Source organism: Primulina huaijiensis, chromosome 5, assembly GCF_012295235.1.
Source record: "Primulina huaijiensis isolate GDHJ02 chromosome 5, ASM1229523v2, whole genome shotgun sequence".
NCBI classification, from domain to species: domain Eukaryota; kingdom Viridiplantae; phylum Streptophyta; class Magnoliopsida; order Lamiales; family Gesneriaceae; genus Primulina; species Primulina huaijiensis.
The window spans coordinates 19,028,177-19,098,746 of NC_133310.1; the positions used below are offsets into that span (position 1 = coordinate 19,028,177).

The 70,570-nt window shown below is 35.3% G+C and overlaps 6 protein-coding genes and 1 pseudogene across 12 annotated transcripts in view; 5 read left to right on the forward strand and 2 right to left on the reverse strand.

Moving 5' to 3' along the window:
* The first annotated feature begins 5,223 nt into the window (after positions 1-5,223).
* LOC140976825 (nuclear cap-binding protein subunit 1-like) lies at positions 5,224-17,464 on the forward strand. Of its 2 annotated transcripts, none has more exons than XM_073441169.1 (19): positions 5,224-5,403; positions 5,558-5,617; positions 5,926-5,982; positions 7,008-7,079; positions 7,546-7,608; positions 8,380-8,556; positions 10,997-11,128; positions 11,298-11,364; positions 11,617-11,816; positions 13,041-13,114; positions 13,736-13,820; positions 14,372-14,440; positions 14,565-14,683; positions 15,214-15,352; positions 15,553-16,047; positions 16,185-16,490; positions 16,603-16,769; positions 16,938-17,049; positions 17,181-17,464. In XM_073441169.1, exons 1-19 carry the CDS (start codon positions 5,320-5,322, stop codon positions 17,289-17,291), a joined length of 2,589 nt encoding a protein of 862 aa, XP_073297270.1. In that variant the 5' UTR covers positions 5,224-5,319; the 3' UTR covers positions 17,292-17,464. The 2 variants fall into 2 exon arrangements, with proteins under 2 accessions (XP_073297270.1, XP_073297272.1); XM_073441171.1 differs by having other exon boundaries at positions 13,044-13,114.
* A 599-nt stretch (positions 17,465-18,063) lies between these two features.
* LOC140976826 (DEAD-box ATP-dependent RNA helicase 36-like) lies at positions 18,064-21,635 on the forward strand. Its single transcript, XM_073441172.1, has 6 exons — positions 18,064-18,688; positions 18,873-19,195; positions 20,255-20,458; positions 20,546-20,627; positions 20,753-20,854; positions 21,031-21,635. Exons 1-6 carry the CDS (start codon positions 18,068-18,070, stop codon positions 21,217-21,219), a joined length of 1,521 nt encoding a protein of 506 aa, XP_073297273.1. The 5' UTR covers positions 18,064-18,067; the 3' UTR covers positions 21,220-21,635.
* Positions 21,636-23,517: 1,882 nt separating this feature from the next.
* LOC140976827 (DEAD-box ATP-dependent RNA helicase 36-like) lies at positions 23,518-27,089 on the forward strand. The gene is made up of 6 exons (XM_073441173.1): positions 23,518-24,142; positions 24,327-24,649; positions 25,709-25,912; positions 26,000-26,081; positions 26,207-26,308; positions 26,485-27,089. Exons 1-6 carry the CDS (start codon positions 23,522-23,524, stop codon positions 26,671-26,673), a joined length of 1,521 nt encoding a protein of 506 aa, XP_073297274.1. The 5' UTR covers positions 23,518-23,521; the 3' UTR covers positions 26,674-27,089.
* Positions 27,090-41,432: 14,343 nt separating this feature from the next.
* On the forward strand, positions 41,433-44,902 carry LOC140977712 (metal tolerance protein 10-like; annotated as a pseudogene).
* Positions 44,903-46,820: 1,918 nt separating this feature from the next.
* Positions 46,821-56,819, forward strand: LOC140976828 (succinate-semialdehyde dehydrogenase, mitochondrial-like). 4 transcript variants are annotated; one of them, XM_073441174.1, is made up of 20 exons: positions 46,821-46,946; positions 47,025-47,182; positions 47,588-47,701; positions 47,800-47,899; positions 48,779-48,915; positions 49,003-49,113; positions 50,083-50,145; positions 50,251-50,361; positions 50,999-51,064; positions 51,158-51,235; positions 51,310-51,387; positions 52,142-52,208; positions 53,105-53,190; positions 53,726-53,758; positions 53,855-53,887; positions 54,276-54,376; positions 55,293-55,378; positions 55,591-55,697; positions 55,780-55,857; positions 56,557-56,819. In XM_073441174.1, exons 2-20 carry the CDS (start codon positions 47,063-47,065, stop codon positions 56,587-56,589), a joined length of 1,602 nt encoding a protein of 533 aa, XP_073297275.1. In that variant the 5' UTR covers positions 46,821-46,946; positions 47,025-47,062; the 3' UTR covers positions 56,590-56,819. The 4 variants fall into 4 exon arrangements, with proteins under 4 accessions (XP_073297275.1, XP_073297276.1, XP_073297277.1 ...); XM_073441177.1 differs by lacking the exon at positions 46,821-46,946 and having other exon boundaries at positions 47,078-47,096; positions 47,179-47,261; XM_073441175.1 differs by lacking the exon at positions 46,821-46,946 and having other exon boundaries at positions 47,026-47,261.
* Positions 56,820-57,599: 780 nt separating this feature from the next.
* LOC140976829 (tropinone reductase-like 3) lies at positions 57,600-61,916 on the reverse strand. Of its 2 annotated transcripts, XM_073441179.1 has the most exons (7): positions 61,636-61,916; positions 61,303-61,419; positions 58,775-58,909; positions 58,289-58,414; positions 58,111-58,212; positions 57,851-58,012; positions 57,600-57,739 (listed from the first exon to the last, which is right to left on the reverse strand). In XM_073441179.1, the coding sequence occupies exons 1-6, from the start codon at positions 61,765-61,767 to the stop codon at positions 57,863-57,865; spliced, it is 762 nt and encodes a 253-aa protein (XP_073297280.1). In that variant the 5' UTR covers positions 61,768-61,916; the 3' UTR covers positions 57,600-57,739; positions 57,851-57,862. The 2 variants fall into 2 exon arrangements, with proteins under 2 accessions (XP_073297280.1, XP_073297279.1); XM_073441178.1 differs by having other exon boundaries at positions 57,600-58,012.
* A 7,478-nt stretch (positions 61,917-69,394) lies between these two features.
* The window catches only part of LOC140976831 (uncharacterized), a 1,704-nt gene continuing 528 nt past the window's right edge, over positions 69,395-70,570 (reverse strand). Inside the window, exons 1-4 of one of the 2 annotated variants that reach the window (XM_073441180.1) lie at positions 70,150-70,570; positions 69,918-70,069; positions 69,766-69,831; positions 69,395-69,691 (exon numbers count right to left, since the gene is read on the reverse strand). The exon at positions 70,150-70,570 is cut by the window's right edge and continues 528 nt beyond it. In XM_073441180.1, coding sequence (XP_073297281.1) covers positions 69,554-69,691; positions 69,766-69,831; positions 69,918-70,069; positions 70,150-70,570 — 777 coding nt within the window. In that variant the 3' untranslated portion in view covers positions 69,395-69,553. Of the gene's footprint in view, positions 69,692-69,765; positions 69,832-69,903; positions 70,070-70,149 lie in introns of both variants that reach the window. The other variant, XR_012175326.1, reaches the window with a different exon arrangement.

Genomic DNA, 70,570 nt, shown 5'->3' on the forward strand with positions numbered 1-70,570 from the left:
GCCAGTTGGATCCAAGGATAAAAATCCTCGAAAAAGAAAATTCATAGAGAAACACAATGATCACAAAATAGAGAATGATGTTCCTGAAGAAACACATGATGATGAAAATGTTCTGTCAGAACCACAAACTGACGAGAATCATGAAATCTCTATCAATTATATTAATACTGGAAAAATATGTAACCGAAAAGATATAGAAGAAATTGATGATATATTTTCTTATAATGTGGCAATCGACATCATAAATGATAATGAAGATCATGAACCAAAATCTTTTGGTGAATGTAAAAATCGACAGGATTGGATAAAATGGAAAGATGTCATCCAGGTTGAATTGGATTCCCTAAATAAACGTAATGTTTTTGGACCTATAGTCCTTACACCTGAAGGTGTAAAACCTGTTGGATACAAATGAGTTTTTATTCGAAAGAGAAATGAGATAAATGAAATAGTAAGATATAAAGCTCGACTTGTTGCACAAGATTTTTCTCAAAGGCCTGGAATTGATTATGAAGAAACGTATTCTCCTGTGATGGATGCAATCACGTTTCGGTATTTGATTAGCTTGGCAGTATCTGAAAATTTAGAAATGCGTCTTATTGATGTTGTTACAGCCTACTTATATGGATCACTTGATAGTAATATATATATGAAAATCCCTGAAGGATTTAAGATGCCTGAAGCACAAAGTTCAAAACCCAGAGAATGTCATTCTGTGAAATTACTAAGATCCTTATATGGTTTGAAGCCATCCGTCAAAATGTGGTATAATAGGCTAAGTGATCACTTGATGAAAAAGGGATATGTAAATAATTCAATATGCCCTTGTGTTTTCATTAAGAAAACAACATCCGGATGCGTAATTATTGCTGTATATGTTGATGATTTAAACATCATTGGAACAAATAAGGAAATTCAAGAAGTTGTGTCATACTTGAAAGAAGAATTTGAAATGAAGGATCTTGGAAAAACCAAGTATTGTCTGGGTTTACAAATTGAACAAAAAGAATGTGGAATATTTGTTCACCAGACAAATTATACAGAAAAGATCCTTAAACGTTTTAATATGGACAAATCAAATCCTTTAAGTACTCCAATGGTTGTTAGATCATTAAACATAGAAAAGGATCCATTCCGTCCATGTGAAGATGATGAAGATATTCTTGGTCCAGAAGTACCATATCTAAGTGCTATCGGTGCCCTTATGTATCTTACAAATTGTACAAGGCCTGATATATCTTTTGCCGTAAATTTATTGGCAAGATTTAGCACATATCCAACAAAGAGACACTGGAACGGAATTAAACATATATTCCGTTATCTACGAGGAACGACAGACTTGGGACTTTTGTATTCAAAAGATGCTAATGCAAGTATAATTGGTTATGCCGATGCTGGATACTTATCTGATCCACACAAAGCACGTTCCCAAACTGGATATGTATTTACTCGTAGAGGCACTGCAATTTCTTGGCGTTCACAGAAACAAACGCTAGTAACAACTTCTTCAAATCATGCCGAGATTATTGCACTACATGAAGCAAGTCGTGAATGTGTGTGGTTAAAATCAATGACCCAACATATCCAAATCTCATGCAGATTATCATTAGACGAGAAGCCTGTGATACTATATGAAGATAATGCTGCATGTGTTGCTCAAATCAAAGAAGGATACATAAAAAGCGACAGAACTAAACATATTCCTCCTAAGTTCTTCGAATTCACCAAAGAGCTTGAGAAGAATAAATGTATTGATGTTCGTCACATTCAATCAAGTGAAAACTCATCAGATCTCTTCACAAAGGCACTTCCTACGACAATATTCAGAAAGCACATATATAATATTGAGATGCGCACTCTACGAAATTTGTGAAGAATTGTTCGTGTCAACATGAGAGGGAGTTTACGTGACTGCACTCTTTTTCCTTTACTATGGTTTTTATCCCAATGGGTGTTTCCTAGTAAGGTTTTTAACGAGGCAGTATAACAACACGTAATGAAGACATTCATTATGATCATCATCACAAGGGGGAGTGTTGAAAAATAAAATTTAAAATGTGTGTATTGAATATTTGAATGTTGAATATTTGAATGTTGAAAATTAGGTGTTGAATATTGAAATTTGTTTGTGATGATGAAGGTAATGATTAATTTAATTTTGGATTATTTATAAAAATTTTCTATAAATAGATCTCTCATTTGTGAAGAAAATCACAATTGAGTTGAGAGAAAAATATTATAAAGTGTGCAATGTGATAATTTTGAGAGTTTGAGATTTGTACTTTTTACCGTAAATTTTTACTTTTTCACAACAAAAACTTTGTATTTGGGAAGATATTGAGAAAAAATCATTAATAATATTATCATTGGCAATTTGCTTCTTTATGTACAATCACTGTCGTCTATAAATCAAAAATGTATTTTAAACACAATTAAATTATTTGACTTAATTTTAATTTAGCACTTTAAAATAATTAAGTTAAACACTTGCTAAATAATATACAATCATCATCAGGTCCTTGTACAGGAAAAAATAAAATCGAAAAGATGTCAATTTTAGATAACCCTGCAGATCTGCCAACAAAACCACCTCTCTCGTATGAGTTTAAGTATTGTTTAGTAAGTATTGGGAAGTTGTATAGAACTCCTTAGGACTAAGAAGTATGACCTGAGAAATCATAGGTGAACCAAGGTGGAGATTTGAAGAAGTTGGATCGCCTATGATTTAGAAGTCACCAACGGTACACAGGAAAACTAATGGAGTTGCTACAGAGAATCAAGACTCTCGAGAAGACTTGGTGACTACCAATAACTGAAGTCAAGGCTCAAGTGCAGTGTGTGGTCTGGCTAATATAAATACAGGCAAATAAGTTGGAGGAATACATAAAGTCGGTTTTGCATAACTTGAATTGGGTTGGAGATTGGCCCTCGAGTGCAACGGCAGAAGGGAGCTTGATTGCAAGACCCACCCGTTGAACAGGGACGAAAGTCGGCCTTAGCAATCCGACAACGAATGGAAAGCTGAGCAGTGAGAATTCTAAAGATTTCTCGAGAAAAAAATAGAGATGACTTTTATGTTATCCATAATATGTGGAAGTATCGACAAACGTAGCCCAAAACTTTTAATATGATAGACGAAATTTTGTTTCGATTTTTGTCGTTATCCCAGTATATTTTATAAAGTTTTCTCTAGATATAATAAATAATTGCCTAATTTGACAACACAATACACAAATAGAAACCATTGAGTAAAATAACTCCAATGCTCATTATTTCATATTCATTCCTATCTTTCTTTCACATGTAAGAACATTCTTACCAAATATTCAACTCAATATTTAAAAAAATGAGTAAAAATTAATTAATAATCTAAACACACGATTAACAATAATATTAAAATATCACACCCAAATTTTATCAAACAAAATCATCTCTCGAATATGTAATACAAACCGAAAAAATTCATATTTGTTAATAAAAGAATAAATTCATTAATTTCCTCAATAATATCCTAAAGTTATTTATACTCATACCAGTTAAAAATTATTGGATTAAGTATTAAAAAAATTTGGCCCAAAATTCTTACTGGGGCGAAAAGCATAGCTTTGCCCAATGGCGGAGCCACATAAATTTATTTTTTTTAAAAAAATATATGTACATTTTGTATAATTTTGAATTAATTTGATATTAATTTTGGTAGATCAATTTAAAATATTAAAATATTCTAGTTTTAGAGTTTAAAATTTCGACCTAGGTAAATCCATATTCCTGACTCGGCCATGGACTTTGCCCATACGTTAGATCCGTCCTTGTATAGATGATTTACTTAGATTTCAAATATTTATTACCAATATAAATATGACAATATAAAATTTGTATAATGTTATTTTCTCTTATAAAAGAGTGATTGAGTTCAATGAAAATTATATATGAGTATCCGACTCTTGTGAATTCTCTCTATTATTCTATTTTTTGTGATTTATAACAACTATTTTTTATTAAAAGTATTTTTAATTCTCAAACACACATTTATTTATTTAAAAAAAAATTATTTACTTAATAATTTTGAACAAAAATAAAAACAGGAAACACAAATAGTTTTACATCCATGATACCAACCAGTATAATTAACATTATAATTTTAAATAACAACTGAATTAAAGATTTTATTTAATTTCCACAGCTAATAAATTTATATTTTGATTTTCAATATCAATCTGATGAAATATTTTTTTTTCGTTTCTTCATGTTTATAATTTATAATGTAACTGAAAATTTCAAAATGAAAACCTCTTGGATGATATGGCCTTCCTAATTTATATTGGAATAAAATATGCGAAGTTGTATTTGTAAGATATATATAAAATAATTATTAATGTTAGTGAAGTCTTGACTCAATAGTTAAAGTCGAGATTTTGAAATTTGATTATCTCAAGTTCGAGTTCCGCTTGTTGTTGATGGTTGGTCCATGGGCAAGTACTGTGAGTAGGGCAAACGGTTACTTTATATTTTTGTAGTCTGGAACAATATAATTATACAATCAAATAATTATTAATAAAATATGGATTCTCATATTTGTCGAACAAAATACCAATCCGGGTTTGAGTTTGGATTGGAATTCTGATTCAAGTGAACAAAGAATAAGCCTATTTATTTCTGATTCTAAGACTAGTAGTTCTAGCGGTCGACTCGGCTCTTTCAAATTGTTTCTCATTATTGAGAAAGGGTGACAACGATAAAATACAAGCTTGTTTTATAGCAATAGTAATTAATCGTTGTTGTTTCAAGGTCAATTTATTCACTCGCTTAGATAATATTTTTCTTTGTTCACTAATAAATCGACTAATTAAACTAATGTTTCTATGATCAATTCGATCCCGATTTTTACAATATATAATACAATACTAGTTACTATGCACACACGATGCGTGTGTGTACAATCTTTATTATTATTATCGATGGACTAAAGTGAAAGTTGACAAATTATGAAGGGACTAAATTGATATTTGAAATGTTGAAATAAAAATAAATAAATAAAAATAAAAGTATGTGTGAAATTAAAACAAAAAAAAAATAAAAAACAAAAATGTAATATTAATATCATATAAGGATAAAATTGGAAAAAAAGTTGATGTCATCTCTAAGTAGTTATTATGATGTCTTTAAATTTAATATAATAGTATAGAACAATATAGATACGATTTAAAAAAAAAAACTAAAAAAAGGAGAGTTAGAAAAGGGAGGGGGTTTAACCCGCTCAGGTCCTGCAACGCTTCGAAGTCGTTACCCAAGATTAGGCTAGTCTTCTTCCGCCGCAGGATGAGCAGTTGGCGGAGTCTTGTTCTCCGAATCGGAGAGAATTGCACGGAGTATGGTGGAAACACTGACTACAAGGACCATTTGGTTAGTCCTCACTCCTTGTGCTACTTCCAAACCCTAGTTCTCTATTTCTGAATTCCCGACCAAGAAATTCTCGTTTGGTTGCATTCCGTTACTCTTGTCTCATTTTTCTTGACCAGACCTCAATCTTTGATGCATTGGTTGTTTTATATTTCAGGAGACCTGTTTTGGCGTTGTTCGCCGTGAATTGTTGCATTCCAGTGACGATATTTTACCCGTATGGATTTTTCCATGCTTTTTATGCTATTTTGTTTATTAGTTTATCAATTCTGTACTAAATTTCATTCCTTCAGTTCGGCAGTTGTTTTGTGTATTTACTTCTTTGGCTCGTTGGTTCATTTGAAACTATTAGCATATCGATTGGATTAGAGGCATGTGACATGTACAGCGCTGCTAAATCAGTTGCTATGTCGAATTCATCCTCTCATCCACATAGATTTGGTTATTTAATGTCAAATGAATTATATATTCTTTTTTCCTGAATATTTTTATGCCCAAGTTGCTTTATTTTATATATTTTTGCAGTTTCTTCTCGAGTGTGCTGAGCAGTTGCCGCACAAGATACCTTTGTATGCAACATTGGTATGCAAGCCTTTCCTGCAAGTTTTATTCTGCTTAACTTCGATCCTACTTACTTATATTCATTCTCTTGCAATGTGCTTATATGTGTTGAGACATTCTACGCCCGTATGGTCACTATGGTGTTTGTATGTTGCTGTTTGCTGGGATATTACTCGTCGTATAAACAATGAAGATTTGTTTGAAAACCGTTGCAGTAAATTGAGACCGAAAAATGCATATATGTAGTCTCGCTTAGATTTTTGGGGATTTTCTTAAGATATGTAGTTTCAGAACACCTATTAGGTTATTACCATTTAAGTTGCGGAGGTTGGATAAATTTTAACTATCAAATTTTCATGGAACATATATCTGGGATGAGAAAATCTGAGAATATGAAATCAAGCACTCTGGAACTCTTTCCTCCTGCAGTTAAATAGTTTTTTTGCTTCGATTTTTGAATCTTCTAAGGATGCACCTTTTTCTTCTGATTTTTGCTCTCGCTTGGATTTTTGGGGAATTTTTTTAATATTTTAATTGCAGAATGTCTATTGAGTATTGACTATTATTATTCAAGTTGCAAGATGGTTGAAAGAATTTAATTCATCAAATTTTCATGGACGATATATTTGAGCATAGGACCAATCCAATCTAAAAATAGGAAATCAAGCATTGGTGGAACTCTTTCCTCCTGCGGTTCTGAGTTCATTTTGAATCCTAAATCCTTCTACAATGTAGCATCTTCTTTTCTTATTTTTGTGAAATTCGTAGATCTGTTACACAAATCTGAAGAAAATATTGGAGATTGAGGAAGTTAATTTGTTGAAATCTGGGTGTTTGTGCGAACAAAATTTTCTATCTAAGTAGGATTTTCTACATGCCTAAAGAGCAGCCAACTTCTGCTACAACTGTTGTTTAGATTCAGTGTTGCATGTGTATGTTTAAATTCAATCTGTATAAATTTTTGAGTCATGGACAGACACATCACCATGCTGTCAATTTTTTGTGCACAATACCATATACTAAATGAAATTCTCTTATAATTATAGGTTGGACTCTTAAACTTGGAAGATGAAGATTTTGTCCTGAATATTGTTGAGAGGATTCATGCTAATTTGCAGGTCATGGAACCAAATTGTGAACTTTGTTTTTGATGTTTGTTCCTGCATATCTATCTTCTAAGTCATGCTTCTGATCTCTTTTTTCCTCCGTCCCTCTTTCTACTCTTTTCTCTCACAAAACCCAAAAGAGACGTGTCCTTGTGATGCACATCTACCAAAAAACATATGTATGCATGCCTGCTACGTTTATCCCAAAGTTGGGGTTTATTTTATTGCTATTCTGGATCTGGAATATCTGCTGCAATCATATCAATCTGCCAAAATAGACTTCTGCTGGAAGTTTGTACTTGGTAGTCTTTACATGAGATGACTTTCCCTATGCTTTATTGGACTTAATTAGTTTCCTTGGGACCAATTTTGGGAAACTCACTGGCATTTTGTGTCGACATCAATTGTTCTCTGCTATTGGCTGTTTATTTTCATTTTAACCCCATTTATTGATATATTTTCCCTTACCGACTGTCAGGCTGCTTTAGAAGTTGGAAATTGTAACAGGATCCGTGTACTTATGCGTTTTCTGACTGTACTGGTATGTTTTTTGTGACTCTTTATTGCTTGATGAATACCTCTAGGCTCTATCCTTACTCTTTATTGTGGATTTTAAAACAACCATTTTGTATCACGGCTATGCTTTGTACTGGTAATGCTGAATATAGTCTGCAGTTACTCTTTATCGTGGACCGAAAACCAACCTCATGTATTGTAATGCTAAATATATTCTGCAGTTACTCTTTATTGTGAACCAAAAACGAACCTCATGTATTACAGCTATACTTTGTACATGTAATGCTCAAAGCGTTGATCTCCACTGGATCTTCATACATTGATACCTCTGATTTGCTGATTTTTTTTTTTTTGCATTACTTTTATCGGAAGTAAAATAAATTTAGTTCTCATGAAGCCTGCTCATATGCGCTCTGATTTCATATATGTTCTATATTGTTCCAAATACAAGGAAATATGCTTCTTTTTTTTTAAAAATCGTTGTGGTCTATTAATCTGGAATAAAATGAGTTTGAAACTCATGTGGCTTCTCACTTGCTGTCTCATGCTGACTATTTACTTTTATTATTTTGAATGCCATGACTTACTTTTCTTCCGTTCGCTTTTTTTGTAGTTCCTTGAAACTTGAGACTGACTTTTCAACATTTTATAAGAATCATCTGAGTCTTAATATAATTCACTGACTTATAATTCCTTGTTAAGTGATAATAGAATCAATCCTTTCTTAAAATGAATCTTATTCGTACCAATTCCATTTCATATTCTTTTTCCCCTTTTCTGGTCTTATGGAATGCAGATGTGCAGTAAAGTTCTCCTACCAAGTTCGTTAATTGTTTTATTCGAAACATTATTGTCATCAGCAGCGACAACAGTGGATGATGAAAAGGGAAATTCCTCTTGGCAAGCTTGTGCCGATTTTTATATAACATGCATTTTATCTTGTCTCCCTTGGGGTGGAGCAGAACTTGTTGAGGTAAATCATTCATTTTTGCCTTCCTTCACGAGTATTGTGCGACTCTAATAATTGGAAAGTTGTCAGTTATTTTTGGCTTTATTAATTGGTGTTCGGTGTTCCTATGAGAGGCAGCATCCTCCCCTACCCCTCACCCCCCCTTGCTGATAGGCATTCTCATGTTGATAACGGACTCGTGTTCTTGTCTGATGGAGGCACCCAAGATGCCTGTTAAATGTAACAATTACCTTTTGTATAGAAACAAAAACTTGTAGAGAAAAATAAAAATGTCAATGACTTCATTTAGCTCGTTCATGTTTTACTTAAAAACTTTTGGTCTTATGGACCTTTTGCAATATAAGAATATAATTCCTTAGTCTATGGCTATCAATTTCGTTCACTATTGTAAATGTCATGAAATAAACAATCACGTATGTGAGTAAGGCTTAGATCTGATAGTGGGTTGGTATACAAAGTAGATCAAGTTGGAGAAAACATGACATTAGGACAGCTTGAATCTTGATAGACAATGTACTTCTTCATTAGTCCGTTACAAATCCCTGGATTCAGAGGCTAGCTTTTTTTATCTGAATCCATGACTTATCTAGAAAACATGAGAATGGTGCTAAACAGGAGCCCCTGAGTTTGCTCTACAATTTTATTATGCAGTGATTGGTATTGGTGTAAGTTCATATCTAGATAGCCTTTTTGTTTGGAAAGAATAATGATCATTTTATTGCTTTTAGTTATTCTATGTCTCTGCCAAGATCGTCTTCTTGGAAGTTGTTTATGTTTCTTTATGGAATGCTATGTCCTGCATTAGTGCTTTCAAGGAAAATTGTCTCGTTGTCTCCTATGAAAAAGTAGAAGTTATTGAGGAACCTTTAATTTTCATTTGTGCAACATGGGCTCTTTCCTTGAGTGCCATACATTTGTTGTATAGATTGTATTCAATCATCTTGTCTAGTGCTAATTTATAGCTTCATATTTGATTTACATATTTTTAGAATGTTAAGTCTTTTGAAATGGGATTTGGGTATGATCTTGAAGCCTGATAGTTGTATACCATGACGAAGTTGTTAAAAACTTACAACACACAACAAAGTTTAGTTCTCGCGCGAAGGCACAGGCCAAAGCTCAAACTTTCTGGTGAATAGTGTACCATGGTCCATGGCCATGAAACTTTTCATTGCATGCCTTGAAGGCTTGAGTTGCACTTGGAACGTTCCTTGAAAGTAAAATGTGTGACTTAAATGTACAATTTATTGCATCCCCCCCTCATTTTTTTCTCATAATCTTATAATTATTTGTTTTGTTGATATTCACTAACTTGTAAAGTATATCAATACGTGTAAATTTTTCTTGAATTTAAATATCATAAATAGTAAAAAAATAATGCAACAAATCATAGGATTTACAGAGTTTGACCACAATGGTCTTCTTCATCCATGTCATAATGTTTAGGGGGCTAAAACTTAAATTAATTTCTCTCAGTTGAAAAGACATATACTCACTTATTCATAAATGCTACAATATCTTGCTATGAATGTAATGTGAAATCTATTCTCTGATGAAATAACCATAAAATAATATCAAATACACATCATGAGTTTATTCTAAAAAACACACAATCACATATCATAAGTTTGATTGTGCTAGCAAACCTGATTCTATGCAATTTTCTTTGATTTCTGGCACTTCCTCTCAAATTGGCCATGGAATATTCAATTGAATCAATAATTTGGAAGAGCAAAAATGTGTTGGGAAAAAATATTGTATGATGTTTTTCAACTAGAGAGATAAAGAGTGGACATATGGAGATCTCACATTTCATTTGAGCAGCAAAAAATAATTTCAAAACTGTGCCGGTTAGAGTGTAGATAAGTGGAGATAAGACCAGCTGATAAATAATCACGGGTAGTTGAACTGGCTTATAGCCAGACAATCAGAATAGATTTTTAAATTCTTTCTTTTTTGCTTAAATAGATTTATACTTGAAATTCCTACTTTGCACCGAGTTCAATTTTAAATGGTAGCAATATATAAAAAAAGAATGTAATACAACACAAGATTTAAATTGTTCGACCATGATAACATAGATCCACAGCTTAATTGTCCAGGTTACCACTTTATATGAGTTAAAATTTCTTGATTTGAATATTTTAAGAAATCCTTCCTGTAATCACACCGTGAAAAATAATATTTAAACTATATAATCTTAATAACATCAAATTAAATTTTGATAATATATTCTTGTTGCGATAAGATGCATACATCTCCTCACACATAGGCTCTAGGTCAACTACGTGCCTTTAATACAATGCATGGGGGTTAATATTTTTATTTTAGTTGCCACAAAGTTAATTTATTTTCTTTTTTGCACTTTTTCGCTTTTTTAAAAAATTCTGGTAAATGTTTTATGGTTATTTGAAATTTATTGTTTGTTTGGTCTGATTTCCAGCAAGTCCCTGAGGAGATAGATAGAGTTTTGGTGGGAATACAAGCGTACTTGAGTATCAGAAGGCACGTTTCTGACACTGGTTGCTCTGCATTTGAATACAATGATGAAAGGAATCAGGATGATAGCCAAAAAGTATGTTCTTTTCAGTCATTTTATTTCTTCTTAAAATTTAGATGCCTTTTTTCTTTCTTTCCTTTTCTTTTACTAAATGAAACATTTGCATGCAAATCGGTACAAGTCTTCTCAAGTATTTGATAAATGATATATTCTATTTTTAATTGTTTAGTGTGTGCATCTTTAGGACTTCTTGGAGGATCTATGGGACCGGATTCAAGATCTTTCCGCCAAGGGATGGAAGGCGGATAGCGGTATGGTTACATTTATGTTTGATTTTGTTAGTTTCCTTAATCCATCAAGATGTCCAAACGTCTGTTATTTATTTATTATACAAAATTATATGTATATTTAACAACATTATTAGATTTTTTCATTTTGTGGACAAAATCACCTATAATAAATGTTTTGCAACATTCATTCAGAGACCTGATATTTCTTCTCATAGATTTTATCTTTTTATTGTGTTCTTAAAAAGTCTTGCCTGAGTTATATTCTTACTCCAGTTCCCAGACCCCACCTTTCATTTGAACCACAGCTGGTTTCTGGAAAGTCTCATGATTTTGGCCCCTTGAACTGCCCTGAGCAACCTAATCCCCCGGTTGAAGTAACAGGGATCACTTATGGCATACAGAAGCATGAAGCTGAATTGAAATATCCTCTGCGTATGCGCAGCCTCAATATTTTTCCTTCTAGTAAGACAGAGGTAATTTTATTAGACTGCATTTGGTATTCTCATGTCTGAAGCTAATAAGTGTGAAGTTTTATTGCTTTAGATTGGCTTAGATGTAAATCTTCAAGGCAGATATTATTATAGTCAATAACAAGTAGTCTGTGGTATGAATTGGTCATACATTTATGACATCTTTGGGAAACACAAGTTCACATTATGATTACTGAAACATTTCGATTTTTAATGTCTTCCAAAACTTTGTTTTTGATTTTCAATTCAATGTTCATGTCACTTGCTTAAATGATTTTAATGTAATCACTTTCTGTGATCACTGGTTATTTAAGTAGTGTTTTGCCATGCTTGAAGTGCTGTAATGACTGGATAAAGAAGTAATTCGTTGGGCTATATTGATAGCTCACTAGGACAGGTTCCAATCCGTTTTTCATCTTTGAACAAATATTGAATTTCATCCCCTTTTTTAACTGTTCCAGGGGTATGAGACACAATTTGGAGACTTCCTATTAGTATTTTCTCTGAGTTCTGTGCTTTTGCCTTGATGAGCTTGAAAAAATATTCATAGTAATTTGGAACCATAAATGCTTGTTATAACCTACGTTACATGGATATGGGTACGGGTTATCGTATTGAATATAATACGGATACGGTGATACGGAAAATTTTGACAATATAAGACCCGATACGGCTAGGATACGACAATTATTAAAAAATATATAAATATTATAGGGCAATTATTTAAAAAGAAAAAGCCAAAAGTGTCCAAATCGTACCGACTGGTCAATACTAAAAAGGTCAACGACACGGATTTTGCCTCGGATACGCGTGTCATATCTGTGTCTGATACTTCAGAAATTTTTTTAAGTTGTCCGTGCTTCATAGGTTATAACAAGTCACATGAAGTTTTGCCCTAGTCAGATGTTCAGAAAGTGGCAACTAAACAACCATATATCATAGTCTTATTGTGCTTTTGTGGCTGGTCCTTGCTGGTGTTGTGAGAATGTTTGCACTTTTATCAAAGGATGGTGATTTTTTTATAGTTATTTTTGGATACATTACTCGTGGCTGTCCATTTTGAGGTAGCACTTGTGTGCTTTAACCTTTGGCACCTAAAGTTTGCCCTTGCACAAAAAGTATTTGGATTATCTTACTGTCATCGACTCATTGTGTTGGTGGATTTGCATTGATAAATTTTGTGGTTTATCTTTTCATTAGTGGCTCATCTCTTTTTTGTTCCTTCAGCAGGATTTGCAACCTATAGATCGGTTCGTTGTGGAAGAATATTTACTAGACGTGCTTTTATTTTTAAATGGCTGGTTAGTAGATTTATTGATTTTGGTTTTCTAAGCTACATAATTTACCCTGTCGGTTGGACCATTGAATGATTGTTTTTTACTTCAAAATAGATTCTTTTTTCTGTTCAGTTAGTAGTATAGGAATTTCTTTGAAGATGCCATCTAAGAAATGTTCGAATTGCTGGCTTTGGAAACTGAAATAGAGGTTTAGGGATTTAGTTTTAGTTTACTAGATGTTCTGGATGTTTCTATTGTGACTTTGTGTGACTTGTTTTGTTCTAGGAGTCTTTGGTAGCAAGGGGACAATATTGATGAAAGAAATATTTTTGGTAAAGGCAAAATAGAGATTTGCTTTTAATGATATTGAACTTTAGATGGCTGGAGATTTGTTACCATACAGGCTTGGTTGATTAATTTATCGATCATGTTATGCTCTTGATATGTTATTTCAATCAAGGTGTTGCAATTCTTCTTGCCGCATTATACCTGTTCGTACTCTCAATATTTCTTTCCTGAATTGAGCGTTTAGAACTTGGTGTGCATGTGTGACCTCTTTTTGTTCTATTGTATTGTCATGCAATAAATTTTATATTTTGCTGGAGTTCTATCTAATTTTTTTGTTTGTGTTTCACGCAAAGCTAGTCGAAAGGAATGTGCTTCATCCATGGCTGGCCTACCTGTTTCCTTCCGATATGAGTACCTTATGTGTGAGACAATATTTTCCCAGGTACCAACTCATGGTACTCCAATCTTTTAGCTATGATGGTGCTCCAACTTTTTAGCCATTGCCCTTTCTTTCTTATGCAGTTTGAGCTTGATTGGACTGAATGTTTATTCATTTGATGTTCTGAATTGAATTGTAAAAATTGGGTTGGAGTGAGACCTATGTTGTAAGAGTATGCGAGATAGTTGTTGGACGAGGATTTCACATGCGGAATTCAGTTTGATAGTTTTTGGAGTTCTCTTTCTATGCTTAGATTGAATAGTGCACATGAAATCACATTTCACTGCAGGTGCACCACCATGTTCATCACACTCCAGAAGATCAACAGGATTTGAAATATTTGTATCACTATGTGAATCGCTGGAGATAAATAGTAGTACATGGGGAAGTAGTATATGCTGTGATATTAACTGCAATGACAAATTAGCAATAATGATAATAACGAGAAGTGAAGGAGAGAGAAATTCCCCTGATGAGTGAGTCAGAGTGCTACCTTCTTTTAGCACTTGTTTCATATGCATTATGTGATTTTCATTTGTCTTTATGCCTTGCAGATTCTCTTATTACCCCAACCCCCCTTCAAGCCCATCTACTATACCTTGGTCATCATGGATCTATGCAAGGTATCGATGATTTTTCCATTTATCCCATTTTAGTTGCACATATTTACCACTTTGTAAACATATTTTGATCTATTGTTGGTTATTAATGCCTGTCAGATGGACTTACGCTAAAGTATTATTGCAGGCTCTTCCAGGTGCCTTTCCATCTGTTGTAGCGGGGGCTGTTCGTGCTCTTTTTGATAAAATTGCTGATCTAGACATGGAGTGCCGTACACGCCTTATCCTTTGGTTTTCACACCATTTGTAAGCCAACATTTTGAATATTTTGATTTGCTAATTGCCTGTTTTTACGGTTAGATGCTGAGTCATAGTCTGGTTCTTCTGATTTGCTATCTAACAACGTTACAAATGCTATTAAGTATTAATGGTGTATTTGGGTGCCGAAAAAATTCAGCTTGCAAAAAATTATTTGCCAAGGAAATGACCTGGTGAATGGTATAAACCAGCTCGAAGACTAACCGAATGATGTAATTCTTTTTTCCCCTTTCTTAGAGGCACTACATAAATAGTTAGTAATTACTTGGTTTTCATAGTCTATTATTGTGTTTAAGAAGTAAAATATATTAATTTTTATGATTTCCTGGTTGATTTGTGTAGTAATTGGGGCTTTTGACCCCAGATTCCCTTTCCTTCCTAGAAAGAAAATTGGATGTTATTGGTTTGCCACTTATCATCAACAATGGTTCCTGCTTGAATGTGCCTGCTCATCTATGTTAAGTTTGTAATCTATGTTTAAGAATTACTTTTACCATTTGGTGGCATTTTTGTTGCAGATCTAATTTTCAATTTATTTGGCCATGGGAAGAATGGTCTTATGTACTTGACCTTCCAAAATGGGCGCCTCAAAGGGTGTTTGTTCAGGAGGTTTTGGAAAGGGAAGTGCGGCTATCATACTGGGACAAAATTAAACAGGTATTTTATGCCACCAATCATTTACTTTTACTCTTCGATTTTGTATTAAAATGTGTCGTCTTAATATTCACCTCATATTGTGCTTGCATGGTTTTATCATATTATGTGAATTAAATTGAGTTTATTAAAGGTCTAAAAATTATTTCATTTATAGGTTTTGATTAATTTATTATTATTATTTTTAAAAACTTTGCATAAAGAGTGTTGAGAGTGCTCCTGTTTTAGAGGAGTTACTTCCACCAAAAGGTACACCAAATTTCAGATACAGTGCAGAAGGTGCAGATCAAACTGAACTCAGTCTCTCCGCAGAGCTCAATGGCATGGTGAAAGACCGATTAACTTCTCGTGAAATTATCTCATGGATTGAGAGTCGAGTAATTCCTGATCATGGGCCGGATATTGCTCTCAGAGTGGTTGTTCAGACTCTTCTCAATATTGGTTCAAAAAGCTTTACTCATTTGATTACTGTCTTAGAGAGGTATTGCCAGGTCATTGCAAGGATTTGTTCTGATCAGGACAAGCAAGTTTTGCTCTTATCTGAAGTGAGTTATTTCTGGAGAAACAATGCCCAAATGACAGCCATAGCCATTGACAGAATGATGGGGTATCGCCTTGTATCTAATCTGGTTATCGTGAGATGGGTATTCTTGCCACAGAATGTTGATCAATTTCATGTTTCTGACCGCCCCTGGGAGGTGTGATTTCAATTAGCTTTTGAAGATTTTCTTTACTCTTACTAAGCCCCCCCTTTTAATGCAGTCACCTCACATAAACATTTTAACCTGGTTTTTTTAGTTGCTATTTGATTTGATAAAGCATCTTTCTAATACAGGTCTTGAGAAATGCGGTTAACAAAACATCCAATCGCATTACTGATTTAAGAAAAGAGATATCAGTCCTAAAGAAGAGTGTGGTTTCCGCTTCTGAAGCTGCATCTAAAGCACAATCTTACTTAGAGGATGCAAAGTCAAAGCCTACTCTTACCCTTGTGGATGGTGAGCCTGTTCTTGCAGAAAACCCTGTGAAAATGAAACGTTTGCAATCCAATGTTGATAAAACAAAGGAGTCCGAGGTTTCTTTGCGTGAATCCTTAGAAGCAAAAGAGGCTCTTTTTGCTCGAGCTGTCAATGAAATTGAGGTATATGGTGTTACTGCTTGGTTTTGGCTAAAAGATAATAACGCCAAATTTGAAATCCCTTTGTCCTGTATGAGAGAGTATTGACCTCGGTGAATCATTGATGGACATGCAGGAACTACTTATTTTCTTGTACAAAAACTTTAAGAACATATTGGCGGAACCACTTCGGGATACAGAAGGTAACTTGCATCCTTCTCACGAGGCAGATGAAATGGCTATTGATGAGGAAAATTCTCCTGCAGCAGAGGTGGATAGTGCTGATGAAAGACCACAAAAAAGGTGCTTTCTTTTTCTTAATCCTCCATTGCCACATATATCATTGTGTGCCTATTAGTTGCTTCCGGGCATGTCTGTTTGAGTGTTATATATATGTGTGTGTATATATATAGTTATATACACATATAAACTTTTCATGTTCCTTATTGTTGGTTTTGGGAACATTTGTAGTCATCCCAACGGTAAAAGCACAAGAACTGGTTATAATGTTGGTGAGAAGGAACAATGGTGTCTGTCAACCTTGGGCTACGTTAAGGCCCTCACTCGTCAATATTCTTCAGAGGTAATGTTCTTCCTTGCCATGCTTGGTACTTGTTTCCTGTGTAAGCACAGTTTTCATCTTGTCTGATCTTTTCTGTAGTTTTCCAGTAATATTCGGAACTAATTTCGCCTCCCTTTTGTTGTGGTCAATAGATTTGGCCTCATATCGAGAAATTAGATGCCGAGGTATTGACGCAGGACGTTCATCCCCTTGTACGGAAAGCTATATACTCTGGTCTGCGTCGACCTGCTGATGGCTTTTGATGTCGTTTTTGTTTGAATTGATGATCCATAGTTGTACCGTGAATGGATTCGATTTACACCAGTTTTAGTTTCTATGAGCTCATTATGAACATAGCTGTAATGATTGGAGGAAGTCCCGACTTATTTCATTCCATGCTTAATTATTTATCAAGATGATCCATTTTTTACCGTCAGACTGATTGGATTTTTTTTAAGTCAAAAACTTATGTGAGACTGTCTCACGGGTCGTATTTGTCGTATTTTGTGAGACGAATCTCTTAATCATTCATGAAAAAATATTATTTTTTATGTTAAGAGTATTATTTTTTATTGTGAATATCGATAGGGTTGACACGGCTCACAGATAAATATTCGTGAGATCGTTTCACAAGAGATATGTTTTTTTTTAAATTAATAAATAATACAAATAATAAAAAGAATTACCAATATATCAAAAAAGAAAAACGAATTTCTTTTAATATATTAAAACGGGGTCCAAGACTCCAGCTACATGAAAAATCGAACGAGGGCCTGAGCTCAAACCCCGGCTTCTACGTTAAATCTTTTATTGTTTGGTTTAGATTAGAGCGGTAAACGAATCGAATCGAATCAAATTTTAAGAAATTTTCAGTATTCGAGCTCAAGCTCGAATCCAAATAAACATATTCGAAGCTCGATTCGAAACTCGAACTTTTATTATTTTCGATTCGAACTCGATTCGAACTGAGGCTCGAGTTCGAATTATATATATATATATATATATATATACTTAATAATATTTTATTTATTTTTCGACAATGGAGGGAGAGATCGAGGTGGACAAGAATTTCCCCTTATTTCACCGGAGAAAATCTGGCGGCGCCGCCAAGATATCACGACCCCCAAAACCCTCCTCGCCTGTTACCGCCGCCACAATTGAAGTACCAAAATCGTTCGAAAAAGAGTTAAACCCTGACCCAACTCCTGCCCACGTAACCTTCTCGGACCTTGGACTCGCCGAATGGGCTGTCAAGACCTGCAAGGAGCTGGGAATGAAGCGGCCTACTCCAGTCCAGCAGCATTGCGTTCCAAAAATCCTATCTGGCCAGGACGTCATGGGCCTTGCCCAGACCGGTAGCGGCAAGACGGCGGCTTTTGCGCTCCCGATTCTCCATCGTCTCGCCGAGGATCCATACGGGGTTTTCGCTCTGGTGGTGACTCCGACTCGGGAACTGGCGTACCAGTTGGCGGAGCAGTTCCGAGCCTTCGGTTCAGGTTTGGGCCTCCGAGTGGCGGTGGTTGTGGGCGGCATGGATATGATAAACCAGGCCAAAGCCCTAATCCAGAGGCCTCATGTGGTGATTGCTACTCCTGGCAGGATTAAGGTTCTCATTGAGCAAAATCCTGATGATATTCCTGCTGTTTTCTCCAAAGCCAAGGTTGTTAATCTTACTTCCTGGCCGTTAATTCTTTTAGTTTTTTTCCCCGGTTTCATAGTTAAATACTTCTTTTTATTGCTATTGATCTGTAATATTATCTTTTCCATGGAATTATAAATTATCTTACGGCTGAGATATATCATGAGTGCAAGGTATATCTGAATGGTAAGTTGATTTTTTGCAGTTTTTAGTTTTGGATGAAGCAGACAGAGTTTTGGGTGTTAACTTTGAAGCGGAATTGAGAGTTATTTTCCAGTGCTTGCCAAAGAATCGACAAACTTTACTATTTTCGGCTACCATGACGAGTAATTTGCAAACACTGCTCGAGCTTTCCGCAAATAAGGCTTATTTTTATGCTGCATATGAAGGGTTGAAGACTGTAGAATCTCTGAGACAGCAGTATATTTTTATTCCAAAGAATGTAAAGGATGTTTATTTGCTCCACGTATTAAAAAAAATGGAAGAAATGAGTGTTCGATCTGCCATAATTTTTGTCTCCACCTGCAGGTACTGTTTTCTTTTCTGTATCCGCGTGTTTTTAATTACCCGTGCTTTTAATGTGTTTCAGTTGCACATCTTGGAAAATGTAATAATTATTAGATTTAACATAGTCTAAAATGTGTGGAGTGAGATCCTTTGAACGGTATATTTTGGTGTGGATAACGAAAGACTTTGTCTAAGGATCTGCTGGATGCAATTTTTCATTCACAGCTTGCTAAATTGTCAGATATAGCCATTTATGGTCAAAGCTCTATGGATTAAGATGAATGTGTTTGTGCTAAAAATAAAAATTGGGCTGACATGGTAAGCCCATTAAATTCTTGAGAAGCCTAATATACGACGAGCCCATCAACTTTGGACAAACAATGATAATCAATGTTGCTGGGTAAAAAGTAGTCTGACCGGTTAACAGTTAGATCCTAACTTGCAAGGTGAGGAAGTGGGGGAAGTGGGGAGTTAAGTATCTTTCACCATCCAAATATGCAAGGGAGTAAACAGAGAGAGGGGACAACAAAATCATATAACTCTACAGCATCAACTCTGCAAATTTCAAGTTCATCGTTCAAGTCTTTTTAATTTTTTTATCATTCAAGCAGCTTTTTCTTATGTTTCCTACAATTTCCTTTTCATTTTATTAGGATTTCTCTTGATTTTGTATGTACTTAAATCATGTTAGGAATTTCCCTTCAATTTCCTGTGTTATTTGCATCATTTTCCTTTATTTTTAGTGAGTTTATATTTGCTCAGTTGATTAGAACTTATGGTCAAATTTGGTTCTTGTGTCGTTTGGCTTCAAGGAGTTCGATATTTTCACCCAAGTTTTGATGGTAACAGAATGAAATGACACAACTACTGAAGTTTGGATGGACTTTCATGAAATGGAAATGTAGACAGAAATAGGAGTCGCTATTATAACAGAAACCTTTTTTCCATTTAAGAATGTTGATTCGCAAAAAACGAATAAAATGTATTATGTGGTAAGTTGTGACGAGATTAGCTTTATTATATGGTGTTGGCCTCATTCTTGAATTGGCCTCTGCATTGATGTGTACTGTGGTTGAGCAGGAGTTGTGAACTTCTGAGTTTATTGCTGGAACAGCTTGAATTTGAAGTTGCAGCATTGCACTCTTTCAAATCCCAATCATCAAGGCTCTCTGCATTGCATAAATTTAAATCTGGTCGGGTCCCTTTATTAATAGCAACTGATGTAGCCAATCGCGGTTTGGATATTCCCACTGTAGATTTAGTCCTAAATTACGACGTTCCCAGGTATTTACCGCCTTATTTTTTACATTTAGTCGTGGACTTGTGGTGGCATTTCTCTTTATCAATAGTAGATGCCTCATTTCTATGTAGATATCCAGAAGATTACGTTCATCGAGTTGGGCGTACTGCCAGAGCAGGGAGAGGCGGCCTGGCTCTTAGCTTTATCACCCAGGTATGAATAATGAGATCCTTCTTTTAAATAAATTCTTTTTATATTAGTGTTACTTGTTCGGAGTGATGAATATCAGAGGCTTCTGGGTTTTGTTGGCATTGCTAACGATTTTAATATTATCGCAGAATGATGTAGATCTTGTGCATGAAATAGAAGCTGTTATAGGAAAACAGTTGGAGAAGTTTGAGTGCGAAGAAAAGGAAGTGCTCGAGGATAATATCACAAAGGTAAGAGCATATTACCATTTTTGAGTAAGTATTGCTATTTCAATCTTTGGAAATGTCTTCTCACTTCTGCTAGTTGTCTTCCAAATTGGTTGTGCTTTATTATTCAACGAGTGGTATTTCCAGAATCTGCCATGAGAACTAGGATGAAAATATATTGGCCGCTTTTTCAATTTCAGGTCTACAAGGCTAGACGGGTTGCAACAATGAGAATGATGGATGATGGCTTTGATGAAAAAGCCAAGGAGCGAAAAGCTCAGAAGTTAAAGTCATTAGCAGAGAAAGGCCTATTGAAGAAGAAGAAGAAGTGCAAGAAAAGAAAAAGGGAAAAGCCGAGTCAAGATTTAGCCAACATTAGAATGGACTAGATGTTACTTGCAGAAGGCATATTTTTTTTAAAGTATATGGGTTAGTTGACCGAGATTACTTGTTAGATGCATCGCAAGAGATTTGAGTGCTGAATATCGAGGATTGCCTAAAATTTGAAGGAAATAGTCACCTGACTAGAGCTGTCAAAGTATACCAAGTCACAGGTCGATCTCAGGCAATAGTTTTTTGGTATGACTCTCATTGAATTGACTTCATTTCACAGCCTAGTTCTGGCTTAATGGTTGGACTGTTGGAGTTAAAAAGTGTGTTCCATTTCAATTTTACAGAATTTTTTTTATATGATGTGCATTAATAGTAAGAATTTTATGTTCTTGTCCTTGGTGACTTGCTGTGATATGTGATTCGGAGAAAATTCTAAAAGATCACTCAGGGGCGTCCTTGTTATTCTACTTGAGACTTTATGACATGCAATTTTGGTTATAATGAATGAGTATGGATTCATTTATTTAATTTGCATGTGTGGTTCTTCCTCCAACATTTTTGCTGTCCTATCCAACCATTTTAAAGAAAACATGTCTATTAAAATATCAAGATTATTTTCTTTATAATGAATTTTCAGAAAATATGAAACAGAGACAGTAGGGGATTGGATTAATCCAGTTGCACTATTAATTTTTCCTTTAATCATACAGTGTAATATGTGAGAAGTTGATCCTACAAGGCATCAACATAAAATATCATTTTTTCCAATATAAAATTTACATTTTTGGATAGTGACGGTTCGAGTAAAGAATACTAGGTAATAGGTGTTAAGTCTCCCCCTCTCAAATGAAAAATGTCAACTTTTTGTTTTTCCCCTTTTGATTTACGTTGGAGCATCCATCTCCCTTTTGTTTCATAGACCGTGGATCTTGACAGAAATTTTATTTATATTTTTATTCAGCGATAAAATTCATATATATATTTTTTAAAAATTCTCATTTCTACAACCTTTCACCATCCAAATCATCTCACTTGATAAATTTTTTTATGTATTAAGGAGCGTTTCTTCTACTTTAAAAAAGAAATTATTAAATTTATAGATTACAAAGAAGTGCGAAAAAATAGGAGCAAATAATGTTCGAAAACAAAAGTGAAAAACTGATAATCAAAATTAAATAATATTTGCAAATAACTTTTAGATTTCAATTAAATTATACAAATATACAAAACTAATGTAGAATTTATATCTAAGAAACACACAAAACTAATTTTTTAAAATTACAAATGCTCTTTAAGTTCAAATTTTCTAAATTCTTATTGTAGATAATTGTATTCATGTTGCTGCTCGACTAGGCTACGATCACCCAACTGCTCCACTACGAAATTCAATAGAATATATATGTGAAATCGTATGCTATCAATGTCATAAAATTATGTCAATAATATTAGGCTGCGGATTCATTTCTTCGGAAAAAATAAGGTGATGTCATCGAATGCGTGACCAGATTGAAGTGCTAATCCCTTTCATGCTGCTCATATCAAATAATTGTAAATATTATTATATATTTACTCGTATCTAATCCAATTCATAAAACAATCCAATTCATAAAATAATATTATTTTTTATATTAAAAATATTTTTTTTAATTTAAATATGAATCAAATCGGTCTGCTGTGTCTCACATATTTATACATGTGAGACAGTTACGAGACTTATTCATATTTCTAACCATAGAACTCAAATATTTAATTTTGTTTTATTCAAAAAAATTGTAATAAATATTAGTAAAAGGTTGTGTTTAGCCCAAATTTTTGAAGTCCAATGAAAATAAAAACACATCAGACATGAATGCCCAAATGTTGCTAAGTCCAGGAGAAATATAGTTGGACCTAAAAGAAACACAATGGAGAAGTTGATTCACAACGCATCATGGGTGATCGTGGAATATGGCTGGAACTGATCCGTGGAGTGTAACAAAAACAGAAAGAAGAATCAGAATAGGTACACAACGACAAACATTCAACAAAGTTTCTGCAAAATTCTCTCAATCATTAGTTTGTGTATTTTCAATTTCCAACAATCTATTTTCTTTAGATTTCGGCATATTCATCCAATTTTTTTGTAAAAATGTCATTCAAGTTCATAACAACGTAACNGAATCGAATCGAATCAAATTTTAAGAAATTTTCAGTATTCGAGCTCAAGCTCGAATCCAAATAAACATATTCGAAGCTCGATTCGAAACTCGAACTTTTATTATTTTCGATTCGAACTCGATTCGAACTGAGGCTCGAGTTCGAATTATATATATATATATATATATATATACTTAATAATATTTTATTTATTTTTCGACAATGGAGGGAGAGATCGAGGTGGACAAGAATTTCCCCTTATTTCACCGGAGAAAATCTGGCGGCGCCGCCAAGATATCACGACCCCCAAAACCCTCCTCGCCTGTTACCGCCGCCACAATTGAAGTACCAAAATCGTTCGAAAAAGAGTTAAACCCTGACCCAACTCCTGCCCACGTAACCTTCTCGGACCTTGGACTCGCCGAATGGGCTGTCAAGACCTGCAAGGAGCTGGGAATGAAGCGGCCTACTCCAGTCCAGCAGCATTGCGTTCCAAAAATCCTATCTGGCCAGGACGTCATGGGCCTTGCCCAGACCGGTAGCGGCAAGACGGCGGCTTTTGCGCTCCCGATTCTCCATCGTCTCGCCGAGGATCCATACGGGGTTTTCGCTCTGGTGGTGACTCCGACTCGGGAACTGGCGTACCAGTTGGCGGAGCAGTTCCGAGCCTTCGGTTCAGGTTTGGGCCTCCGAGTGGCGGTGGTTGTGGGCGGCATGGATATGATAAACCAGGCCAAAGCCCTAATCCAGAGGCCTCATGTGGTGATTGCTACTCCTGGCAGGATTAAGGTTCTCATTGAGCAAAATCCTGATGATATTCCTGCTGTTTTCTCCAAAGCCAAGGTTGTTAATCTTACTTCCTGGCCGTTAATTCTTTTAGTTTTTTTCCCCGGTTTCATAGTTAAATACTTCTTTTTATTGCTATTGATCTGTAATATTATCTTTTCCATGGAATTATAAATTATCTTACGGCTGAGATATATCATGAGTGCAAGGTATATCTGAATGGTAAGTTGATTTTTTGCAGTTTTTAGTTTTGGATGAAGCAGACAGAGTTTTGGGTGTTAACTTTGAAGCGGAATTGAGAGTTATTTTCCAGTGCTTGCCAAAGAATCGACAAACTTTACTATTTTCGGCTACCATGACGAGTAATTTGCAAACACTGCTCGAGCTTTCCGCAAATAAGGCTTATTTTTATGCTGCATATGAAGGGTTGAAGACTGTAGAATCTCTGAGACAGCAGTATATTTTTATTCCAAAGAATGTAAAGGATGTTTATTTGCTCCACGTATTAAAAAAAATGGAAGAAATGAGTGTTCGATCTGCCATAATTTTTGTCTCCACCTGCAGGTACTGTTTTCTTTTCTGTATCCGCGTGTTTTTAATTACCCGTGCTTTTAATGTGTTTCAGTTGCACATCTTGGAAAATGTAATAATTATTAGATTTAACATAGTCTAAAATGTGTGGAGTGAGATCCTTTGAACGGTATATTTTGGTGTGGATAACGAAAGACTTTGTCTAAGGATCTGCTGGATGCAATTTTTCATTCACAGCTTGCTAAATTGTCAGATATAGCCATTTATGGTCAAAGCTCTATGGATTAAGATGAATGTGTTTGTGCTAAAAATAAAAATTGGGCTGACATGGTAAGCCCATTAAATTCTTGAGAAGCCTAATATACGACGAGCCCATCAACTTTGGACAAACAATGATAATCAATGTTGCTGGGTAAAAAGTAGTCTGACCGGTTAACAGTTAGATCCTAACTTGCAAGGTGAGGAAGTGGGGGAAGTGGGGAGTTAAGTATCTTTCACCATCCAAATATGCAAGGGAGTAAACAGAGAGAGGGGACAACAAAATCATATAACTCTACAGCATCAACTCTGCAAATTTCAAGTTCATCGTTCAAGTCTTTTTAATTTTTTTATCATTCAAGCAGCTTTTTCTTATGTTTCCTACAATTTCCTTTTCATTTTATTAGGATTTCTCTTGATTTTGTATGTACTTAAATCATGTTAGGAATTTCCCTTCAATTTCCTGTGTTATTTGCATCATTTTCCTTTATTTTTAGTGAGTTTATATTTGCTCAGTTGATTAGAACTTATGGTCAAATTTGGTTCTTGTGTCGTTTGGCTTCAAGGAGTTCGATATTTTCACCCAAGTTTTGATGGTAACAGAATGAAATGACACAACTACTGAAGTTTGGATGGACTTTCATGAAATGGAAATGTAGACAGAAATAGGAGTCGCTATTATAACAGAAACCTTTTTTCCATTTAAGAATGTTGATTCGCAAAAAACGAATAAAATGTATTATGTGGTAAGTTGTGACGAGATTAGCTTTATTATATGGTGTTGGCCTCATTCTTGAATTGGCCTCTGCATTGATGTGTACTGTGGTTGAGCAGGAGTTGTGAACTTCTGAGTTTATTGCTGGAACAGCTTGAATTTGAAGTTGCAGCATTGCACTCTTTCAAATCCCAATCATCAAGGCTCTCTGCATTGCATAAATTTAAATCTGGTCGGGTCCCTTTATTAATAGCAACTGATGTAGCCAATCGCGGTTTGGATATTCCCACTGTAGATTTAGTCCTAAATTACGACGTTCCCAGGTATTTACCGCCTTATTTTTTACATTTAGTCGTGGACTTGTGGTGGCATTTCTCTTTATCAATAGTAGATGCCTCATTTCTATGTAGATATCCAGAAGATTACGTTCATCGAGTTGGGCGTACTGCCAGAGCAGGGAGAGGCGGCCTGGCTCTTAGCTTTATCACCCAGGTATGAATAATGAGATCCTTCTTTTAAATAAATTCTTTTTATATTAGTGTTACTTGTTCGGAGTGATGAATATCAGAGGCTTCTGGGTTTTGTTGGCATTGCTAACGATTTTAATATTATCGCAGAATGATGTAGATCTTGTGCATGAAATAGAAGCTGTTATAGGAAAACAGTTGGAGAAGTTTGAGTGCGAAGAAAAGGAAGTGCTCGAGGATAATATCACAAAGGTAAGAGCATATTACCATTTTTGAGTAAGTATTGCTATTTCAATCTTTGGAAATGTCTTCTCACTTCTGCTAGTTGTCTTCCAAATTGGTTGTGCTTTATTATTCAACGAGTGGTATTTCCAGAATCTGCCATGAGAACTAGGATGAAAATATATTGGCCGCTTTTTCAATTTCAGGTCTACAAGGCTAGACGGGTTGCAACAATGAGAATGATGGATGATGGCTTTGATGAAAAAGCCAAGGAGCGAAAAGCTCAGAAGTTAAAGTCATTAGCAGAGAAAGGCCTATTGAAGAAGAAGAAGAAGTGCAAGAAAAGAAAAAGGGAAAAGCCGAGTCAAGATTTAGCCAACATTAGAATGGACTAGATGTTACTTGCAGAAGGCATATTTTTTTTAAAGTATATGGGTTAGTTGACCGAGATTACTTGTTAGATGCATCGCAAGAGATTTGAGTGCTGAATATCGAGGATTGCCTAAAATTTGAAGGAAATAGTCACCTGACTAGAGCTGTCAAAGTATACCAAGTCACAGGTCGATCTCAGGCAATAGTTTTTTGGTATGACTCTCATTGAATTGACTTCATTTCACAGCCTAGTTCTGGCTTAATGGTTGGACTGTTGGAGTTAAAAAGTGTGTTCCATTTCAATTTTACAGAATTTTTTTTATATGATGTGCATTAATAGTAAGAATTTTATGTTCTTGTCCTTGGTGACTTGCTGTGATATGTGATTCGGAGAAAATTCTAAAAGATCACTCAGGGGCGTCCTTGTTATTCTACTTGAGACTTTATGACATGCAATTTTGGTTATAATGAATGAGTATGGATTCATTTATTTAATTTGCATGTGTGGTTCTTCCTCCAACATTTTTGCTGTCCTATCCAACCATTTTAAAGAAAACATGTCTATTAAAATATCAAGATTATTTTCTTTATAATGAATTTTCAGAAAATATGAAACAGAGACAGTAGGGGATTGGATTAATCCAGTTGCACTATTAATTTTTCCTTTAATCATACAGTGTAATATGTGAGAAGTTGATCCTACAAGGCATCAACATAAAATATCATTTTTTCCAATATAAAATTTACATTTTTGGATAGTGACGGTTCGAGTAAAGAATACTAGGTAATAGGTGTTAAGTCTCCCCCTCTCAAATGAAAAATGTCAACTTTTTGTTTTTCCCCTTTTGATTTACGTTGGAGCATCCATCTCCCTTTTGTTTCATAGACCGTGGATCTTGACAGAAATTTTATTTATATTTTTATTCAGCGATAAAATTCATATATATATTTTTTAAAAATTCTCATTTCTACAACCTTTCACCATCCAAATCATCTCACTTGATAAATTTTTTTATGTATTAAGGAGCGTTTCTTCTACTTTAAAAAAGAAATTATTAAATTTATAGATTACAAAGAAGTGCGAAAAAATAGGAGCAAATAATGTTCGAAAACAAAAGTGAAAAACTGATAATCAAAATTAAATAATATTTGCAAATAACTTTTAGATTTCAATTAAATTATACAAATATACAAAACTAATGTAGAATTTATATCTAAGAAACACACAAAACTAATTTTTTAAAATTACAAATGCTCTTTAAGTTCAAATTTTCTAAATTCTTATTGTAGATAATTGTATTCATGTTGCTGCTCGACTAGGCTACGATCACCCAACTGCTCCACTACGAAATTCAATAGAATATATATGTGAAATCGTATGCTATCAATGTCATAAAATTATGTCAATAATATTAGGCTGCGGATTCATTTCTTCGGAAAAAATAAGGTGATGTCATCGAATGCGTGACCAGATTGAAGTGCTAATCCCTTTCATGCTGCTCATATCAAATAATTGTAAATATTATTATATATTTACTCGTATCTAATCCAATTCATAAAACAATCCAATTCATAAAATAATATTATTTTTTATATTAAAAATATTTTTTTTAATTTAAATATGAATCAAATCGGTCTGCTGTGTCTCACATATTTATACATGTGAGACAGTTACGAGACTTATTCATATTTCTAACCATAGAACTCAAATATTTAATTTTGTTTTATTCAAAAAAATTGTAATAAATATTAGTAAAAGGTTGTGTTTAGCCCAAATTTTTGAAGTCCAATGAAAATAAAAACACATCAGACATGAATGCCCAAATGTTGCTAAGTCCAGGAGAAATATAGTTGGACCTAAAAGAAACACAATGGAGAAGTTGATTCACAACGCATCATGGGTGATCGTGGAATATGGCTGGAACTGATCCGTGGAGTGTAACAAAAACAGAAAGAAGAATCAGAATAGGTACACAACGACAAACATTCAACAAAGTTTCTGCAAAATTCTCTCAATCATTAGTTTGTGTATTTTCAATTTCCAACAATCTATTTTCTTTAGATTTCGGCATATTCATCCAATTTTTTTGTAAAAATGTCATTCAAGTTCATAACAACGTAACTAAATTTGATGTTGTTCATGAATTTTCTCTACAATTTCATTATATTCCTTAGTTTATATTGTAAGATCTAGAAATTTTAACGACGTAACCTGACTTCATGCAAATCTAGGATTTTGTTAAAATGTGTATTTAACTATTTTTAAAGCATTAAATGCATAACTATGACATGAATATGTCTTTTATTTCGTAGTTCATTAAGATTGCATGTTATAGGGCTTTTAGCGGTATTTCACGCTCAAACGAAGAACGAAGACCGGAGACAGTTAAGGATAAATGTTTTTATTAAATAATTATTTTAATTATTTAATATATGATGTAATTAATAGGAATTTTTGAAAATGGGTCTTTTAAAGGTATTTTTACGTCTCGAGCCGTGTTTTAAAACCGATATTCAATTTTTAACGAAACGGAGGACTTTTTGAGAATTCAGGTAATATTTTTGGAAACATACCAAACGAAATATTTCACAGGCGTGTTATTGGGCCTAATGGGCTTGTGATAGTAGACTTTTGGGCCAAGCCCACTTCACTCCAATATTCTAAGACATAGGCCCAAATATACACTACTTTTATTTCTTTTAAAAAACCCTCAAACCCTAACCCTCACATTCAGTCGCCCCTCCCTCGAAACATTGCAGCAACATTAGTTCACTTTTTGCTCGGTTTTTGTGTGAAAAATGCAGCCAAGGTCCTCCCCGTCCCTCCGGTATCCTTTCTACGCTTTGTCATGGAGATTTTCGAGCGTATATACGTAAAGACATGCCCTATACCTCTTTTCTTTCTCATCAATCACATCATGTTATGTGTTTTAAATTATTTTGCGTGGAAATTTATTGATATATTGATGTAAATCGGTTTGCACGATTTCTACACAAAAAGATGCATTTTTCATGACACGATGCTCACGTTTTTTTTTGGCTTGTGTGCAAGGGGGCTGCCAGATCTCGGTGTAGGGGCGGTGTTACATCTTGTTGGAAGGCGTCTAGGAGTGAAGATCGGTTTTGGGATCAATTCATGTAAGGGCCAATCGGGTTGTTTAGTGCTAGGGCTTGTTATGGCTAGATCGGGTGAAAGGGGTGAGAGCAGCGTGCATGGGCTCGGTCCAGGCCATGGTGCAGACCCTGTTGGGTCCGTGTCAAGGCTGGGAATGGTCCATGAGCCACTGGATTCAAGGCTAGAGTTGGTTTGAAAGTTATGTGGCAAGATATGTGCGACTTGGATGAGCCGAGCGATCCGACATGTAGAGGCTATAGGCGTGAGTTTGGTTAGTCCAGGAGGGAGCTCATGGCTCGGTCTTGGTCTTAGGATAGTTGGCTAAGGGCTGGTCACATTGGTTTCGGGTCTAGGGTCGAGATTTGGGAGGTAAGTGCATTAGGATTTGAATGTTATTGCGTGCAGAAAATTCCAGCAGCTGGTCGAGGGCTCAAGTCATGGCTTATGTTTGGACAAGTTTGGTTGAGTTTCGGGTTGATTCAGATTAAAACCGGGACCTCTGTCTAAGTTTTAAACGAATTATAAAAGTTAATGCATGGGCTCGAATTTACGTCTAAGATATATGGTTTAAAGTATTTTTTAAGGCGTTTTGATAGGTTTGGTTGGATTTGGGTCGAAAGTTTGAGGTCCAGGGGTAAAATGATCAATTAGGGTTTTCAGGGGCAAAATGGTCATTCTTCACTCGAGTCGAGTTAGCAGTCCTGGAAGTGCCCTTATAACTGTAATTTCATGTTTAAAAAGGATATATTATTTATGAATATGAATTTTTATGAAAAATCTGGAAAATACGTTGCATGCTTAGTTCTAAGAAAATGTATATATGAATGAATTTTATAAGTGGTGAACACGATGATATGTTTTTGAAGGAGGTGAGTTGGTTGTGATTAACACGAACACAAACATGTAAGGCCAAAGCTTAGTTGATGGGTAAAACTATCGCTGATGTCCCCGCCGCTGGGTACTGCGGTTATACGTAGATGGATCCATCGATTTATAGCTGATACAAAAGTCACAACTAATGATCTGAGTTCAATAGAGAAAAATGAACACGTATATGTTGATATATTATGACGTAATTTGATATGACTCGACACGTTTACGCTCATGTTTATGCTTTTAAGATTCATGAAACTTATTTTAATTACAGTACTTTTCACTATCGCATGATATGTATATGTACTTGCTATAACGGTTCAGGTGTGTTGAGTCTTTAGACTCACTAGGTGTGATTGATGCAGGTCAGCAGTTTGTTGATGAGGTGACTGGAGGTGCCGAGGACTGAGTGGATTGAGACGGGTGGTGCACTGGATAACCCGAGGACCTTGCATTTTTCCGCATATTATGATTCTGCTGTCATGAGTTTAAAGAAAATTTTAAATGTTTTTGCATCTTTTATACGTTGATGATTTGGTCAGAAGTTGACCTCCTTTTTAAACAGTAGACTAGGAGATTTGGTTGCATTTGAGATTTGTTAACTGCAGTTATTTTATTGAGTCGTGGGATGGTAATTGATATTGCTTGTTCCAAAATTTTCATGGATATATATGTAAGATTGGTTTCGGTCAAGTCCTTATTTATAAAAAAAAATTCTAGTAGTATTTTCGGTAGTAGACGTTACATATATTTTTCGCTTTGAAGCCATACTGAGGGAATTAGAACTAACAGTCGAATCGAGACACACAACATTTGACAAAGAAGTCGGATCATTTCATATTTGTTATGATTACGTGCCATGCACACCCCGTAAGTTTCGTGAGAAACAGGTTGTTTCTTTATTTTTTTAAAATTGGTCTTATGGTTTTTTTAATTTGTGTATCATTTGGTATTCATTTATATTTTAGATGACATATAAAAAAGGAAAAAATCCAAATATGAATTGTTAGGTCAATTTAAATTTTTTTTTTTAAAATTTAGGTAGTGACAAAATGATTGAGATGCAAATAGTAGAATTTTTATTTTAAAACTATTTTTATTGTACATAATATAGCAGGTCTCTTGTGAGACGGTCTCATGGATAAAATATAATAATTTTTATTTTTAAGCTATTTTATAGTACATAATATAGTAAGTCTCTTGTGAGACGGTCACATGAATAAAATATAGTAGGTCTCTTACGAGATGATCTAACTGATTTTTATCTATGATACAAGTCAATCTTGCCCATATTTACAATAATAAATAATGTTTTTGGCATAAAAATAATATTTTTTCGTGGGGTGACTAAGAAACTGTCGTACAAAATTGACTCGTGAGACCGTCTTACAAAATTTTTTGTGTAATATCATCAGCATGGATGGTTTTAAGGTGTCGATGACTCTCAATCTAAGAAACTTGTTTATAATTTGATTTTATATTAATCTTCGCAAAAAATTCTCTCCATCTTACCAAAATATTTTGTAAACAAAATTCATATCTTTTCATGACATGTAAGTCAATATTGTCAAAAATAAAAATTAAAACACTTTGATTTTCGAAATATATTTATCAATTAACAATATAATATTCAATTAGAGAAGAAAGAAATTATTTTAAAAAAGAGTAAAGATGATTTTTCAATAGAAATTATTTAATAATTAATTAAATTCTTTTAGAGAAAAAGAAGCAGATGACAATCTAGTATAAAAAGTGGATTATTGCCGACAATTAAGAAATTCGCCAAATAAATACTTCCAATAGAATTTCACCATGTGTCGTCCATGTTGTCCCACGCATATATTGTTAGGGGTGTCAATCGGGTCGGGTTTCGGGTCAACCCGCTATTTTTTTCCAACCCGAACCCGAAGCAACCCGAAAACCCCCAACCCGAATACGAACCCGTCTAACCCCACTCAACCCGTTTAACCCGCCTAATCCGAAATTTATTTATTTATTTATTTTTTTAAAAAAATTAATGAAAAAAATTCGAAAAAATAAAAAATAATAATAATATTTTAATTTAAACACATAATAATAAAATTTCTGATTTAAATTTGAAAGTTTAATTTTAGAAAATTAAAAGTATATTTACTAAATCAAATAAACAATTGTTAAAAAAATATATATACAAAATAAATATTAAATGATAAAATTTAACATATAAATATACAATAACTTTTGTTCAAACATACAATATATAAAAATATAAATAATATTTTCAAAAAAAAAGTTTTCGGGTCAACCCATGACCCAACCCGACCTGAAACCCGTCTACCTGGTACTAACCCGAATCCGCCCAACCTGAACCCGAAAAACCCCAACCCGAACCTGATTTTTTTCGTGTTGGGTCGTGTCGAGTTGACGGGTCGTGTTGCATTTTGACACCCATATATATTGTTGGATTATCGTTTTTCTCGTGTCGAAATCGCAGCAGAAATTTTAAAATTTTATTTTGACAATCAAAATATTTGGACAATTGTATGGTTTAAATTAAATAAACATACATACGATGTTTAGTAATATACCTTTAGTGAATAATTTTCACTTGGCTCCAACTACTCCGGTATAAACAGATGTAGCTCTTGTTGTATAATCCCTACGAACTTTCTGCAAAATTCTTCTTTTGATCTTCGAATCAGGTCCACGACTAGAACAAAAGTTCCTCTTCTAAATTGCACTAGAATTTTAGAAGATATTTTCGTTGGAGAACAAAATTCGAGAGACAGTTCAACCCCTTAATTTTATTCAAGGTGGCCGAAAATCTTGGAGAGATGAATGGGAGAGTTTTTTTCGAAAATTCACGGATAATGGAGGCTTGTTTTGAGGTTAGGGTTATGGCTCCATTACCTTAAAACAAAAGTCATAATCTAATTTCCATAATTCAAGATTTAGGTTCCATAATTAACATTAATAAGCTTGATTAATTAATTGGACTAGTCCAACTAGTTTAATTAATTAAATCAAAGTCCATTTAGAACTTTAATTATTTAGTATATTGAACTTGTACTTCTACTAGTCCATTAAACATACTTCTCATTATATTTAATTTAATATTTAATAAACTCAACTTTTGAGTTTAATAAATTAAATTCTCAAATTTTATAAATTCAACTATTTGAATTTATTCTCTCCAAATTTTAAATATCATAAACTCAACTCCTTAAATTGACTATGTCATAAATTCAACTCCTTGAATTTATTTTCTCAAAATTTAATTATCATAAATTCAACTCATTGAATTTACTATATCATAATTTTATATGAATTCAACTCCTTGAATTTATTCTCTCAACGAGAACAAATGATCAAGTGCTTGTGTGACCTTCAATGGCTCATGAATACAGCTAGCCGTGAGTTCACAACTCTTTGTGATTCAGAACATTTTCCTTCATCGGGCTTACCCTAATTTGCCTCATTTCATGCAACAACATTTGGTCATGAGAATGTCAGAAATAAATTTCTGATTAAACCCATCGAATCATGGTAAGAGCGTCTAGTAGTAACACCCCATGATTTCCTAGGTATCAATGATAGTGCCTGCAAGAACCAGTCGTTTATGATTAACGTACAGTACGATCCCTTCATCTCATATATCACGATCGAATCTACAACCATTGGTTCATCGAGGGTTGCATATTAAATTCGATAGCTATGTGATACAATCATGAAATATGCATAGTGTCATTAGATGTACAACTAGAGAACTCTTTCCCTAATGTACATCCCACACTCTGGCAAGAGATTTCATGCACTTTTATTTCGTTAGATCACTTAGAATATCTACACCCATAGATGAGCGGTGAATTCCCGACTACAATGCATTGGCTCCTACATATGTCGCAATTGCATCCAACCACGCCACCTTGTGATCCTCGCGGAGTCGGTAAACGAGTCAAATCACAATCTTAATATGCAGAGCCTCAGTATTGTCCCGGTTCTTAAGGACTAATCATGTACAATCACAACCACAGACTTTTTCTCTCGATGAATGATAACCACTTGGAAAGTTCGAGGGAGAGATGTTCAGTACAATCATCGTATGATTACCCATCTGCATGATTGGACATCTCTATGCCCTTATCATGAATCACGGTACACAATATCACAGATGTCAGTCTCAAGCTCAAGCAGACTTTATCCTTGTTTTTAGGCGGCTGAATCGACTAGAAATGAATTCAGAATATACAGTATTTACAAATGAGTTTCAAAATCGAATTATGATTCATTTGTATTAAAGTATAATAAAAAACTTTATCTATGCTGATTGCATGTGTATAGAGATAAAGTGAAATGAAACCATAAAAAGTTAAATTATATTAAAATAAAGATTGTTTATTACACTTGAGTCAATATATTCTCTAGCCAACTGTTGGCTTGCATGGAATCTACTCTAACGTATATAAGCCATCGGCACCACTTTTCGAGGGGAGTTTTCACTCTCGATACCAAAAACCATCACACAACAACTTTGCTCCTGCTTATTGTGTTTCTCTTCCTGCATTATCTACTGATAAAGTTCAGGTACAATTTCGTTCAATTGAGTAGTGATTTGTGCAACATCAATGTGGGTTTGCCCGTTGTATCATGGAAAATAGACGCCTGGTTGAAACCTCGGAGCACATACCAGAGGGGATGAATCTATTTTAATGAAACTGTACTTGCTACAGGCATCAGTTTGGTTTTGCTTTTCCTTAAGAGGTACTGATATTATAAGCAGTACACTTACTCTGGTTACAGCTTTACCTTTACGAGCTTGGTTCAACCATTCTGTTATTAGTAACTTTCGCTTACCCAAAAAATGTGGGAAAATGGAGAGCATGTTTGTCATCGTCGAGAGCAGTAGGGAGTTGCTCGGCGGGAACGAGATCGTCGGTGAACTGTCGTAGTGGAGGTTGAACATTAATGAGTCCCGATTGCCCGATTGCGGATCTGACCAGCGTCAGTCCTTCAGTCTCCCGGGTGATATGAATCTGGCCGGGCATGACGTGCTAAATATTGTGATTCGAAGCTCGAAATAATTCGGCATGCATAGCAATGGAGTTGGAAGACATTTCAATATTATTAAAGTGCTAAATTAGGAAGAGGATGCCAAATCAAGACTACGGACCTGAGAGCTCTGCGCTAGGGCGGTAAAACTTCGCGTCCGAGCGCGTGTTTGGCGCCCGAGCGTTAAAATGTCGCGCCCGAGCGCCATAGTCACTGTCCAGGTGGTGAATTCCAGAACACTCGACACCCGAGCGGTAACATCTTACCGCCCGAGCGCGCCCTGACCAGAAGACCCCGCGCCCGAATCTCGCGCCCGAGCGCGCCGCCTTGTGGGAAAACCTAATTTAGACTCCTAGTTAATTTAGGTAACTAGATTTTGATATCTTTTAAGTTTGTAAATATTATATACACGAATTTTATTCATTGTAATTAATGAACATTGAGTTTTATTCATATTGATTGAGTTTTCTCTCAAATTTCAAAGCTTGGCTTTGTATTCACCTTTGTGTGTTTCTCAAATCAAACTTATCAAAGTTTAATACTTTGTGGCATTTGTCGATTGTTCTTCTATCGGGTTGTCAAAGACGAGTTCTTTGAACGTTCGTTTGAATTTCTATTATTATCTTCGTTAATATTTGTTTCTAAATTCTTCGTAATTTAGATGTGAATATCACAACCTTACTAGTTCAAAAAGATCGGGACAACACAACCGTTTCTTTGTTTCATCGAATCGAGGTCGTGACTCCGTTTTTCAGTGCGTTTGCTTTTCGTGATCGAAGAATCGAAAAAAGAACCTTCAAAGAACTCGTATTTGACAACTCGAGTGAAGAACAATCGATAAACGCCACAAAGTATTAAACTTTGATAAGTTTGATTTGAGAAACACACAAAGGTGTATACAAAGCCAAGCTTTGAAATTTGAGAGAAAACTCAATCAATATGATTAAAACTCAAAAGTTAATTACAATGAATAAAATTCGTGTATATATTATTTACAACCCTAAAAAATAACAAAATCTAGTTACCTAAATTAACTAGGAGTCCAAATTAGCTTTTCTCGCAAGGCGATGCGCTTGGGCGCGAGATTCTACCGCTCGGGCGCGGGGTCTTCTAGTCTGGGCACGCTCGGGCGGTAAGATGTTACCGCTCGGACGCCGAGTGTTCTGGAATTCTCCACCTGGACAGTGACTGTGGCTCTCGGGTGCGACATTTTACCGCTCGGGTGCCAGGCACGCACTCGGGCGCGAAGTTTTACCGCCCTAGCGCGGATCTCTCGGGTCCGTAGTCTTGATTTGGCATCTTCTTCCTAATTTAGCACTTGAATAACATTGAAATGTCTTCCAAGTTCATTGCTATGCATGCCGAATTCTTTGGAGCTTCGAATCACAAGATTTAGCACGTCATGTTTGGCCAGATTCATATCACCGCGCTTCATCCGAAATAAAAGTATGTCTGCTAATTATTTGTGTATGCATGTAATGTTACTAATGTGGGTGAGTAGATGCATGTATACGTAACCCTCGGCAGGAGAGATTGAGAATTTGGGTGAGGAGCGTCTCACGATTCCTAGGTAGGGGAGACACATGAAATTTGAATCTTTGGAAATGTTATATCACTTATATATAGATTTTTTTTATTTTCCATGTTTTTATGTTTGAGTAGTTGCAGCAAATTTTTTTACATACAATTCGGTTCTTATGTGTGGTCTGTATTTTTTCTATCTTTTTATTTTTATTGTTACCAATGTATTATTTTTTAATTACTCTGATATTTGCTATCGATCAGTTGCCATTAACGTCATTTAGTGAATGTACAAGTTTTCTTGGATTTTCAAGAAAGATTTGTCTTCTTAAATTATGGGAAAATGTTTTTTCGGTCAAGTAACTTTATCATTTTTGGGTTTTGGTCCACTAAATTTTTAATTTTTTTAATCTTGATGCACTATCTTTTCTTTTTTCGCTACTTTGGTCCATTTTCTATTTAGCTGGCCAATTTCCGCCTGAAAAAGCTAATTAGGCGGTGGCTGGAGCTTATGTGGCTTGATAATTGAGGATCTCTTGATTTTTTTGACACTTAATCTCCTAGTCATTTTTTCCATAATTTTTATTGTATTTACATGTCCAATTCATTAAAAAAATGAGGGAAAAAGGACAATTCATTTCCATCCAAATCTCTCCATACCCAATAATCCATGTATGTGTGTGCCCCATTTAACCCAAATAAAATAAGAGAGAAACCAAACAACATAGAGAAGAAGAAAGCTCAATTGCAGTTCGGAGAAAAATATCTTCTATTTCTGGTACTGGTTCAATGCATTGTAATTGTGAGAAACGAGCTCATTTGCGTACCTCGTGGACAAATGACAATCCCGGAAGAAGGTTTCATGGATGCCAAAATTGGAAGTTAAATTTTTCTTCATTCGAGCATTTCTTCATGGATGCGTACTTTGTGGGAAACGAACTCAGTTTTCTGCATGTTTACCAGTTTATGTTTTTTGTGCAGAGAGGGGGCCGAAATTTTTTTGTTTGGGAGGATAAACCTATGTGCTATAGGGCTATGTCAATTATTCCAAGTTTAAAAAGAAAACTATCTTCTTTGGAAGATGAATACGAGAAGCTGGCCAAGGAGAACAAAAAATTGAAAAGTTATCTTGTGTTATCGTTGTTTCTTCTTGGTTTTGTAGTTGTTTTAGCTTTGTTTATGATTTTTTAGATGTATAAGTGGAGGTGGTTAATAGTTATCTATAAGTATGAGAATTTTGGGAGCTTGTTTTGTATTGTTTGTATTTTGACTACATTTATGCAAAACAATGTCAAGTATTATTGTTCCTAGATATAACGAGACAGACAACATAGAGAAGAAGAATGCGTCTTTCAAGCCGAAACTCGCTACTTTTGACCCACTGAAATTTAATGAATTTTCTTGCATGAGTTACTATACAACTAATTCACTCTGTGGCTTAGACATATTTTTCCCAACTTTCGGAAAGAAAGAGGTACATTTTAGTACGTGATGTTCTAATATTATAATTGTATTATTCAGTTTACTGAGTTGGTTTTAACTTAACCATACACTGGACAATATTTATGAAACCAGGAATCGAAATAACAAAATAATTTAACCCTTTGAATGAAATTATGTTACAGAAGAAATACATTGTTGAAACTTTTGCATATATAACAGGAAAATTTTGATAGAATGGTTTTTGAAACTTTTTGAAATTTAACCCTTTGAATGAAATTATGTTACGCAACAACATATTTCATCATTGATCTTAGAAATAAGCAATTTAAAAAACACCCCAAATAAACATCATTAATTCAAACAAACACAACAATAAAATGCATATATGGATATACTTGTGTAAAGTAGTTCTCTTCACCAAAATATCGGAAGTTAAACCAAAAAAACACAACTACTTCGTGTTACAACCAAAAAGAGACAAGTTATATTACTCCATAAACATCAGTTTCCAGTCTCATTTCTTTTTTGAGTTCTGCTTCATTTTCCCTCGAATGTCAGTTGTTATCGGGCTCAAGCTGGATAGTGTTGCGTACTTTTTCCTTCCATGAGTGATGATTTCTTTAGCGGTGGCGCATGAGTGTGTAACACATGTCTCAACACTCCTAATGAAAGATCCCGTAACAAAAAGGTGCAGGAGCCATTATATTCACCTCTTGTGTCGGCAATCGACNATGTATATGTATATGTATATGTATAAAGAAATTTCATATGTAAACCATGATATACAAATTAGGAAACTTGCAATTTTTGGGTCTTTTGACATTGTAGCTGGCTCATTGGTTGTTCTTGTGTGAGCTGGCTCATTGGTTCTTGTATTGCAACTACTTTTTCAGTTATAACTGGAGCCGTTGGTTCAATATCCATGTTCCATGTTTTCCTATTGTGGCCTACAACTCCACATCTACTGCATTTTAATGTCTTTTGTTGCCTCCTCATGCAGGTTTCATTCAAAGGACCCTTCACTCTTCGTCTCTTATTTTTCAGTGGGCTCCTAGATTTTTTTGGCCTCCCAGCAGACCTCCCAAAGTTTGGTGGCAATAAAGGAATCATGTTTGTCTGCTTCCATTTGTTCCTCTCATTTGTTTGCATAATAACATGAGCATACACCAACTTATAAGTCTCCAACTTATAACAATCATCGACGAAGTTATAGCAATCCAAGTCTTGTGCATAAATTGCACTCATTTCATGTTTGCATTCTCCAAATCAACACTATACATGTTCCCATAATAGCAAGAAATTAGATAATGATACATATCTGCCTTAATTGGTATATAGTCTCTTATAGACTGAAAGGTTTTCTCTACAAGTTTCTCTACAAATTCTTTTCAACAGACTTTACTTGCTCTGTTTCTTTTGACTCAAACTCCTTTCTAAGCCATTATCAACATTCTGTTTGAAAAGTTTATCATATTTTTTTGAATCATCACCATAAGTACTCTCACTAAAATCACTGTCTTCATCAGTGCATTCATCGTTCAATATGTCATCACAGCCATCTTCTTATGTCCCCTCTGTCACACCCTCATTAACTACCCCATCGCTATCACCATCTACTGCCCAATCAGACTCAGTTTCATCTTTATCTTTCTCCCCTAAATAATCAAAAGGTACATATGGACAAAATATGCGCACCTCCTCAATGTATATGTGAATTTCTCTAGTAAATTTTATCTTCTGCTCACAACTTTTAACCAAAATCAGTGTCATTATTGATCCATCAAAAGCCATCATGTTCAACATTCGTGAAAGCCCTCATAGGTTGCTTAACACCTTCATGTTCAACTACCTTCTTAAACTGATCTAAAGCAATCATATAAAATTCAGAAAAATCAAATTTAAGTACCGCACCACCTACATTGGTGTGTTAGTCACCGATGTGGAACTTTCCTCCATTGTGAAGACTCAATGTAAAATTCTTGCTTTTAACATCTGCATTACAACAAAAACTACGCATGCTTAGAAAACCCATTAAATAATAAAAAAAAGTCTAGCAAAAGTGGAGCATCTTATACAATTTTAGCATAAGTCCAGCAAAAGGTTTTGAAAATTACAATTCACGGAACATCCAATATTTTTTTAATGAAAAAACCCAATAACTCTCATTCATTTAGGGACCACAATGTCGGAAAGAAAACAAATATGAGGCTCGAATATTTGCAAAAACGTATTACAAAGAAAATCTGGAAAACATTGTTTCAAACACACAATGACAAAAAAAATTGCTACGTTATTGTGAGGCAAGAATCTTTGCAAAAACATACCGTAATCTGGTGGAAGAAGCTTAAAATCTTGTGGGTGCGAGATCTTCATTTCAGCTGTAGGATGGTATACTAGTGTTGTGGATTACATTTCTGGGTTGAATAGAATTACGGGCAAGAAATTAGGGATCGTGGGTGGGGAAATGTAAACAAAATAAAAATATTTGGAAAATTGAGTAGGATATTAAGTGGTAAAAAATTCTAACAGATCCTCAATTTTCAAGCCACGTAAGCTCTGGCCACCGCCTAGTCAGCTTTTCCAGTGAAAACCGGCCACCCAAATAGAAAACGAACCAAATTAGCTAAAAAAGAACAGATAGTGTATCGAGATCAAAAATTAAAGTTCGTGGACCGAAACTCAAAAATAGTAAAGTTATTAGACCCAAAAAAACATTTTCCCTTAAATTGTTGTGTTTGATAAATCTGGAAGTTTTGGCGTAAAACGATGTAGATTTTCAGAAAATAGATTTGGAAAAGAAATATGACTATAGGGTGGAGTTTTCTTCTGTGTAGTGAAAGTGGTTTTGGTTTTGATTATGAGTCACACAGGGGGTTTATTTTTTCAGAAAAATTAATTGACAAGAACACGTACAAATATTGGATGGATGCAGCCCATTGAGATCTATGTATTTATAAATGTATTATGATTTCAGTGTCGGAGAGAAATTATAATAACCAAGGTTGGAATTAGCTGAACGCATGAAAGTTGCAACTTGAAATGGAAATTCTCGGGTCTGTATGGTTAATGGTTTTGTTTATGGTAGTTTTTGGATGTTTTTTTAAAAGAAAATGAATTTTTCGGAAGCTGTTTTATAATTTTGCTATAATAGTAATAATAATAATAATAATAATAATAATAATAATGATAATAATAATAATAATTTGGTCTTTTTTAGGAAATGTAAAAATTTATATTAATAGTATGAATTTTATTGAGCTATGTAGAAATGATTTTTTTAAAAAATAAATAACAACAAAATAGTAGTGTTTTTGTTTTACGATTGGAAATTGGGTTTGAAAAAGAAAACCAAACATAGCCTTGTTTCTGTATGCATTTTTCCAATGCAAATTTTTATACTCAAAACTTAAATCTTTAGTATAATTTAAAAAGTTTTGTTCTTTACAGCTTTGAAATATAAGTTTCTCACCTCTAGTTCAATTTTTTTTTTTTTGATATCTTAATCTAAGGGATGTGGAAGACTCGAACTTGAGTCAATACATGGAAAATTCTGGTGAGACAATTGGGTCAAGCCCTCGGTCTCATCTCTAGTTCAATTTCATCACCCTAATTTCAAATCCATAGGAGGAGGGATGAGCCTAAGGCCCTTATTTTAGGTACACAAAACTAATTATTATTCTGATCTTTTGATCTATGCTTTAATTCACTTCACATGCCCAACTTATTTAATAACTAGAATTTTAATTGAAATCTGATTTAAGTTATAGTTAAAGTCTACTTAATTGGTGTTAGTTGTCCCACATCGGTTGGATAAATAACCTGGAAGTTGCATATATGTACTCGGATAATCCTCCCCCCATGAGCTAGCTTTTGGGGTTGAGTTAGGTCCAAATTTCAATCTTAACAATTGGTAATCATATATTATATGCGAGTGACTGTAAAATTTTCTAATCTCAAATTTTATAGTTTTGATCAGCCTACTTGTGATTTTATTGATTTTTCATTGTGGGGGCAATACGAAGAATTTGTCAACTTTAATTCTATTTTGTGCACTTTGCATAGTTAAAACGCCACAATGGACTACCAACTAAAACTCCCTTTGTTTTAATAGTATCGTACACTGTTGCTTCTTGTTCTTCATATCTTTTATTTGTCAGAAAAACAACAAAAAAAATTGCTGAATATTACAAAAAGCAGGCAAGACTGCTTAAAGGATTTAATGAAATGGAGAACTTTCATGAATCTGGCTGTTTATCGGATACTCCGGCAGAGGTTGGTTTTGAATTTCTTGATCTCCCTTCCTTTGTGTAAAGAGACAATATTATGTATCATGCTCACACCTGCATACTCATGATAAAAATATTAAAATGTTGGAGTGCTTGAGTTCTATTGCATTTCAACAGATTAACCCTTTCAACAAATTTAGTTAGAATAGACTCTAGGTTTTGATGGAATGTGCAAGATACTTCTAATCATTTTGTAAATAATAAACAATAATTTGGGGCCTTCTCTAGAGGTTGTTTCATACTTCCCTAGTTCGTTCTTTGCTGGTTCCAAAACATACCAGACATGAATCACCTTTTGACTGTACCATTTATGGAGTGCTGAGTCCCATTAGTTTATCTAATTTTCATCACATATCTTCAGGATGAATAGAAGCAACTTGCCAGGAGAGAAACAATGGTGATTAATGTGTCAAACATAGCTAATCTGTTCCTTTTATCTGTAATTGCATCAACCCTGGATTCTTTTCTAGACCTTTTGTCTGGGCTGATCCTGTGGTTTACTGCCTATGCCATGAAAAATCCAAACCAGTATCGCTACCCAATTGGAAAGAAACGAATGCAGCCGGTCATATGTCATCATGCTCATTTACGTTACAATTAACCATATCTTTTATTCTGCACTTTTGAGAATGCATCATATGTAGGGAATTATTGTTTTTGCATCTGTTATGTATGGCAACTTTGGGATTGCAAATAATTCTAGAGTCTGTAAGGCAACTCTTTGCAAAGGTATTCAGCTTCATTTTCTTATCTTCCTAAAACCTGGAAATAATAGGCCGTAGTTATGTGGCAGCATATGTAAATTGGTGCTAATATAGCATTGACTCCTGTATTGTAGTTGTACATACTTTCTTATATTCATCTTCTTGCTTTTGCATGGTCTGGTCCAGATATGAACCATAAGAAGGAGATGTGGATGATAGGAATCATGGTTTCTGTTACCGTGGTGAAGTTTATGTTAATGATGTATGCCGACAATTCAAGAATGAAATAGTTAGAGCCTATGCTAAAGATCATTTCTTCGATGTCATTACTAATTCAGTCGGACTGGCAACTGCTGTATTAGCAGTTCGATTCTGCTGGTGGATTGATCCTACAGGAGCTATAATTGTAAGTTTGTCACTCTCTTCGTGATTTTATTATCGGAAAACATAGACTTGATATCACTTTTATTATAAAAGAAAAGCTAGCTGGTCTACGGTAAATAAACACCACAACTTAGAACTTAGACTTCATGAGCCTTCATATCCCTCCATGATCCCATGACCCTCTCAACTCATGTCCCTTCGAAACATCATTAGACAAGCACATAAGGAACATGGTGCTTCACCTTTTTCTCCCATAACAACAGAAATATATGATCCATTGCTAGCACACTGCCATGAATTTCCTCATATTCGTCATTTCATCAATGTAATTGTTGCAATAAAAAAAAGCATGCACATAAGAACCGCATGCAGCAGTCACTCATGCAACTATCTAAAATGGTGGTGCCTCCTAAATCCTTATGTCAGGAAGAAACATTAGAGACCGCTATTAATTCTGTTTCCTTCATAAAATGGCCGATTTTGGCATTCTTTTTTGTCACAACTCGCTTTCATTTTGATGGTGTAGATAGCATCATACACAATCACAACCTGGGCAAAGACAGTTGTTGAAAACGTGCGGTCATTGATCTGAAGAACAGCTCCTCCAGATTTCCTTGCGAAACAGACATATTTCGTGTGGAACCATGACAAAGAGACCCAGCATATTAATACAGTAAGAGCCTATCCGTTTGACTCTCAGCACTTACTTTGTGGAGATTGATATTGTATTTCCGGAAAACATGTTTTTGAGCCAAGCTCATAATATAGGTTAAACGTTACAAGTAAAGCTCGAGAAACTTCCGGAGGTTAAAAGAGCTTTTGTTCACATAGATTTTGAGTTTTCACACAGACCAGAACACAAAACCATATCATAATTTTGGTACGAAATATTGCTGATATTATTGTACAAGGCAACATGGGGTAGAACTGTGTTTCCCGCTTCCATCTTCTCCAAGTAAAAACTTTCCAAAATTATGTTATTTCCATTGTCAAATTTTCAGGTTTTCGGCTGTGTTTAGATGCACACATTAGTGGCTACTTGTCAGTAATATGTTAGGTTGGTGGCATACAAGAATTAAATGAGAGTTGAAAAAATTGAGAAGAAAAACGCGATTTCATACCTTAGAGTTCGGTTATAAATAGAAACAAAATTCGACCATTTCATTCATCACATTCTCAACCAATTCATTATATTATTGAGTTTTCTTCTTCTTCCTATTAGTTTTATAATATTTGAAACGGCATTTGTGCATGCATGGTAAATTCCAACAATCTTACTACATATATTCTTTATTTGATTTAGAATATGATATTTTTCTTCTAAAGATTTAGCGTAGATTTAATATTTAGAAAGCACGTGAGATTAAAATAGTATGTTTTGAAAGATCAATTATAATAATTTTTTTAAACAATTACAACTAATATGCAACATCAAGCCTTGATTGTGAGATAAGCGAACAGTGACTTTTCTGACTTGTAAATGATAGATAAATTATTGCTCATCCATTCCAATATCGTTGGTCTATTGTGATTTCTGTCATAACTTTTATATCAAATCAAACAATATAAAAAAGAAAAAATAATATTGTTTCCAACTCATGTAATAATTGTGCATCATAAATATACAAAATTAAATTAATAAAGTTAAACTAAGTTCTTATTTTAAGTCATAGAAATACTTTAAAACCACCAAAACATATGTATTTCTAGTTTTGTATAGGATTTTCCTACATATTTTCCAACCAACTTTAAATTAACCACGTCTGATCTCTCCAAATATTTATCCCGAAAACCCGATCCAAACTCGATCAAATCGAGTCGAATCTCGAAAAAACAGGTTGCCAACTATAATCCTAACTAATATTATTAAGTCACTGTTTGATGCTAATGATGAATAATTAATTGATCACACATATTTGTTTCATTTAATATTAGACTTAAGTTCTATAAATTATTATAGTTATAAATCATCATATTATTCATATATAATTTATATATCATCTTTATATTATACGTCGTTCATCGTCATCGTCTAATCTCATCAGTCAAATTATGATGACATTGAATTTATTCCAACTAATAAACAAGGTAAATATTATTGTCGTATAAATAATTTCTTCAAGGTTTTATCTTATTTAAGCTTAAGTTCAGCACCTGCTATTAAATGAATATCTTATTAGCTGTTCAAGCATGACACTCTTATCTTATCATATCCGTTAGTCAAATGTTTGGGTAGTCAACTCATATCATAAATAAAAATATACAAGTGAGTTTCGTATATATAAACCAGGTTGACCCATGTTCTAAAATAAATTGTTAATTAATAATAAAAAAAGTAATGAAATTTAATAGGCTTCATTTTTTGAATATATCATTTTAGACAAGACAAAAACTTGTGTGAGACGGTCTCACGGATCGTAATTTGTGAGATAAATATCTTATTTGGGTCATCAATGAAAAAATATTACTTTTTATGCTTAGAATATTACTTTTTATTGTGAATATAGTTAGAGTTGACCCGTCTCACATATAAAGATTCGTGAGACGGTCTCACAAATGACCTATTCTTTAAACAAAGGCTAAAAAATCGCATAACCAATTATATGAATTTAATGATATTTAAATATGTATTATTTTTAAAAGCATGGTCATAGATATTTTCTTGTAATTTGTGTCGGTTACTTACCGATAATTTTTATTATTAATCTCAATTTCTTAAATTATTTTTTTATAGAAACAAATTTTTGTATAAGCACACATTCATATCTTTATATCTATTATATCAAATCAGTGAGTAGACATATAATATTTGTCGATATGTTTGGCATACGCAGGCGTAGGCCTACCATGTGTTAGCCTCCAAGCAGCTCGTGGAGCATTCATTCGGGCCGGTGGGGCGTGCAACCCAGTGTCCCTTCCTCACACGAAACAGCGAAGCAGCAGTAGGCCACCACTCTTCTTTCTTTCAATTGTTTTTTTATCCCCGAGTGGTGCAATTAATTATGGTATTTACTGTTTAGACGTAGACAGGCTGTGTGAGGGTACGTTTTCAGACCAGATGAGCTGGAATCGCATCTGCGTATCCACAGTGTGTAGGAGCTTTGCCTTGGGTTTTATTTCTCCACGCATCTCTACTACTTCGCAGCCATATCACCCCTCTCGTGTATTTTGTAGACTGGTACCATAGCTACTTTGCAGCCCACTTTCTAGTAATCTTCGTGGCCTTTTGAGTTTTTCACTTTCCAGCAAGTGCAAAGGTACTTTTTTTGCTTGCATTTTTATGGGTTTGGTTCATTTGATCAGTTTGCTTGTGGGTTCTTGATGGTGTTTATAGAAATGCTAGTTTTTGCGGTGAAATTCGAGGGACAAAGACTCTTACTTTCTCTGCAATTATCCGGCTCGAATCTGTTCTTTAGGTTCAGATTTGGTCGTCAGTTCCGTTCGATATTGCCCTCAAATTCTATGTTTTGAAGAGATCCCATATGCAATCCGCCATTTATGTATCAACTTAATTGTCCCGAGTTGTAGAAATTTTGAAATGCGTGGTAATTGTGGCATGACAACGTTGTTTTGGTGGCTGCAGATGGGTTCGGATGCAAAGGCTATCTCTGTTAAGCTGAACGATTTAGGACTCATCCGAAGTCATGGACTTATTGGTGGGAAATGGACTGAAGCATATGATGGGAAAACATTTGAGGTTTGGTTGTGTGGCAATTCAAGATATTTACAGGAAAATATTTCTCACGTGTATAGCCAGCTGCTTTGTTGTATGTAGAATAATACCTTTTTTGGCAGGTCCTTAACCCTGCAACTGGTGAGGTCATAACAACTGTTCCGTTCATGGCTGGACAAGAGACAAATGACGCCATTGCTTCAGCGCAGGAAGCATTTGCCTGTGAGTTTATCCGGGCTTAGTTGTCTTATTTTCTGTTTCTTTCTTTCCTTTTTTTTCATCTGTCTGGTTTCTGGTCATTCTGTTTTAGATTTTTTTGTTTTATTACTATTATGTTTTTCATTGTAATAGAAGTTACAAGAAGACCAGCTTAAAATACTTACTTTTACCTGAAGAAACAAATTTATCGAATATTAGTACTAAACTTCTTATTCCGTACTCTAAATTTGGGTGTTTTCAGTTTCTTGCTATATTCTGCACTTTAAAAAGATAACATCTGTTAAAAGTTCATCAATGCTTATCAACATATCTGGACTTTTCTTGTTTTGCATTTTAAGTTGTCAGTTGTGACAGAAAAGATCTCAATCCAACATGTTCTCTATATTATCTAATGACTAGCCCAGCTTTTTGTCTGAGGTACAGTGTACTCAATTGTTGCCCGACTCACACAGCGCACAGAGCCTGCTGTTGCACGATCTTGAGAGTTGTCTGACTGTGTGATCCAAAGTACAAAATCTAGAGCTATGAGCTACCGCTTATGTACCGTATTTTGTGGAGCGTGTTGTAGTTGTGATTTGGACAGGCTAGAGTATTTCATACGCTCATACCTAAACATATCAATTCAAATTTCTGAATGCTGATCATTGTGTGCTTAATGACTGGAAAAATGGTTCCTGAACACTAATAGTGTACGCTTTAATGACATTGTGTTATTATTATTGGAGACAGTACCACTCTTGCTTCATATAAATAATACTCTTTATTCCACGAGATCTTAATAAGTTTGATCCAGTGCATCGTGGTAATCAAAATGATCGTGAGAATACAACCCTATCAGCCGGAGGTTTTTTGGCTGTATTAATTCTATTTACGTTGATGCAGCTTGGAGCAAGCTAACTGCTACAGAGAGGAGCAAACGTTTAAGGAAATGGTATGATTTACTAATATCTCACAAAGAAGAGCTTGGACAAATTGTGACCCTAGAGCAAGGGAAGCCTGTAAAAGAGGCCATTGGTGAGGTACCTGATTCTCTGTTTTTCTGTTAAAAACAAACTTTATTTGTTTGCCTCCGATTTGAGAAGCATATAAATTCTTGCTGCTCATAGGTTACCTATGCGGCAAATTTTATTGAGTTCTATGCTGAGGAGGCTAAACGTGTGTATGGAGACATAATTCCAACAACATCAGCAGATCGTCGATTCTTCATTTTAAAGCAGGTGAATAATTTTCCCTGAAATTTTGAGCTCCTTATCTCACTTTTGTTTTGGCTTTTGTGTATCAAACATTCTTTTAATCCGGCTACATACTTATCAAAGGGTGTTTCATCCTTGCAGTACTGAAAAGATCCAAATTGCTTATCTATAGATACGAATATCAATTAACGTGGTCTGTATATTTGATCTAGTTGTAATTTTTTTATAAATAATATTATCATACTTAGGATGTTATCAATAATATGATTATACTTGGATGCACTGCTTTTATTGTCGGAGATAATAATAATAAACTGTTCCACTAGTAGGCTTTTCTTCCCCTTTTGGAGTGAGATAAACAACATGAGATCTAAAATCATGACCTTAAGTGATAAGTCTATGAATCGGCTTTATCATCTCATTGAGAAGACATACTAATGAGATGTCATACTTTTGATTATCTTTTTTTTTGATAGGAAACATTGTCATACTTTTGATTATCAATAATGTTAAAAGAATCTATCTGATTTTTTTCATCCTTTCTCCCTTGGTTCTCATCATTTCCACCTCCTCTTGCTCCTACAACAAACGGTATCCTGAACTAGGACATTTTCTTTGACCGGAGAAAAAAATTATGGTAAAAAGGCATCTGTTTTGATTTGTCAAGGAAACCAGAAATCTGAAATTGGAAAGGCACCTAATTGTCGTGTCTTTCATTGAACAATATTAACTTCCTGAAGGCATGAATTTTATAAAAAATCCACATATACCTGCTGATCCCTACTACAGAAGACCTCGTTAACCCCTGATGCTCATATCTTCCAAGCACCAGAAATATGCTGCCTTACTAGTTACTTACATGTCTACCTCACCATAGTAATGTTCAGAGTTGGAAATAACTGGCTTAGACATACTTTAGGTAAGTAGGTTGCAAGTTCATCAATTTGAACAAGCTGTTCTAGTCATCTCACTGAACGTACTTTTTTCTTGCAGCCAATAGGGGTGGTTGGGTTGATCACGCCCTGGAATTTTCCTATAGCCATGATTACACGGAAGGTGCATATCTGTTTCATGTTGGGGCTTAGTGGCATTATTGTCTGTCGAAATATAACTCCACTAACATCATGTCAAGAGTGGATATTTACTTCATTTTGTTTTTAGGTTGCCCCTGCCCTTGCTTGTGGATGTACCGTTGTCATAAAACCATCTGAATTGACTCCACTGACTGCTTTAGCAGCAGCAGAACTATCCATTCAAGCTGGGATACCACCGGTAATTCTGTTTCGATGCCATTTAAACTGCATAACATACTTTCGGTTCTGAGATTATGAAATGAGCTACTTGTTCTTTCGCTTGACTTTAGAGCTAACTGCCTCCAGTTTTCTGTGATTTGAGGTTAAGGTGTGGAGTAACAATTAATTTCTTGTTGATGCCTGTAACCTTCAATAAAATGAGAAAATCCGTACGGAATAATTAATTTCGATGCTTTAACTGATGGAATCATTGGACAATCTGTTAATGAGAGTGTGCTTTTATGCGGCTGGTGGCACGCATCGTTGCTCTTGGACCACAAAAGTTGCAACAGCATCCTTATTTTTGTGAAATTGTTTATGGAGTTTTTGTGCTACTTGAGATGCTGAGGAAAAATTAGGTACATGTGTTTAACAAATGGGAAGGGATAAGGATCACATTCTTTTGATTCTAATGACCTGTTGGTGCTCTATTTTTCTTATCACAAGTCAGAGCCCAGTTTTATCTGGATTCTGGAACTTTTAAAAAATGCATCTTTATTGTTCTCCCTCTTGTCTTTATCTGGCCAGTGTGGTCTATACTTGATAAAAATTCTGATCATTGCGCACTATATTTTGCATCCCTATATTTTATTCTAATTGTGATTTTTGAAAGTTAGGGTGTTGTGAATGTGGTAATGGGAGATGCACCTGCTATCGGAGAAGCTTTACTTGCCAGTTCCAAGGTTCTTCATATTTAAATTTTCTTATGCTTGTGGCCATTGAAATGTTTATGGACGCAAAAACAAGTATAGTAATGTTTTTCCTAACTTATTTAGGTTAGAACGATCTCTTTCACTGGTTCCACAGCTGTTGGAAAAAAATTGATGGCAGGAGCGGCTGCGACTGTAAAAAAGGTAGGAAATAAAATATGTGCATCCTAGATGTATAACTGCTCTTACCTTTTTATGTCAAATTCTTGTGTTTTAAGGTCTCTCTCGAACTTGGTGGCAATGCTCCTTGCATAGTTTTTGATGATGCAGATATTGAAGTTGCTGTAAAAGGAACTGTAAGTTGGAGCACCAGTGTTTCCTTTCTCTTGATCTGAATGCTCTCTGTCAGTGTATTACAATGTTTGATGTATATTCTGGATCTCTTCTCTTTTGATAACTGATCCGGATACAGATTAATTGATATATTTCATTTGTTGCTAAAATTCATGCCTCTGGGGATTACCAATGTGTAGGCATCGCAATAACATCTTTATGTTACCCTCTTCTTACTGCATACAGAAAAATTTATAGAGCTTTAGATATCGAGAACAATATATGTAAATCTTGCAGTGGCCTTTTGGTATATGGTCAGCGTTTGAATTAAATTAGATTTCGAAGTGTTGAGTTTAATCTGTCAAATGTCTGTATGTTCCAAGGTGTCATCATTCATGGTGGCCACCTAATTAACGCAGGAGCTGTTTGTGGAAATTTACAGAGAAAGTATGATACCAGTTGATGGTTCCACATTTTGATTAGCTTGTCCTAGAGGGATTTCAAAATTGATGCTACCTTATTAAAAAAGAGTCCTTCCTTTTCCTTTAATAATGATGTAGAAAAATAGTATCTTAGACATCAACTGAAGGTTGAACCAAAAATGACATGGTTATCACTTATCCATCTTTGAACTGTTAGATTTTGTCGCAACTTGAATCAATGACTGTCTTTAGACCTTTTGTTCTCAGATGGTTGCTTTACTAATCTGAAGGGAATTATCAGCTATAGCATTATCTCTATTCGAATGTCCTCATAATTATGCTTGTGTCATTGCAGCTGGCAGCAAAATTCCGTAACACTGGACAAACATGTATTTGTGCAAATAGAGTTCTTGTACAAGAAGGTACTTGACTATACCAGAAAACTAGACCACAATCTTCTTATTTCGTACTTGGCATGTGTTATATATGTTTTTAGAGGGTGATTGCAGTCATGGTACCTGTCTGATTTCCATTTTTGAGTTTGAATGGTATGCTCGTGAAATCAACTAATAAAAGGACATTGAATCAAGCAATTTCAAAGGACCTGAAGCAAAGAGGTAGGTTATGGGAGAATTAGAGTTGGCTTTGCTGTATAGAAGAATCTTGTACAAGAGCAATCACTCAGATAATTGGAAACCATCGCATTTATTTAAAATAGGCAACATTTTTTTTTCTTCTCTCTCAAGAGTCTTTTTGATATTGAGCAGTACTATTTGCAAAACCCTTGGGACTATATGTCATTTACCGACATTTTTCACATTGTGGTACGAGGGATTAAATATCACACCTTCCAATAGTGATGCTTATCACCCAAAAACTTGGTACCAGGCCTGAGATTAGGAAGTAGGATGAAAAATGTTTTACCAAACATGGGTTAATGAGATTAATCTATCATTGACCTAATCCTATCAAGTCAACCAAACACAACCTTAATTGGTAGTCTGTTCCAAAATCTTAACTTTAAATTGAATGAAAATGATCGGAAACTAAATTTTGAATGAGTGTTGTACAGTATTGTCCACGGTAATATGTCAAAAGTGCACACACTCTCTCTCTCTCTCTGTTCTGTTTATTTATTCTTTTATATCCCTTACGCTAGTATTTTACTTTTATGTGGATGTGGTGCAAATGCTAAAAGTTACAGGGATATGAATTGCCTAAAAGTGGGCGATTTTATGCTTTGAAATTCATCATTTTTCAAGTACTGCTTTGCTTAAAAAGAAAATATTAACATGTTTGATCCAATGATCTTTTACAGGGATATATGACAAATTTGCAGATGCCTTTTCCAATGCGGTCAAGAGTTTGAAAATGGGGAATGGATTTGAGGAAGGTGTTGCGCTGGTAATAACCTCAGTTAGCAAATTAATCGAGACCTTACTGCTCTGATAATTTCTGGTTAAGTTATTACTTCAAGAGGCATGGCACTCTCTATTACCCAACTTTCGTACCTTTTGGCCCTCATGACTCAGCATCACTGTCATTTTCTGTATATTTGACATAATAGCACTCGGTTGTTCCTTTTGTGATGCTTGTGGGGCCCTGCTTCTAACAACTATGATTAACACAAGCGGGTTAGGACATGGTTTGGGTTGATTTTGTATTTTTTCCTGTTTTTTTAAAATTTTAAATTTAAAAAGGAAAATTTTAAAATTTTTCCTGGAGTGCATTGTTGTTGACTCACGGACACGTGCTGCAAACATGAACTTTTTTTTTAATTCCAGTTCAATTTCTACATTCTATATCTATTACAACAGTACCCTTTCAAGTTTGCCTTTCAAGTTTGGTGTTTCCTACATCACATAAAATTAGCCATCTAGGTTTCTGGGTTGCATTAACTGATCTAACTTGAAAAGTTTACTGTTGACGATTATTGCAGGGCCCTCTGATAAATGATGCTGCATTACAAAAGGTCAAGTTTATTTAGCAATTTACAATTTCAATTGTGCAAATATGATACTTGTAGTTGTGTCTTGTCCCTTTGACGCCTCTCAGGATTGCCTTACAGGTCGAAACACTGGTGCAAGATGCTGTTTCGAAGGTTTGTACCTAACTTACAGCACAGTGACTAGATCTAGTGAGAGAAGTTCTTTTTTCTTTTCCCCTCTAATAATTTATAGAAACCAATGATGTTCATGATGTTAAATAGATTATTCTGTTAGAATCAGGGATATAGGGCCATGTGTTGTTTTGTTTTGGTGTCATTACTTGTTGATATATTCATCTTTTTGGGACCTGCTCCATATCTAATGCATGGCCCTTTTCGTTTAATACTTGGGTATATATTTTGTGGCATTGTTTGTAGTTGTTCATATCATGAAAATGTTGATTTCTCAATCCATGCTATAAAAACTTGAGGTTTCTGGCACAAAATGCAATAGGACATAATTGGCCTTACTCTTGCCCTTATGTATTCACCTTTTTTTAAGGGAGCCAAAATACTCGCTGGTGGCAACAGACACAGTCTTGGAATGACCTTTTATGAGCCTACAGTTATTGCTGATGTAAAAAATGAGATGCGTATATCCAGGTAACTCCAAAAAACCCCAAGTAGAACTTTGTCTAATGTACAGTTGAAGCATATTTGTTAGAGTCTTGTCCTGTATAACTGTAAAATGTTTTGGTAAACTTAGAAAATTTTCACTTCTTTTATCGTGGATTGGTTAGCACATGCTCTCATTGAGACTTACGAACAATGGAGTTTACCACAAAATATATGCCTCATGTCTTCTGTTGTTAATAACTGGGGTTTTCAGTATTATGCTTCCTGATCGGTACAATTCTACTGAGTGGAGTGCCTCAGTTGCCTCAAAGATTGCATTTAAGTTTGTCAACGTTTGGAAAGGTGGTCTGGTCCTATGAGCTCATATTTTTTAGCATTATTACTTGAAAGTTGTGACGAGTCTCTCTCTTGGATCTTTGAAAGTGGAGTCTTTATTTACTTTGTTGGGGACGTTGATTGAATTCGGAACAAGAACACTGGCAAAGAGGTGAGAAAACGCAATGGATAAGCTCTATGCAAATTTTGATAGCAAATCCTCTCTCTTGTATTTCCTCTTTACCGTAACATACTTGATACTGGGTCCACGTAGAGATATTATTGGATTTTGCTTTAGTTTATTTGGTATAATTCATGGGCATATTACGTCAGTTAAAGCATTTTATTCCCTTGGTTTGCCGATGGTGGAATTGGTCTATATATTGGTTTGGTGTTGAATCGGTTGGCATTTACACCTTATAATCACAACTGCTCAGCTTTGATTTGTTTTTTACCGCTTTACTTCTATTTAGACTTCCAAGTTATGGTTTTATATGTATCGGGTTTGTGTTTCTTTCTTTGACATGAGTTCTGAACTTAAGATTTTCATGAAGAAATGCTTGAATAGAGCTTTTCATATTCTTGATGGCACCCTTTTGTGGCTAATTTTATTTTGTGGATAATCTAGCGAGGAAGTATTTGGACCTGTTGCACCTCTTCTGAAGTTTAAGACTGAAGAAGAAGCCATCCATATTGCCAATGACACCAATGCTGGTATGAAATATGATTTATGGATGCCTATTCTTATTGGAGACTGGAGATTAGAAACTTTACCTCCTTGGAGGTCTTTTAAGGCTATCAGTATGATTGATCATTCACATCTTAAGAATTGAAGTTGTTAATTCTCAAATATTCTGAAATCTGAGTTCAACTAAAGAAGACATCATATCTCTTGTGATTATGTCACATTAGCAATTTGTTTGTAGGTTTGGCTTCATATATCTTTACGACAAATGTTCAACGTTCTTGGCGTGTTGCTGAAGCTCTTGAATATGGAATTGTTGGAGTTAATGAAGGACTAGTCTCAACTGAGGTGAACCTTGTCTGCTTCTCTATCAGATAGAGATAAGAAATTGAAGTTTTTCATAGTTATTCATTGTCTTTGATTCATATAGGTGACTCCACATGGAGGGATGAAACAATCAGGTCTTGGCCGTGAAGGATCAAAATATGGGATGGAAGAATATCTTGAGGTATTTATATTCAGTATGTCTGGCTTTATACACCAGAAGTTTGTGAATATATGAATTTCTCAATATGATTTTTTTTCCAGTTTTTCCCTTTTTGTGTTTACAATTGGGAACCATTTGTAACAGCCATATCATTTTTGTCTTTATTTCCACATCAAATTCTTTTCCAAGTTGGTCAAAAATTCCGATCTTCAAATTTATCATAAACGAAAGTGCCCAAATCCAACAAGATATTAGGATTTGGGATGCACGTGCATGCATGAAAATCCTTACAGCAGATTTTTTAGTACCCTCAGTCCCACGTCGGTTTGTGAGCAGTGTTTGAGATAACCATTTTTATAAAGCGAGGAGGGTAAAAAGTAATGGCTAGAGCAGCTCATTGTATGGTCTTGATTGCACTGGTCTGCTTCTTGAGACGTGACACTTTTGATGGTATTAACTTGCTCTCAAAAAAAATTCCTACATAGAATAGTAGATGTTTATACAAAAGAAGAAGTGTTGCCTGTACGATTAATTGGAAGAGCGTTGAATGTAGCACTTGTCGTGTCGAATCTTTCATAATATTTAGAGTTTGTGGTTGTCTAATTTAATTTTGGTAGTTAATTTCTCCCATTCCAAAAGCTTGAGCTGTCAAAGAAGCGAGTTATCAATTATTTAGCTCGAGTGCGAGCAACTGATTCAGGCTCATATCTTCTGGCGCAGATAAAATATGTATGCTTGGGCAACTTGATTTGAGCAGAATATGAAGGTGTTCAGCATCACCCAGATTCTTGGAAAATGGGATGATGCCCTTCGCATGGTGGTCTACCTAAGATTTTGTGGCAATGCAGTCTTTGGAACATTAGTATCTAAATAAGTGAGCATCTCTGAATGCATAAGTTGTAATTCCTCGGTCTAGTTTATCTTGTATAATACATGATGATGGGAAGAGTATAAAGATATTTTGCTGGTGGATTTCACTTGAATTTGAGGGCTTTTCCAGTATAAATATTGATAGTTCTGAAACTTCATCTTGACAAGTAGCAGCTTCAGTTTTAAATTGATATACAAACTTCAAACCAATTTTTTCGAGACATAACTACTTTATGGCTTAAAAAGGACATTGTATTTGTTTATGTTGGGTTGCATTCTGTTATATTGTCGACAGCTGCTCTCAAATCCACGAACTGACAAGTGGTCTGGTCTGAATATGTATTTCACATTGGGTTATTTGCTTTCATCTTTCCTGTACTTAATTAATGCTTTTGTCATTTACACGATATTGTGCAAGTTCTTTTGTCAAAAAAAAAAAAAAACACTACTCCTATTATTATTATGGGAATGTGTATAATATAAAGTTTATTTTTTTAAAATTTAAAAATATCTTAAGTCGTTAAAATTAAGATCTATTATTTATCTCTTGACTGTATTATATATATACCTACAAGAGACAAGAATTTCGAGCTCTCCAAATCGACTTAAAAAATTCAAATTGAATCACCAATATAAAAAGTAACCAGAAGTTGGTTCGATCGGACTCCAAATCTGTTATTGCTCGACTAATGGAGATGACTCGATACTGCGACCGCCCGTGAAACATGGTGAATAGGGAAAACCGGTCCGATTTCTCGGAGTACATAATGATCGTAGATGTCCCACCAACTTCGAGCGGACGAGGGGCCAATTTTCACTTTAAAACTCATACACAATTGCATTCCATTTATTTAGCTATTTATAAAGAAAGATGATGCGTATAAAACAAAACATAACACAAACTAGTAAAATATATTTTTCATCCAGTCTCATTAAAGGTACACTAGTTTCTCCATATGCACCACAGGAAAGAAAAACCACCAAAAAGAGTAATGAGGTTGTCTAACTTTTGATGACATTAGCTCCAAAGCACCTTTATTGAATGTATAAATAGGTTATCAATTCTTGAATGATGAGATTACCTAAAAAAATTTGAAAAATAAAACCCAAAAAGGGAAAGACAAACTAGAGGAAAACAACATACAACAAGGAGAAATCAGAGCCTGGAAGGCACTCCTCCAGCAACCACCAACGTTTCACCAGTGATGTACGAAGCATCATCAGAAGCCAAATAAGCAACTGCTGCAGCCATGTCTTGTGTAGTTCCGAGTCTACCGAGTAGCGTTCTCTCCTCGAGATCCTTTCTCTAAATAAAAACCAGTATTCAGTACAAGAAAGTAATGGAAATTGCCAAAAGGACATTTAATAAAATGGTTGGTATTAAATATTTATTTTTCAGGCTACCCTGCTCTCGTCGGATGCGAGAAAATCTGCAAATCGAGTTGGGACAAAACCAGGTGCCACACAGTTTACACGAGTATTTGGGGCCATCTCAGCTGCAAGTGCCTAAAAAGAAGGCTCGTAGAATAAGATCTCAAGTAAAGAAAGTACTATAAGGACAGATAAACCAAATTATGAGTACCTTCGTAAGCCCGAGAAGAGCCGTTTTGGTCACACCGTACATAGACAATCCTCGAGGTGGTTGAAAAGCGGCTATAGAAGAAATGAATACGATCGAAGAGCCTTTCTTCAAGTGAAGAGCTGCATCCTATTACGATGAAAATTACAAGATCACTAACATAAAGTTGCAATGATATCAGGACCATGTGGAGAAATTTCGAAAAAGGAAATTATGCCTTATTCAGAGGAGAAATTTCAAAAACAAAATTATGCCTTGCATAAGGTCATCTAGGTCGTTATTCAAACTGTCTTGGCCAATGAGCCACGAGTCCGTTGGATGCTAGAGTAGCCCATCTAAGCACAATCTAAAAAATTTCAATTATTTCAATTTTCATCGAAAATTTGATATCCAATTGAGCACATTATTCCTAGGCTGGCACATAATTTGTTCAAACTATTGTTTTACACACCAGTGGTGTCACATATACCATCATTCAAACTGACATACTTGCAGAAGAAGTATAGTAGCTTTCACATTGATTTCCCATAGTTTATCAAGAACCGACTCTTCGGTTTCCAAGATTCCATCGACAGAAGGATTGGCAGCAGCATTGGATACGATTACATCTATTTTACCATATTTCTGCAAGCAGAGCAATTTTAAAAAAAAAAATTAAAAAATCAAAAGGATTAAATTCAGAGTTTTAACATAAGGTTTCAAGAGAAAATTAAAGACTGGGATATCATATGAAAGGAAAGTGAAAAAGATAATCTGTTTGCAGCACCGTATTAAACCTCATAACGTCATAATTGCCATCTTTAACCTACTCATCAGCATATGACAAAGGAATAGTGAAAGATAATGAACAAATCTGTTATCAAGCAAAACTGTTGGTCTAGTTAAATTTCTTTCGTGGAAGATCCTGTATTCGATTGATGGTTATTATATTTATTCTGAATTTGACGTAATTAATCTGTATACCTAAGCATCATAGAATGATAAAGGCCTTGATAATGTTATAGTCCAAAAGTACGTAGTTATCAAGTTCCCAGGTCGACGATTATTCTATTATGGGAAACAAAGATATCAACAAAACCACACCGGAAATTGCATACATAATGAGAACTAATGTTGCAATTCACCTAAAAAAGTACAATCTCGAGTGCTAAGAAATTATTGGTTAAAGTTACACTGTCTAGAAATCAAAACATCATCGGTGGCACTATATTCCTATAACTTCCAATTTTATGGCATATCATCTACATCTTGCAATGTATGTTTAGAGAAAGCTTATTATGTAAAGGTCATTAGTCGTATTCATCTATGCCCTATGAAAATGAAATCAAAATTCAAATCAAAGATGAATTTAGATCTTGTTAAATGTAAGTAAAATATTATTGGATTTATCATCTATTCCATTAGTGTTGGAAAAGCATACTATTTTCGATTTCAATTAGATATGCTTTCTATCTATAAACTTAAGCACTGGTGCCAGGAGCAGAGGTGCATATTGCAGTTTTTCATTGTACTTTCCTGGACATTACAACACATCCCTCAAGACATAGTGTAATTTCTAAAAAATTGGTTAGTTTGATATTAAAAGGATGAAGGTTAATTCGGTTTCTCCAGAAAAATAAAGGTTATTTTGGTTTATCTCAGCGATTTGGATATTTTGGAAAAATATCAATTATTTTGGTTAAACTGCCAAAAAATATCACACTTTGCATGAAAAATGTTCTCGGGTGCATGAAAAGCGGTGTCTCCCCATGAACTTCTCTAATGGACTACATCTGTTCACACGTCTAAAAAAAGAATGGTGTGCCTAAAAACATCGGCCTCTCTCAATGGTGCTTGAACCTGTGTATCATATGTTTGCAAAATACCTCTAAGATGGTCCAATTTTGTGTTCATCTTTTTTAATAAATCGAATACTTGTGTTTATACTGACAAGTGACAAGTCTCTTTAGTGTTTCTATTCTAGTCAGACAAATTTTTTCACTCTTACAACTAACATGATTAATGAATCAAATCTTTCTTTGTCCATCCAAAGATGTGTCTATTTCTGTCTAGACGCACAAACAATTGTAAATATATGGTTGATAGAATGAATACGTGCTAATCATGACCCCGACCAACAACGAACCACCGAACGTAAATCCAACTATTAGCAGCATCCCTTTGGTTTTGATATATCTACTACTATACGTAAGGTAGGGAGGACAAAACTGCTCATCCTTTATCAGATTTTGGAGCTTATGTTCAAGCTTAGACAATTCCCCACATGTTTGCTCTTAATTGGCTACCGTTTTTAGTCCTAGGTATTGTCAAGAAGTAATACCTCACATATAAAGGAAGAAGGCCATAGATCAATTGCGAGCTATATTATCCCCATGGGCGTGGGACCTAACATCTATTCTAGTTGGAACTGATATTTTTGGTTCGACATGGGCTTGTTTACCATCAAAGACGTGCTGGGTGGTACAAGAGACAAGCACAAACCTATACTTGTTAGAGAATAGATAAATGTCGTGGTGTAGATTAAAGGTAATGAGTATCTCTAAGATAAATGTTGGGTTGTAGATTACAGGTCATGGATATCTCTATACCTATTTAAGTTGTATTTGCACTATGTTTCTCATTCATGCGCGAGGACATAACCGAAATTCTACATTTGATCTGGTTCTATCTTTTCTTCTCTGCAATATAAGGTCAAAAATTATCGTGATGGAACTATCAGGAATATCAGATGACGGTTGACCTTGTCACCATAAAAAAAATAAAAATATACCATTCACTAGGAGGGATTTTAAAATATTCAACTTACTGCTCTAACTGACGATAAACACTATAGAAGCCTAGTCCTCTTCACATCACAGGATTTTCTATCAAAGTATTCCATCATTTATTTTATCCAAGCATCAGAAACCGGTGATCAAATAGCCAACCCACTAGTTTGAAGGATGGAGGCCATAAACAATCGATCGCTATAAAAACACAGAACATGAATAAAAAACCAAATTGGCCAATAATATTACCTGAATGGTCTTTTCTATTAGATCTTTTCTTTGTTGTGCATTTGAGACATGGCACGCTAGCCCCAGAGTTTCAATCCCTTTACCCTTTAGCTTTTCTACTGCTTCATCCACATTTTTCTACAAAATTACTTTTGCAAAGCTCATTAAAGATCACGACGGTGTAAATAGAAAAGTAAAAAACAAGATCTTAGAAACCCATGAAAGATTAAACTTTTAGAACTTGAATATTAATCTTAACATAGTTCAACAAACAAAATTCAAGAAAAAACAGAGATACGAACAAAGAAATGGATAATTGAGGGGACGGCGTGCGTCAGCGTGAAAGAGGCATACTTGTCGGCGGGAAGAGATAACAACGGCGGCGCCCTCCAAGCCGAGGCGCTCAGCGATGCTGAAACCGATGCCTTGAGTGGAAGCAGTGACTATGGCCACCTTCCCTTCAAATCTTTTCCCCTTCACCTCCATCTATTTCACTCCTTCCGCTTCTACCAATCAGAGTGATACGATTAATACGCAATTCGGTAGTTTCTTTCAATAAATATTATTCGAATTATGCAATTTCGCTAAGGAAAAAGCAGACACGTAATTTATCATTGTCACCTTGTTTCTTGAAATAAACGAGGACTTTCTTGTTGGGTAATAGTATTATAAATTTTTAAAAATAAATATAGAAAATAATAATTTGGAAAAAAATATTAAAGCTTTATGAACCCTGACTCCTTGGCTTAAGAATGTTTTGAGGCATGGAATCGGATGAAATCTGAAATTGTACTCTCATTTTAGTGTTTGTCAAGATGATATTTCAAAATAAAATTGATATTTGATGAGATTTCATAGCATTTTATTTAACCAGTTTTGATATAATGTACATCAACTGTGCACACTTATGTGAGCATCGTTGAAGTGACATACTTATTAAATGTAAAAAAAAATTATGTTTCATTAGATCCAACATGTGAGTGTCATATAATCGGTGTTCATATAAGTGTACACCGTAGTTATGCAGCATATAAAATTTTTTTTTGCAGGTGTTAAAAATTTGAACAAATAGCCTTGAACTCTTTCATCTTGATTCTAGGTGAACAAGCAAGTCATTATTATTATTATAGAATTTATCATGATTATTTTATGCTTGTTATTATATTATTCATAATTTGTACCGTAATATTGTTTGAGATGACGAATAATACGTACCGCGGCCGAGAAATTAGAAGAGGTGAAAAGGGCTTAAGAGGCTGGGTCTTCTCATACTACCTAAGTCGGGTCAAGGGGATGTCCTTATCCACCCATATAGTGAATAAGCCCTTGCCCATTCATTACAAGTCGGCTAAGATCAAGAACTATGATGTGAATAATTATCCAGAAGAACACTTGACTTGGTTTGAGAACATGTTCATGGTGCACTGTTATGAGGTCAAAATCAAATGAAAGACTTTTCAGACCACATTGGTATACTCAGCCTAGTGTTGGATCGAAAAGCTTGAACCTCAAAGCATCCATTCTTTCGAAGATTTCAATAATCTTTTCTTGCATCACTTTAGCAGCAACAAGAAATATAAGAAGATTGTCTTCAGTCTATTCGAAGTGAACCGGAGTGGAGAGGAATCCTTATGGGCATGCATCTATCGGTTTAACAAGGCTGTCCTAGAGGTACCATCATGTGACCTCGAGACAAAGACTACAACTTCCACATAATGGCACCGAGAAAGGGATTTCTTTTGGTCCTTGGAAAAAAGCTACCCCGAGATTTTGCATATTTGCTATCAAAGAAAGAAAAGTTCATCAACATGGCGGAGGCCCAGATATTAAAAAAAACACTGAAAAAAAAGTGGAGATGAGCCAGTGATCAGCTTTTGTCCCCGGTATCTATAGGATATCAGTGTACCTCACAATGATGTCATGGTTATGCAAGCCAAAATTGCCAACTATGATGTGAGGTGAGTGTTTGTAGATTTCACAAGCTCTGTCAATATTATATCCGAGGAAACTCTCTACCAAATGGATTTGAAGGGCTATAAGTTGGAACCAATGGAGACTGCTTTCTTTGGATTTGTTGGTTCTACTGTGTACCCAAAATAAGAGACAATGCTTTCCTTTACAGTCTGATCCGAGGACTTGAGGAAGATAGTCATGAAAAAATTCACAGTAGTCAACTCGACTTCTTCAAATAACATCATTTTGGGAAGACCAGCCACAAATGCCCTCATGGCTGTCACATCGACTTACAATAAGAAAATCAAATTCTCCCTGGGAAGCAGGTAGGAAAAGTCCAGGGAGATCAGCCATCATCTCAAAAATGTTATGCTGAGACCATATGAGTGGAAAACAAAATAACGAGGAGTGAATGAGATGAAAGAAGGCCATAGAATAAATATGTGCAATCAATTGGGGAAGTGCAAACGATGATGGAAGAAGAACAAGAAGAAGTGGGTATAGTCCCCGGGCATCCCGGAAAACAACCAAGGTGGCCTGTGATCTTGAACCATCTGCTCGAGTAGCATTGCTGAATTTTTTAAAGAATAACATTTGTATCTTTGTTGGTATTCCTCAGAGCTGGTCGGGATCCCAATTCATGTTGTTGAGCATAAACTAAACTTCATCTCGAGTTTCCGATCTGTGAAGCAGAAGAAGAAGCGTTTTAAGCCCGAAAAGAACATGGTAATAGCTGAGTAGGTGCAATAATCGCTAAAGGCCGTCCATATCCAAGAAGTCTAATTCCTTACTTGACTCTCGAATGTGGTCCTGGTCTCACAGGCCACGAGAAAATTGAGAATATGTGTGGAATTTAGGGACTTAAAACAAAGTCTGCCCCAAAAATTGTTACCCTTGCCCCTAATTGTTCAACTGGTGGATTCCACCTAGGGGTATGAGCTGACCTATTTCATGGATGCTTATCATGGTTACCCCAAAATCCCCCTAGCCCAAAAATATCAACATAAGGTCAGTTTCATCACCTCAGGGGGTACATTTTGTTATACGGTAATGCCTTTCGGGAGAAATCTTGCTTTGTCCCCAATCTTGATGAGACATTCTCAACTTTTATAGAATGTGAGGTAAATTTGAATTCGGCTAAGTTCACCTTCGAGGTTAAGAGTGGGAAGTTTCTCGATATCATAGTGACTGAATGAGGGATTGAGGTCAACCTGCAGAAAGTAAAAGCTATAATGGAAATGACTTCTTCTATATCTATCAGGGAAGATTGTTGCATGTCCCGATTCATCTCTAGGTCGGCACATTACCATTTCTTTCAGGTACTGAGGTAGGCTCAAAACTTTGGATGAGATGACAAATCATGTGAACAAGCTTTCCATGATTTGAAAAGTCATCTGGCTCGGTTACCTATCTTGTAAAGCCCGATTTTGGAGAAGAAGTTGTGGATACATCTGTCTGCAATTGAGAATGTTGTCAGTACAATAATAATTCGGGATGAGGAATCTTTTCAGAACCAAGTCTATTATGTCAGTCACGCCCTCAAGGTGCCTGAGATGAGGTATACCGAGGAGGAGAAGGTGGACCTGGCCTTGGTAATCACTGCAAGAAAATTGAGACCTTATTTTTTGTCTCATCATGTCATTGTCCACACTAACAGTCAACTCGAGAGTATCATGACTCATTCAGATATCTCGAGAAGACTTGAAAAGTGGACAGTGGAATTAGGAAAATATGACATTGAGTATCAGCCGAGGTTTCCAATCAAAGCCTAAGCTCTGTCGGACTTCTTAACCGAGATAGCTAACCTCAATCAGGAAGAAGTGTGGAAAATATTATAGATGGTGCATCCAATAAAGTAGAAAGTGACGTGGGAGTTGTCCTAATCTCCCACTCGAGGAAAAAATCAAATAGCAGTGAGACTCAATTTTCGGGCTTATAACAATGAGTCTGAATATGAATCAATTTTGATTGATGAGAGCATTCCGGCCAGCTGGATCAACCCGAGTCATCATTTACTCGTACTTATAAGGATATCTTATGAGGCTCAGGAGGAAAAGATAATGAAATATTTGAAAGCTATTCAGAGGTTATCAGAAAGTTTCAGTGACAGGAGTGTGGAACAAATCCCCCGGGAGGAGAATTCAGAGGCTGATGCCCTGAAAAAAATGGCAGCATCCTTAATTGAAGTGAATAAACGAGAAATTTGTGCCATACGAAGTTATTATCCAAAATTGATTCCAAGCCACCGATCCCCAGGGAGGATACATGGATGTCTCCTCTGCTTGAATACATCTTGACCTCCAGGTTACCCGAGGACCCGAATCAAGCTCAAAAAATCAGAAGACAGGCCTCCCCGTTTGTGGTGTTGAATTAAGCGTTGTACCGACGATCTTATCGAGGTCCAATGCTCAAATGTAGGGTAGGAAAGGAGTCCAAATACATACTTAGGAAAATTCATGAGATGTTGTGGGGATCAAACCATTGTTGTAATGGTTTTGTTTGCCTAACTATGAATACAGATTCTGTCCGGATAGTTTGATCATGCGAAAGGTGTCAGCGACATGGAAACTTCTGGCATCGCCCGATCTCAATCATGAAATCAGTTTGAGCATATGATCTTTTCAATCTATGGGGCCTTGATATCGCGAGACCTTTCCCAATAGCCCAGGATGATAAAAAAAAATTTTGGTGGTAGTTGTGGATTATTTCTCTAAGTGGATGGTGGCTGAACCCTTAGCCAAAATCACGGAAAAAGAGGTGTTGAAATTTTTGTGGAAAAATATAGTTGGTCGATTTGGATTGCCGAGAATATTGTTTCCTGACAATGGCCGACAGTGGATTATTTCCCTAAGTGGATGGTGGCTAAACCCTTAGCCAAAATCACAAAAAAAAATGTGTTGAAATTCTTGTGGAAAAATATAGTTTGTCGATTTGGACCGGACCACCTCCGGACTGCTACAAGGTAAACACCTTTCAACTTGGTATACGGGTCGGAGGCAGTGTTACCAGCCAAGATAGAGCAAACTTCAGCTCGGGTAGAAGCTTACCAGGATAAGAATTATGAAGCTAGGCCCCAAGAATTGGACCTCATAGAAAAAAGGAAAAAAAGTGTTGCTAACAAAACAGAAGCATATAGAAAGTGTGCATTTTTTGGATTTTTAGAGGGAATGGCAGGAATGAGCTTTTTAGAGGTGGCAGTGGAAGGAATGGCATGAGAAGTGCAGGGGATGAAATCAGAATGCAAAGCGGCAGACTCTAAGTCCAATGAACCACGAGCGTCGCACCCAAGGTAGAAAAGTAGAATTAGACATGCTAAAAGTTGAAAGGAAACTTATAAGGGTGGAGAAAGTTAAGAAATGGTCGGAATGTTGGAAACAAACTCATCGGAAAAGATACAGTAGGCCGGAATCGCGAGAGCAAAATATCAAAATGCAAGAGTGTGTAGTGGTGGAAGGTGGTTTGTATGTATAAGCATGTGAGGAGTAATATGGACCGTTGACCTTGGGATAGGCAGGCAGACAAGATGTATCTCAGAAGTTGAACAAGGTCACTCGGGAAAACAAAAGGTCGAGTCGGGTAGGTGAAGCGACGTCAAACATGACACCCGTCTTTTCAACCTCTAGGGCTTATGTCACCCTTCCATCAACCATAGCTCACCTAAAATTTGAAATGTAACAGTTCTTCCATCCTAGTTCTAATCTGACCACTTTAGACAATGAGTAGGACTCTAGCCCGACTATTGAAGGAGGGAGTGGTGATATCCCGGAAAGATTCTGGGTCATCCTTGAACTCGAGCAGGGGAAGAAAAACCGGGATTCCAGAGTTATTCTCGAGAAGCCAAGAGGAGACCGGATGGAACCCAGCTCGGGAAAATAAGGAGTAACATGTTTTTAAACCATTCCAGATATGCATCAACCTAGTAAGCTTGTCAGAAAAATATCAACTTATACAAGCCCGGGCCCATAACATCAACCGGACAATACAAGAAAACTAAGTCAATTGATCGTGAACCCTGTCTATCGATAATCAGGGGGCTTGTTCCTCTCCACATTCTCAGATCATGCTGAAGCCAAGACGTGGGCCACGTCCTCACATTGTGGCCACTACCAAAGCATCTCGTAGTGGTAACACACTTTTTTTCTATGTGTGCATACTTGACTGACTTGAGTGTCGGAGTGGTCACGTCGGAAACTCTTCCGGCACCCCACGAACGTTTCTTGTCATTGTTATCTTTGATACAAATTTGAAACTCTATTCTACATGTCATCTCCATGTAGGAATAGTTAATTGACAACTTCAGCTTGAATTCTTACAATCTCCTTATCAAATCAGAATAAGTTATGAAACGTACGCCATCATCTTCATTGCAAGCGTGTTGTATTAAACAGTTCTTTGTTGTGAAACTACATAACCATCGATATACAATGTCACCGATATAGTGTTCATTTTCTATGTAACTTGAATAACAACACGAATATGTCGTAATATACAGACTTCCAATTTAAGTTTAAATTCAGGGATAATACCCATTTTCGTCCTTATTGTTTACCGCTTTTCCCATTTCAGTACCTCTTCATTATTGACTGCTTAAGTAATCCTTCATGTATTTAAAATCTTCCCGAATTGGTCCCTGTCGTTATGTTGACGTTAGGATTAATGTTGACTCACGTCATGTGCCTCTCACGTGATCTTTTATTTTTGAAGGCAGTCATTTTCTCCCCAAATCAGTTTACTTGCCAGCCCCCACGACAACCCTAAATCCCAAAATCAAAGAATCCTCCCCAAAACCCACGGCGAACTGGAAGAAAATTCAGCAATTCCAGATTCAATCTACTACAACATCTGCAATGGTGAAGGCTTTTCATTATTTCCATGGTTTTGCTGTAGGTTCGCGATTAGTATGTTCGTAGCATTCTTATTTTCGTGATTAGTATGTCATTTTGAAGTGGATATGAGTTGATCCTAAATCGTTAATGGAATATATATGTATGTACTGTATCTCAACATTTTGGAGTATAAATTTCGAAGGTCGGTTAGCACTATTTTTCTAATTTGTCAGGCACAGCATGGTATCATAATTATAATACTTGGATTTATTTTATTTGGTGTAGTTTTATGTAATTCTCCTACATACGTTTATTTACTTTTTGATTTTTGCTAAATTTTTCAACAGATTAGTAGCATGATTACTAATTTTGTGTGTATTTTTTAACTTCTCCTGCGTTTTTGTATGAATATTTTTTCGAAATTTGAAAATTCTTATTTATTGTAGGGAAAAACATATGTTGTATTTGGACGAAAACCCGGTGTTTACGACAATTGGATAGAGGCTCAAGTGCAAGTGAGTAAATACAGTGGAGCTTCTCACAAATCCTATTGCACTAGAGAAGAGGCATTGAAATCATTCGATGATTATATGAAGAAACAATCTGTTGGAGCTGCTACTTATAACTGTAACGAGGCAAAATGTTCAAGTTTAACATCTGATGGAAGTTCGAGTAAAAAACCAAAAGAGTATGAAAGAATAGCCCACTTAGTAGCGGCTCAAATGGAATTGGAACGTCAAAGTCGCCAAAATGCACTGAAAATGGAAGAGTTATCTACAGAGCTCAAAGAAATAATAGAGTCTCTACACCTTGGTGAAGATAAATAGAGTAGTTATTGCTTCTGTTGGTGGCGCAGCTAATGAGGCACATCTAAGTGAGGAAAGGAAAGAAGAAGAGGAGAGTGATGATGCATGTGTTTCTATCATTTTCAATTATGTTGCACTTGTGTTAAAACTAAATGTGTTTTCTGGATTATGGGATTTGAATTAAGAATGCAACAATCTATCTTTAACATTGACTTGAGTAAGATGTTTAATATTCATCTTGTGTTTGCAACTGTGTCCAATTGTTCATTTTCATCTTGTGTCCAAATGCACAATTGTATCCAATGTTTAATATATTGGAAGCATAATTTACTGGAACCTTCAAGAAGACAAGAACCATTCTTTGAAAGCTTGGCACAATTTACTGGTGGCCATTCATAACAAAAGCAGAGAACCATTCCATGAATAAACAAGAAGGAAGATGCATACCATTACAAGGAAAAAAGATGTTCACAACCACTAATTCCAGGAAAAAAAAAAAGACAGACAACACAATGATTCGTTAAGCTACTAATATCATAACCACAACATTCACTTCCACAACCATTAAAATCCAACAAGAAATAAATAACATGTCCACAACCATTAAAATCCAAAAAAACAATAACATGTTTTTTTTGTTTTCTGTGATCATGTCCACAACCACTACTTTCATCGACATTTACTTCGTCAACCACCAGTTCCACTTGATTCTATCGGTGTTTTTTTCCTTTGATCATCCACTGAAGCTCTCAAATTAGACACAGTTACGAAGTTCCTTCCGCCTTTCACAATGACATGTGTTTGTTTGTTGAGTACTTTATGTACCTGAGAAGAAGATACAAAAAATTGACACATATCCAACTCGCAAAAATAAATGTAACAGGTGAAGTTGCACTTACATTAACAGATGAGATTTTGTTGGAGCTGCCACTAATTGTTACTCCAGTTGCTCGTTGTCGTATTACCTGAAAATAATCATTTAACACCAAAGCTTGTAAAAAAATTTCTGTCACTTTAAACGAACATAAATACACAACATGTAGTATGTAACCTGCAGTTTTTTCCTTCTTTTGAATGCTGCCTCAGCACGTTCTGCGCTTTTGTTGGATATGAATCTTTCGCTTTCATCTGACAGTGTGTCGCCCTGTGTAGTCGCACCAAGCTCGACTTCATTGCATGTTTGTGGTGCAGATTCTATGTCACCTATTAAATGCTAAATATTATCATGCTAAAATATTGAAATAAGAATCTAAAATAAAACAAAAGTAATTCCACAACATCACCTATATCCATTTCGTTGTAATTTTGTGGTGTTTCGATTTCACCTCTGTCCATTTCATTGTTCTCTTGTGTTGCCCTATCTAAACCACTTGCTTTATATATATTGCAAGTCCTTTGATTGTGTCCAAACCCACCACATGTCCGACATTTGTTGTTTCGTTTCACACCTTTCAGCTTTGATTGTCTTGAAGCTGGAACTTCATCAGGTTGTCGCCTTCTCAACTTTGCTGGCCTACCAATTTTTTCTTTATAAATTGGTGGTAATGGAGGGACTAACTGGCATTCAGGCCACAATGGTGGTCCATTAATGGGCATGATGGATCGCGAGTAACACTGCTTGTATTTCAAAACACTATAAAAACGATGTACATAAGCCTCCGGGTTCTCTTGCTTACACCAAATAGCACAAACAGCATGTGTACA

Bases quoted from the DNA above. Each gene is read 5' to 3' on its own strand.
- LOC140976825 (XM_073441169.1), top strand. From the start codon at position 5,320: ATGAGCAGTTGGCGGAGTCTTGTTCTCCGAATCGGAGAGAATTGCACG. The intron at 7,609-8,379 runs GTATGTTTTTTG...TATGGAATGCAG, and splicing joins TGCGTTTTCTGACTGTACTG to ATGTGCAGTAAAGTTCTCCT. The intron at 15,353-15,552 runs GTATTTTATGCC...CTTTGCATAAAG, and splicing joins ACTGGGACAAAATTAAACAG to AGTGTTGAGAGTGCTCCTGT.
- LOC140976826 (XM_073441172.1), top strand. From the start codon at position 18,068: ATGGAGGGAGAGATCGAGGTGGACAAGAATTTCCCCTTATTTCACCGG. The intron at 18,689-18,872 runs GTTGTTAATCTT...GATTTTTTGCAG, and splicing joins CTGTTTTCTCCAAAGCCAAG to TTTTTAGTTTTGGATGAAGC. The intron at 20,855-21,030 runs GTAAGAGCATAT...TTTCAATTTCAG, and splicing joins TCGAGGATAATATCACAAAG to GTCTACAAGGCTAGACGGGT.
- LOC140976827 (XM_073441173.1), top strand. From the start codon at position 23,522: ATGGAGGGAGAGATCGAGGTGGACAAGAATTTCCCCTTATTTCACCGG. The intron at 24,143-24,326 runs GTTGTTAATCTT...GATTTTTTGCAG, and splicing joins CTGTTTTCTCCAAAGCCAAG to TTTTTAGTTTTGGATGAAGC. The intron at 26,082-26,206 runs GTATGAATAATG...ATATTATCGCAG, and splicing joins CTCTTAGCTTTATCACCCAG to AATGATGTAGATCTTGTGCA.
- LOC140976828 (XM_073441174.1), top strand. From the start codon at position 47,063: ATGAGCTGGAATCGCATCTGCGTATCCACAGTGTGTAGGAGCTTTGCC. The intron at 51,236-51,309 runs GTAGGAAATAAA...TTGTGTTTTAAG, and splicing joins CGGCTGCGACTGTAAAAAAG to GTCTCTCTCGAACTTGGTGG. The intron at 55,858-56,556 runs GTATTTATATTC...CTTCTGGCGCAG, and splicing joins GGATGGAAGAATATCTTGAG to ATAAAATATGTATGCTTGGG.
- LOC140976829 (XM_073441179.1), bottom strand. From the start codon at position 61,767: ATGGAGGTGAAGGGGAAAAGATTTGAAGGGAAGGTGGCCATAGTCACT. The intron at 58,910-61,302 runs GTAATATTATTG...CTCTGCTTGCAG, and splicing joins TAATAGAAAAGACCATTCAG to AAATATGGTAAAATAGATGT. The intron at 58,213-58,288 runs GTACTCATAATT...CCTTCTTTTTAG, and splicing joins CTCTTCTCGGGCTTACGAAG to GCACTTGCAGCTGAGATGGC.